This window comes from Nicotiana tabacum, chromosome 2 (genome assembly GCF_000715075.1).
Source record: "Nicotiana tabacum cultivar K326 chromosome 2, ASM71507v2, whole genome shotgun sequence".
NCBI classification, from domain to species: Eukaryota; Viridiplantae; Streptophyta; class Magnoliopsida; order Solanales; family Solanaceae; genus Nicotiana; species Nicotiana tabacum.
In genome coordinates this window covers 75564460-75636548 of record NC_134081.1, presented here as the reverse complement: position 1 = coordinate 75636548, position 72089 = coordinate 75564460, and the positions used below count along the sequence as shown (strand labels likewise).

The window sequence follows — 72089 nt, the reverse complement described above, 5'->3', positions numbered from 1 at the left end:
TATCTGTTAAAGCAGAAGGATCTTAATTTGCATCAGCGGAGATGGTTGGAGCTTCTTAAGGACTATGATATCACTATCTTGTACCATCCGGGGAAGGCCAATGTGGTGGCCGATGCTTTGAGTCGCCGGGCAGAGAGTTTGGGGAGTTTAGCCTATCTTCCAGCAGCAGAGAGACCTTTGGCATTAGATGTTCAGACCTTGGCAGGCCAGCTTGTCAGATTGGATATTTCAGAGCCTAGTCGGGTATTGGCTTGTGTGGTCTCCAGGTCTTCTCTTTATGACCGTATCAGGGAGCGTCAGTATGATGACCCCTACTTGCTCGTTCTTTAGGACAGGGTTCGGAGAGGTGATGCTAGGGATGTGACTATTGTGATGATGGGGTGCTGAGAATGCAGGGCCGGATATGTGTGCCTAATGTAGATGGGCTTCGAGAGCTGATTCTTGAAGAGGCCCACAGCTCGCGGTATTCCATCCATCCGGGTGCCGCGAAGATGTACCAGGATTTGAGGCAGCACTATTGGTGGAGGCGGATGAAGAAGGATATAGTTGGGTTTGTGGCTCAGTGTCTAAACTGTCAGCAGGTTAAGTATGAGCATCAGAGACCAGGTGGCTTGCTTCAGAGGTTAGAGATCCCAGAGTGGAAGTGGGAGCGGATCACTATGGACTTTGTAGTTGGGCTCCCACGGACTTCGAGGAAGTTCAACGCTATTTGGGTTATTGTGGATCGGCTGACCAAGTCCGCGCACTTCATTCCAATTGGTACTACTTACTCTTCAGAGCGGTTGGCTGAAATTTACATCCGAGAAATCGTTCGCCTGCATGGTGTCCTAGTTTCCATCATTTCAGATAGGGGTACTCAGTTCACATCGCGGTTTTGGAGGGCCGTGCAGCGAGAGTTGGGTACTCAGGTTGAGTTAAGCACAGCTTTTCACCCTCAGACGGACGGGCAGTCCGAGCGCACTATTCAGATATTGGAGGACATGTTGCGTGCTTGTGTCATTGATTTTGGGGGTTCATGGGACCAGTTTCTGCCACTCGCGGAGTTTGCATATAACAACAGTTATCAGTCGAGTATTCAGATGGCTCCGTACGAGGCTTTGTATGGGAGGAGGTGTAGATCTCCGGTTGGATGGTTTGAGCCGGGTGAGGCTAGGCTCTTAGGTACAGACTTGGTCCAGGACGTATTAGATAAGGTTAAATTGATTCAGGAGCGGCTTCGCACGGCGCTGTCTAGGCAGAAGAGCTACGCGGATAGGAAGGTCCGTGATGTGTCTTTTATGGTTGGGGAGAAGGTTTTGCTGAAGGTATCACCCATGAAGGGTGTTATGAGGTTTGGAAAGAGGGGCAAGTTGAGCCCCCGGTTGATTAAGCCTTTTGAGGTGCTTTAGAGGATAGGAGAGGTGGCTTATAAGCTTGCCTTGCCACCTAGCTTGTCGAGTGTGCATCCAGTGTTTCATGTTTCCATGCTCCAGAAGTATATTGGAGATCCGTCCCATGTTTTGGATTTCAGCACGGTTCATTTGGAGGGTGATATAACTTATGATGTGGAGCCGGTGGCTATTTTGGATCGGCAGGTTCGAAGGTTGAGGTCAAAGGATATAGCTTCAGTGAAGGTGCAATGGAGAGGTCGGCCCGTGGAGGAGGCCACTTGGGAGATCGAGCCGGAGATGCGGAGCAGATACCCACGCCTATTCGAGACTCCAGGTATGTTTCTAGACCCGTTCGAGGACGAACGGATGTTTAAGAGGAGGAGGATGTAACGACCCGGCCGGTCGTTTCGAGAGTTATAACCCTGTTTTCCCCATTCCTACTTCTTTTTGTGTTATTCAGCTATATTATGTTATATCGGGTTAGTTGGTTCAAGTCCGGAAGGAACTCGGGGTGAAATGAGACACTTAGTCTCATAATTGAAAATTTTAAGTTAGAAAAGTAGACCGGATATGGACCTATATGTAAACGACCTCGGATTTGAATTTTGATGATTCCAATAGCTCCGTATGGTGATTTTGGGCTTAGGAGCGTGTCCGGAATATTATTTGGAAGTCCGTAGAGGAATTAGGCTTGAAATGCCGAAAGTTTTATTTTTGAAAAATTTGACCGGGGGGTTGACTTTTTGATATCGGGGTCGGAATCTGATTCTAAAAATTGGAATACCTCTGTTATGTCATTTAGGACTTATGTGCAAAATTTGAGGTCAATCGGACGTGATTTGATAGGTTCCGGAGTTGTTTGTAGAAATTAGAAATTTTAAAGTTCAGTAGGCTTGAATTGGGGTGTTATTCATGATTTTAGCGTTGTTTGAGGTGATTTGAGGATTCTACTAAGTTCGTATGATGTTTTAGGACTTGTTGGTATATTTGGTTGAGGTCCCGAGGGCCTCGGGTGAGTTTCGGATGGTTAACGGATCAAAAATGGAACTAGAACAACTGCTGCAATTTTCTTCTGTTGGAAATTGCTTCTGCCCAGAAATCGAGCCCAGATCGAGCTCAGAGTAGAGGGCCACGATCGAAGGCACGATTGAGCTCTGGGTCGAGGGCCACGATCGAAGTCCATATCGAGCACAGAGTCGAGGGCCACGATCGAAGGCACGATCGAGCTCAGGGTCGAGGGCCAGATCGAACACAGAGTCGAGGGCCATGATCGAAGGTACGATCGAGCTCCGGATTGAGGACCAGGATTAAGGACCTCGATCGAAGGCCAAGATCGAGGGCCAAGATCGAGGCAAAACCGAGGATGTCTGGGCAGAATTATAAAAACAGGGACTTTGTCCCATTTGCCATTTTTGATAAATTGGAGCTTGGGGAGAGGCGATTTTTGATATATTTTCAAGGAAAACTTGAGGTAAGTCCCTTGTGATCATTTCTACTCTATAATATTGAATTATCATCGAGTAATCCGACTAGATTATATGATTTTGAGGCGTAAATCAGAGATTGAAACTTAGAAATTTGGAAATTAGATTTGTAGATTTGAGGGTCGAGTTGAGGTCGAATTTTGGTAAAATTGGTATGGGTAAACTCGTGATTGAATGGGCTTTCGGATTTTGTAACTTTTGTCGGGTTCCAAGACGTGGGCCCCACAGGCGAATTTTGAGCCAATTTTGGGTTTTGGTCTAATTTTGAAGCTTTTCTCGTGGAATTCATTCCATTAGCGTATATTGATGGTATTATACTGATTGTGAATAGATTTGGAGCATTTGGAGGCCGAGTCCAGAGGCAAGAGCATTGCGGGGTTGAGATTTGACCGGTTTAAGGTAAGTAACGATTGTAAATCTAGTTCTGAGGGTATGAAACCCCGAATTTTATATCATTCTACTATTTTTAGTGACGCACATGCTAGGTGATGGGCGTGTGGGCGTGCACTGTTGGGGATTTGTGACTTGGTCCGCCCCGTAGCAACTGTAAAGTTGCATACTTTGTTGAAACCATTGATCCTTATATGATTTAGAAAGATTTTATGTAAATTGGGCTGAATGCCATGTTTGGGCCTTGCGCCAAAGCTGTTTGGACCCTTAGGGGCTGTTTCGTATCATCCTCTCACTGTTTTTGATTGAAAAAAATCTATACTCAGTCATGTTTATACTTGTTTACTGTATAACTCAGTTTTATGACTCTATTTGATGCATATAAATGTTTTGGGCCGAATGCCTTATTTTACTGAAATGCCCGAGTGGCTTGATTTATGAGGACGAGTGTGGATCGGGACTGCCCACCTGCAGCATACTTGTGACTGAGTGAGGCCGAGGGCCTGATTGGCGAGGATGAGTGTGGATCGGGGCTGCCCGCCTGCAACATACTTTATTATTATCTCACGTAAGTTGTCCGTGCAGATTATAGCGCTTGGGCTGAAGGAGCCCCTCCCGAGTCTGTACACACCCCCAGTGAACGCATGTACCTACTGAGTGCGAGTGCCGAGTGCTGAGTGACTGGGAGGCAAGAGTGATTGTGAGGTATGCCCGAGTGGCAAGAGTGATTGTGAGGTATGCCCGAGTGGCAAGAGTGATTGTGAGGTATGCCCGAGTGGCACGAGTGACTGTGAGGTCTGCCCGAGTGGCTGTTTATGATTTCATCATTTTTTGCTTACCTTTGCATTGAGCCTTTGTTTGAAAAACTATTGGAAAATAAAAATAATTTTTATTGGAACTGGGTTTAAACGAGATGTTTGATTCAAATCCTGATTTTTAAGAGCATGTGGTATTTTACTTAGATTTCCTGATATGAACGTTATATGCTCCATTGCTCGTCACTACTGCTCAGTCTTTATTTATTGTTGTTACTTACCGAGTTGGCGTACTCACGTTACTCCCTGCACCTTGTGTGCAGATCCAGGTGTGGCTGGACACGGTAGCGGTTATTGAGTGTTCTGATTGCAGATTTTCTTGGAGATAGCAAGGTAGCTGTTTGGCGATCACAGCCCCTGCTCTTCTCCCTCTTATCTTCCTCTAGTAGTATTTAGCTATTTTTCCAGGCTAAGTTAGCCTTGATGTTGTTAGACAGATTATAGTAGGTGCTCATGACTACTGACACCCCGATGTCAGGCTTTTCTTTTCCGCACTTCTGTTTTTCTTTGATTTGAACTCTTTAAATGGAGGTTTTTATGTTAAATAACCTTGAAATTATCTTTAAAATGAAAATATCGTTTTGTTTTGGAAATGAGTCGGCTTGCCTAGTTCCACGATAGGCGCCATCACGACAGGGGGTTAGTTTTGGGTCGTGACAGGGTGACTACTAGAAGTCATGCGGTGTGATAAAGGTGGCTAAAATGCGGGATGCTATTTCGGAAAAAAAAATATTTTCTTTAAATAAATTGTGAAGGCTCCCGCGGTGAGATATGGAAATAAGATATTGTGAATTTATTTATGATTTGGGACTACCAGGCGGTACCTCGGGAGTGCCCTTGTTGATATTGATTTATGGCCACAGTTGCCTTTGATTATTGTTGTGATTTTCTTCAAGTTGGAAATAATTCTGTTTTGTTTCCACGAGGTATTTATTTGCCATTATTTGATGTAATTAAAGGTGACATATTACTTGATTCATTTTCATTGTCATTTTATCTTATAATATTATTTAAATATTTTACCATGCCATTATTTATTCTCCAGTAGGGCCTGACCTGACCTCGTCACTACTCTACCGAGGTTAGGCTTAGCACTTACTGGGTACCGCTGTGGTGTACTCATACTACACTTTTGCACATCTTTTTGTGCAGATCCAGGTATATTTTATCAGACCACGCATCAGTAAACTAGCTGTACGAGGAGACTTCGAGGTATATCTGCCAGCGTCCGCAGACTCCGGAGTCCCCTTCTATCTTACTATGTTGTCTTCCTTATTTGCTTTAGACTCTAATGTATAGAGACATAGAGAATAAATTCTTAGAAGCTGGTGACTTATTTCTACCGGGTTTTGGGAGTTGAAATTGTTTGAATTGTAGTTATTTATTTCAGATATTTATTATTATTCCGCATTGACAGGCTTACCTAGTCTTAGAGACTAGGTGCCATCACGATATCCTACGGAGGGAATTTGGGGTCGTGACACTTACCTAATCATAGAGACTAGGTGCCGTTACGACATTATACGGAGGAGAAATTTGGGTCGTGATAATTTGCTTGAGGACAAGCAAAAGCTTAAGTTTGGGGGAGTTGATAAGTGGGGATTTTGACTACTTATTAGCGCCTTTTAGCTTTCGTTTTAGTCCAAACGCTCTTAATTGTGTTCCCGAAAACTGATGAAATGTGCTTAATTGCAGGAATATTGGAAGATGAGCTCCCGAGATGAAATTTAACTCAAGAAGGAGTAATATGAACTCAAGGACAAAAACAGGCACAAAAGCTCAGAAGTACGGACCGCAGAATATCATCTGCGGCCGCTGATTGTGAAGAATCTTCCATCAGAGAATGTTGCAAAGTGCAGTCCGCACATGGAATGTGCGGCCGCAGAAGCTGGGTCAGAGTAAAAGTTCAGAGAACCTGCATCTCAAGTCCACCAAAAGTGCGGACTGCACAATTATTGTGCGGCCGCCGAAGAAGAGCTGCGCGGCCGCAGTCACATTTGTGCGGGCCACAGAAGAACAAGGTGCGGCCGTACTTACAATTGTGCGGACCGCAGTAAGAGTGCAGTGCAGCCGCATATCAGAATTATGCGGCCGCAGATTTCCAATCGTGCTGAAGAAAAGTGCAGACCGCACATGGAATTGTGCGGTCGCAGAACCTCCGAAAGGGCATTTTTGTCTGAAAATTCCAGCCATGTATAAATAAAAGAGTTTCACTTTTTTAGGTTAACTTTCGACATCAGCTGCTACAATAGACGGTTCCTTTTACTCTTTTTAGTAGTTTTTGCTATTTTGAGTTTTTTGAACATAGAGTTTATCAATTTAATTAGCAATATGAGTTTAATTATCATTTTTTCTTCTTCTTTTTTCCAATTTAAGCATGAGTAGCTAGATTTTTACTAGGGTTGTGACCCAACCCTAGTGTGTAAACTTAATGAGTATTTGATTTATTGCTTAGTGTTTATGGTTGTGTGTAAACTTAAGTAGCTAGATTCTTACTTTTATTTGAAGAATTAATGGTTGCAAATATTAATTCTTGCCTATTTGACTTGGTCTCTACTTGAGAAAGAGTGACTTAGTCTAGAAAAACTTGGCTAACAAGAAATTGGGTCAGTAAAACCCGACTTGAGTTTTTATTTAACCGTTTTGTTCAATACCCATTTGGACTTGAGAAAGCTAAATTGGGCAAAATCACTCTTTGACCGAGAGGTATTGAGTGGGTAATCGAGTGTTGATAGCTATAATATACCCCGACCAATAAAACAAGCTTTAAAGTTTACAACCCATTAGGCAAACACATAGGTAAAGATTATAGCCTTAGGCCTTTTATCTAATTTGAAAAACAACAAAAATAATTTCCTAGAAATTTAGGTTTTTAAACAACCAAACTTTGCGGAAGTACAAATTTAGATATACAACTCACGCGCTAAGATATATACTACTAACTCCCATTCATATAGCTCCCTGCGAAATTCGACCCCGACTCTTGTTGGGTATTACTATTGTATCGACCGTTTTCATAACCTCGAATAGAGGAGTGAACTTGGACGAGATCAGACGCCACCCACTTTAGATTTGATATACCTCTTAAAACAACTTAAATAACCATCATAATTATATCAAAACATAACAATGGTAATAAATTTATAAGGAAAGCAAAATTGATAATATGGGATGAAATATTTATGACTAAGTGTCAAACGATCGAAGTAATTGCCCGGAGTTCTAGAGATATATTGGATATTAATGAACCGTTTGGTGAAAAATTAATGGTTTGGGAGGTGATTTATGTCAAGTACTACCAATAGTTTCAAAATCGACAAAAACAGATATTGTAAAAGCTAGCTTGCCAAAGTTATACTTCTGGCCTCAAATAAAAAATATTCAACTGACAAGAAATATAAAGTAAGAACATATCCAGTATTCGGCGTCTTCTTGCTTCGTGTCGGAAACGAAGAAGTACATCCAATAAAAGATGATTTGGTTCTTCCTGAACACTTGGTTATAAATTTCAATAGCAATAATAGTGCATTTAATAAGAGAAATACTTATATCGTTAGATTAAAACGCAATTTGTGCAAATCTCATGATAGAATTAAAAAAATATCTTAGCTAGTAGAAATGAATATGTTGATCAACTAAATAAAAGATTGATTGCAAAATTTTATAGTAAAAACAAAATATTTTTCTATTTTCGACTCAATAGAAAATAATATCAATAATTACTATAAAAAATAATACTTAAATACTTTAATAGCAACTAGCCTTCTACCATACATGTTTGCTGTCAAGTTTATTATTTCTTACATATATTAGTATTACCGTATATATAATAGACTAAGTTAAAATTGATCTTCCATTGTATATAGGTTGATTTTGAAGAAAAATATGTCTGTCATGCTACTAAAAACCTTAGATACGCCGAATAACTTATGTAATAGCACACAAATGGTATATAAAAATTTTGACAATAGCGTCATACATGCAAAAATTATGATACTGGTCAATGTGCTTCTAAGTATATTCTTATCCCTGAATTTAACTTTCGTCTTCCGAAACTAAGGAATATCCTTTTAAATTGATGTGAAAATAATTTTTAGTATGTTTATATTTTGCAAATATAATAAATAAAGTACAAGGACAAACATCCTAAATATTTGACTATATTTACCACAATATATTTCATTGCACGAACAATTGTATGTTGCACTTTCAAGAGGGATATCAAGATCGACAACAAGAGTTATGGTTAAAGCAGAGCAACCAAAGCATTAGGAGGAAACATACACAAAACAATATTGTCCACAAAGAAGTGTTCATTAAGATGCCATCATATTAAATACTTTTAAACTATAACATGCACAAAACTATAATTATCTAACTAATATTACAAAATTGACCATTTGTGTAAGTTTTGGTGATGTTCTTTTATTTTAAATTCATGTATTATGCTAATATAATACATAATATTTTTCGGCATTTAGATGATTGTTGTATTATTATACATAAATATTTTCTCCCCTTCTTTATTATACATAAATAATATTGTTGTATTATTATAAGTTATTTGGATTATATGTAAATAATCTTAAAATTCAAACTTTCTCGGTAAATATAGGTAATCATTGGATATTAATAAAAAATACTACATGAAAAAAATTAACCATTTCTTCTATTTTCTTTTTTGATACCATTCTCGCCGGTATCATTGGATCCTAAAAATAGTCAAGAAGCAAAATAATAATTCATATTTATGGCAAAGCAATCAAATATTGAGATAATGAATGACTCTTTGGATACGACTTGACTCTTTTACTACTACTTGAACTCTTATTTGGTGTGTTGATATCTCTTAAAAAATATTTCTTTTTTTAAATTTTAGTTTCTAAAACTTTATTTTTCAATAATAATTATTTTTATAATAATGTAAGTGAAAATATTATCATTAATTCAAAACTCATTTTAGTTGGCTATCTAACAAAAATTCTTTAGCCAGTGAATTTGTTTTTCTAGTATAACTCCATTTTGATACTTGACATTAATCATGTTAAATATCTGAGTTATTTGAATGATATGTAAATAACCTTAAAATCTAAACCTTCTAAATAATTATAGATAATCGTTAGATATTAATTAAGAAACACTACATGAAAAAAGACTAACATTTTCTCAAATCTCGTAGTGATAATTTTATTTTTGGACTATTCTCATTGGTGTCATTGAAACCTAAAAATAATCACAAAGTAAAATAATAACTCATATTTATGTCAAAGCACAAAGGTTGACATAATATAAACGATTCTTTGATTACCACGTGTCTCTTTTACTACGACTTGAACTCTTATTTGGTATGATATTATCTTTCAAAAAATATTTCTATTTTGAAATTCCAATTTCTAAAACTTTATATATATATATTTTAATAATGATTATCTTTATAATGATGCAAGTGAAGATATTATCCTTAATTTAAACTTCACTTTAATTAGCTATCTAAAAATTTAAATAATTCTTTAGCCGGAAAAACTTTATTTCAGTATAACTCCATTTTAAGTTTATCGATATCTCTACCCATAGATTTTGAATTTTTAATACCTTATATATACAAATTTTTTGTTCTTTGAATCATTAAATATTAAATTAGTTGATTGTTATTATATAACATTGCATATATTGTCTTAAAATTACCAAGTAGTTTATTTTTCGACACCATACTTAGCTTAACCTCAATGCAAACTACTCAAATTGCATTTAAATTTAAATTCGAATATTATATCAGTTTGTTAGTAATAATAATTTTTTAAAAAAGACACACAATGTAAATAAAAAAATATTATAAGATATCCTTATCTTATAATCTATGTATTTGAGTTGAAAAAAATATTTGAAATCGATGAGATTAGCTTCCAATTTTTTTATACTCAACAAAGATGAAACATAAGAAGAAATTCGTTGTCATCTCTTATTTCTGGTATTTAGATCTTTCATACATTTTTTTCAATATTTATTTTCTTTTATCTTATTTTTTATGTCATTCTTTCTTTTGTTACAAAAATAATAATTTATTTCACTATAAAAGGATGAGTTTTAATAGAAATTGTCTACATAAGAACTTTATTTATATTTTTAGTCTTTGGTTGAAATTCTTTCATATTTTTCCTTTGGCTTTATCTACTCAGCCTAAATAGGTGCTCACCCGACCACTTAAATTAAAAAATTGAAGGATGTGTAATTTATGTATAATTCATATATAATATGTGTATAATCGTATATTGTCGGTATATTATCTATTTATATTAGCTATAAAAGTAAACAATAAATCTGGTCGGACATTTATGTAAATATTCTATAAGATTTCGGTTTTTTTAGTTTATCCATGATATGACTTCTATTATAATAATTTTAAAAACTCTCTACTAATGTTCAAAAATATCTTATCTTTTTATTATCTTTGAAGTAGAAAAAAGTAAAGAGTTTTTTCGAAATAATTTGTTTACTTTTAAGAAAATAAAATATTTCACGTCATACCAATATTTTTTTAAAAATATACTCTTTGTTACACTTGAAAATCGCTATAGAAACTATCAACTAGCAACCAATATCTCTCTTGTTGAGTTCGAAAAAAAAAACCTTTCACATAATCTAATGATTCAAAACTAATATTCTTCAACGAAAAAAATATTATACCCTTGCAATATTGGCTTGACTACAGCTAAATGAAGGGGTTTCAGCTTATACCCTTCAATTCCTAGAATATGCTAAATTGAAATTAATGATAGTAATTGTATAGCCAAAGTTTTGTTATTTGTTTGATGTCCATTTATACAAATTGACTCTTCAAACAAATATTCTTCAAAAGGAAAAAAAAAATAACTTTTTTTTAATATTGACTGATATTTGTGATGTTTCTTTTTCCAGCATGTGAAAAGATAACAAAAGTTCCTAACATGATTGCATATGATCATTAACCGAATTAAATATCATAACATGATAAAAAAAGATAAATTCTTAATTTTAATTTAAATTCGAATTTAAAACTTTATCTATAAATTCAAAATTATCTTTTAATTCAAATTCAGTTTTTATATATATTACTATTGACATTTATTAGATTGCCACTTGGCTTAATCATAATTTCAATTATATATGGTAACTTGATTCCTTTAATATATATATAGATATAGATTGGGGCTGAATTGCTTTCCAGATTGATGGATCAGTTGGTAGGTGATATTTTTGTTTCTTTCTCTACTAAAGGAAAAGGCCTCATATCACACACATATGTTATACCAACGATACTACTCTCTTCAAGAGGAAATCATGTTTTATTGTGCACACAAATGCTGCTAATACCTTCATCCGGGAAATAAAACAAATAACTAGTTTTGAACAACAACATGTGCCTTTCAAATTCCCCATTTATACTGGCCGGAAGAAAATCATATATTTTAATGAATTAGTTGCCAAGGTGTCTAATAGAATCACTAATTGGCCCACTAAGTCCTTATCTTTTGGAGGAAAAATTGTGCTCATCAAAAGTGTTTTAGCAATCTCTTCCTCTTCACATCATATCAGTTACTTCTGAAACTCTTAAAGCTTTAAGGATTAATTGTTCTTGCTGAAACAACAAAGGAAGCATGATAACATGTAAGATTAAACTGATAAAATTATAATAACATGAAGAAGAAAAAATTTAGGTGAGTATATCGAATGATGATTGAGGACTTCTATAATATAAAATTTCTTCTTTTATTGAGTTAGATATATTGGATCTAACATTTATTAATTTCAAGAGCTTACACTCTTATTTTATAACTCAAACGTAACTTTTAAAATAATATTTTATGTGATTTTATAATAATAATTACTCATTGAGACAAGGTACACGAGCAACACGCGTATATAGAGACTTGTAATATTAAAAGCATGAATCTCCTAAGGAAAATGTTATTCATCTTTTTTACTCTTTAAAAATAATTTTCGCATTGGACACTTTCGTAATTAAATTAATTTTTTAATATCTAAAAATTTAAAATCAACTAAGATTTTGGTTATTATATTATTTCCTTATTTGAATTATATATGAAGTCATAATTATTTTCAAGTCTTTGCCTTTTTCTTTATTTTTGTCCAAAATAATTTAAGTCATTCTTAAACTACAACTTAAATAAAATAAAACTCTATCTTTGTCCAAATTTAAATTGCACGTAAATTTTACACCTTTTTTGTTGTAAAATCTACCAAACTTATTGGTTATTTCGGTAAGCAAAAGATATACAGTGTTTAATTTAAAAATATAATGATATATCCGAAACTAAATCACATCACAACATATTTAGTATAATTAACCCTTAGAGATCCTTTGGATTAGGAATAATAATTCATGGATTAACTTTGGCATTATTAATCCCTTATTTGGTAGTGTCTTTCAGCCTATGTATATATACACTATTTAGTACTATTCTTATACATATTAAATCATGTCATTAGCAACCCTTAAATTCAAGATACAGATAAGTATGTATAAAGACAGAACTACCCTTTCAAAACTTTTTCCAAATCTTTCAAACTGTCGGAGGGTATTTTTATAAATAAATAACTTTTAGAAAAACTATGTAGTGCATATTATTTTTAGTACATCTGTTGGGTTATCCGACTACTTGGCCTCAGGCCCAATAAGGCAACCTTAATGACTTGGCCAACTACTATTTTATTTATACATAGCCATTAGTTGATTAGTTAGGCTTCTTTTGTAATTAGCACTTATTTGTAAAAGCAATATATATAAATAGAAAAGGGCTGAATGGCTAATTCAGTTTTTGAGCCACAAATCACTTTCTCTTATTTCCTCTCTTCTCGAACATTCCACAGAGACACTAATCAGCTTCTTCCCAAAATCCCGCTCAATTCAGGATGTTCACATGGTATCAGAGCATGGATCCTGATTGATCTCGTCACGCTGAATTGGGCGATGGTACCCTTGTTCATTTTCGAGGAAGATTCAAAATTGTTTTTTTTCGCCGCAAAATACTTTCTTGGTTTCGAGCGGGTGACTGTAGTTGTCGAAGCTAGGGTTCAAGTTCCACCGTCGAAGTTAGGGTTTCAAGTTCCAGCCTTCATCTGTGTCTTCAACTTCTGGTTTTCTGGATACTCTCGTGATTATCAAGGTCGTACTCTTTTCGGTTGCAAAAGAGCTTGGTAATATCGTTCCTTCTCAAAACTATGTGCTCTACAGTAACGTTGTTGATTGTTCCTCGAACTCTGAGGGTTGTTGTTGTGATATCTGTGTTTGACATATTATATGTTTGGTGTATTGTGAACAATGGGTAGTATTGAAGGAACCAGTAATAACCGTGCTATTGATTCCTCGAATCCAATGTTCCTCCATCCCTCCGATATACCTGGGATTTTCTTAGTCTACATACCTTTCTCTGGTACTGGATTTGGGGGGTGGAAAAGAAGTATAATTATGTCTTTGTCTGCTAATAATAAATTTGGTTTCGTAGATGGTACTTGCCCCAAACCTGCTGAAAATTCTCCACACATTAAACAATGGAACAAATGTAATAATATGGTCATTTCTTGGTTGACCATTTCACTTTCTCCAGAAAATTGCTGAGAGTATTCAATACTCAGAAACTGCTGAAAGCATCTGGAAACAATTAAATAAAAGATATGGGGCAGTTAATGGGACCAAGGTTTTTGAGATAAATAAAGAGATTGTTTTCACTATGCAATGAGCTCTTGACATAACTTCCTACTTCAACAAACTTAAGAAATTATGGGATGAACGGAGGGTAATGCGCAGTAATAAAGTAAATACTTGTGCATGTCCTATTAAAGCTGAACTTCTGAAAGAGGAAGAAGAGGATAGAGTTCACCAATTTCTTATGGGTCTGAATAAGATATATGTTGGGGTTAGGAGTAATATTTTGATGATGCAATCACTTTCATCACTTGATAGCACCTATAACATCCTGTTACAAGATGAAAAATAAAGACAAAGTGAATCTTGGTTCACAATTCAGTTCTGAGTCTGCATCCTTTAATGTGTTTGGCCTCAACAACAAAGCAACTTTTGTTCAGTCTCAAAGACATTATACCCAAAGGGTTAATTTTGACCAGACTAAAGGAAACCTGAGTAATCTCTTTTGCAAATACTGCAAGAAGCCTGGACACTTAGTTGATAAGTGTTACAAGCTTCATGGGTTTCCTCCTAATTTCAAGTTTACCAAAAGCAAGAGAATGGCAGCCAATGTGACTACAGAAAGTGAATTTCCCAATGATTCCAACTCAAATTCATCTGGCCTCACTCCTAATGCCAACAGTGGTGTTATTGTGTCTTCTAAGGGTCAAAGGTCTGCAGTACCTGGTCTAACACAACAGCAGTACACTCAATTGATAAATCTGCTTCAGCAATCTCAACTATCTGATTCAATCACTCCACCTCATCTCATGGCATCTGCCAATTTTGCTGGTATATTGTTGTCTGATCCTATAGTGTCTGGTTCTAGTTCTTGTATGCTGACATAAACCACCAACTCTACAAAGTTAATCTGGATAATTGATTCTGGTGCCACTGATCACATGACCTCAAATAAAGATGTCCTTTTCAATATAATTCCCTTAACTATTCCTTATCTAGTATCTCATCCAAATGGCTATAAAGTGAAGGTCACAAGTACAGGTTCCTACTCACTAAATTAATCTATCACTTTACATAATGTCCTTTATGTCCCGTCTTGTAACGATCCGATTTGTCGTTAAGAAATTACGCCCTGTTCAGTGACTTAAAGTCTCGAGAAGCTTAGCATTATATATTATGACCCGCGTGTGTGGTCGAGTTTGGTTTTTAGAAGATTCAAAATTTAAATTAAAGAAAAAAATTCTCATTTTGAAGCTTAAATGGAAAGAGTTGACCAAAAGTTAATTTTTGAGCAAAACGACCTCAGAATAAAATTTTGATGATGTCAATAGCTTCGTATAGCGATTTCGGACTTCGGCGTATGTCCGAATTCTGATTTGGAAGTTCGTAGGACAATTCGACACATTTTGGCGAAAGTTGAAAAATAGAAGATTTTTGGAAAAATCCTATCGAAGGGTGAATTTTTGGATAACGAGGTCGGATTTTGATTCCGAAGATGGGAATAGCTCCATTACGTCATTTATAACTTGTGTGCAAAATTTGAAGTCATTCCGGATTGATTTGATATGTTTCAGCGCAAAATATAGAAGTTGGGAGATTTGAAAACTCAAAATTTGATTCGATGCGCGATTCGTAATTTTGGCGTTATTTGATGTGGTTTGAAGTCTCGACTATGTTCGTATTGTATTTTGGGACATGTTGGTATAATTGGTTGAGGTCCTGGAGGCCTCGGGCGAGTTTCGGATGGTTAAACAGACCAAAATTTTGGACTTGAAAGAGCTGTTGGAACTCTGCCACTGGTGTCATCACATCTGCGATGAAATGGAGCGCATATGCACAAACGCAGATGCGAGGTTGAGATCGCAGATGCGTAAGGAGCAGGCCTGAGCAGTGGTCGCAGGTGCAAAAATTTTCCCGCACCTGCGAGACCGCAGAAGCGGAACTTCTCCGCAGGTGAGAGAGGTCAGTGGTCAGTGGGCATCGCAGAAGCGAGAAATTTCTCGCAAAAGCGAGCTCGCAGGTCCGTGAAATTAGTCTGCAGAAGCGGAATCTGGGCAGAACATTTAGGACCAAAAATGGTCAATTCGCCATTTTTGATTTGAGATTTTGGAGCTCGGTTCCTGGGCGATTTTGGAGGAGTTCTTCATGGCTTTGACTTGGGTAAGTGTTCTATATCCTAAAGTGATTATATTCATCGTTTAATTCGGATTTAATGGAGGAAAAAGCAAGATTTTTGTAAAATCTTCCAAAAACGAAAATTTAAGATTTGGAAGTCGAGTTGTTATTGGAATTCGATAAAATTGGTATGGTTGAACTCGTATCAGAATGGGTGTTCAGATTTCATAAAAATTATATCGGGCTCCGAGAGGCGGGTCCCGCGTTGACTTTTGTTGACTTTTTAGAATAAAAATTTTAGTCGACGTATTATTATCCGAAATTATTTCCGATGAATTTTAATAAAGTTATACAATTAATTTGGATAGATTTGAGCTGTCCGGAGGTCAATTCAAGCAAGAAGGTTATTTTGGAATATCGGCCTAACTTCAAAAGGTAAGTATCTTGCCTAACCTCGAGTGGGGGAATTATCCCTTAGGCATTGAGTCTTATGTGTAATTTGTGTAATTGAAAACCATGTACGCGAGGTGACGAGTATGCACTTGGGTTATATGTGCAAATTACATTGGTTAAACATCTTTAGACGTCCTTATGTATTAAATGAAAAATTATTGGCACCTATTAAATTCTCTATTTGTCATGTCTAGATTCTTGTTTGTTGAAATTATTTTTACATGATGATTTGGTATAATTGCCACCTTGATTTTTATGTGAAATATTATTTTGTTGAGTTGTTAATTTTCGGATATTTTTTTAAAGATTTTTGTGCACATTATGGTCGAGCCATGGGCTCCTTATTGTGAAAAATAAGGTATGGATAATATTTGTGGCAAGTTGCGATATTTGAGCACTTGATGTGCAATCTGTGATAATTATAATATTTGAGCATTTGATGTGCAATCTATGCTATGTTGTAATATTCGAGCACTTGAGGTGCAGTTTATGAGATGTGATATTGGCACATTATATTGTGGGAGTTATGTTCGGGTATTTGCACGAGGTTTCTGCCGTGCTATTGTTACTATTGATATTTGCACATGCGGCGTGACAGGGTGGGATATATATATATATATATATATATATATATATATATATATATATATATATATATATATGTGTGTGTGTGTGTGTGTGTGTGTGTGTGTGTGTGTGTGTGTGTGTGTGTGTGTGTGTGTGTGTGGGAACATTATTGTGCACGTATGGCGAGACAAGGCGGGCATTCACTTTACTATTGCACACGTGGCGAGACAAGGTGGGCTATGTCGGGGATTGAATTGTGATGGCCTGGGGGCATTATTGATGTTGCATATTTACTTTTGGGACTACGAGACGGTAGCTCGGGAGTACTCTTTTTGTTGATATTTTCTATGGTTGCACTTGCCTTTGGTTATTTTCTTTTTCCGTGATATGTAAATCCTTGTGTTCTTCCGCGATGTATTATTTGATTTTATTGTGTGTTTGTATTCCTTGTTGTAATGTGTTGGTTTTGGCCCTTGTACAAGACTCTGAGGATTTGTGTTTCCAGCTTTTACTAATTTTTAAGGTTAAGTTATTTTGAATAAAAAAAATTATTAGATGCTTTAATTCTTATAAGTTTCACATCCAAATCAGCAACTATCAGGTGTTTCATTTTTATTGAAATGTTATTTTCTCCACCCAAATGATTTCTAAAATAAACTCATTCTTTTGTTGATTTCCTACTTGATTTAAATATTTTAAACTTACCTTATTGGGAATAAATTGATCATGTAGATCTTATATATATTGATATTATCGGCACGTGAGTAGTCCGTGCAGTTGTGATAGAAACATGGGCACGAGGTGCCGTGGAAATATAAAGGTAGTTGAGACTCGTATTTGATGATTATGAAATAAGGTGTCACAGGGTAACTTTTAAATTGAAGAATTTTATTTTAAATATATTTATTTAAAAGAGTTTTATATTCGAAGGATATATATTCGAAGGAAATATATATTTGGAAGGTATTTTATTTGAAGTGTTCTTATGTGAAAGACTTGTTTAATTGGTTGTACTTGTGTTCTTTCTTACTTGTCAGAGTAATAATTGTGGTGTTCTTGCTGCCTTACTGTTTATATCACTGCTATTTGTTCCCGATTATTTTAGTATGACACAAGTTATTTGACTAGTGAGTGTCTTGACTGTACCTCGTCACTACTCTACTGAGGTTAGTCTTGATGCTTACTGGGCACCGCTGTGGTGTGGTCATTCTACACGTTTGGACATTTTTTGTGTGCATATCTAGGTATGTTTCGTTAGTAGCTGTGCGGGTCGTTGCTGTGGAGACTCAAGGTAAACCTGCTGCTGCGTTCGCAGGCTTCGGAGTCACCTTCAAATTTTCATTTTGCACTATTTATTCTCAGTTCTGGACAGTTATATTTAGAAGCTTTCTAGCAAACACTCTGTAGAGCTTATGACTTGTACTGCCGGGTTTTGGGAATTGTAAAACTTTAAGAGATTTCTATTTCAAATTGTTAGATGTTGTTTAAATATTATTGTTGCTTCAATTAATGTTAGGCTTACCTAGTCCTTAAGACTAGGTGCCATCACGATACCCAAACGGAGGAGATTTTGGGTCGTGACAAGTTGGTATCAGAGCTCTAGGTTCATAGGTGCTACAAGTCATAAGCGAGTTTAGTAGAGTCTTGCGGATCGGTACAGAGACGTCTGTACTTATCTTCGAGAGGCTACAGAACTATTAGGATAATCTCACTTCTTTCATTCCATCGTGCGAGTTCATTGATCTTGAAGTTTGAACTTTTATCATTCCATTCTCTCACAGATGGTGAGGACACGAGCTGCAGTTGCTAATAACGTTACCCCGGAGCGGATGTCGCTAGGGGCAGAGGCAGAGGCCGACGAGGAGCACGTGTCGCATCCAGAGTAACTCCAAAGCAGTAGGTTCACATTGGTTAGGTTTCGGGTATAGTACCGGTACAACTTGTTATTCTGGTTCGGCCTGAGGTTAGGCCAGAGGCATCATAAGAAGAACAACAGAGACTTGAAAGGTTTAAGAGGTATAGTCCACCTACTTTCAGTGGCACAGCTACAGAGAATGCCCAAGAATTTCTAGAAAAAAAAATTGTCACCGTATTCTCCGCACCATGGGTATTGTGGAAGTGAGCTGAGTTGCCTTAATACATTTCAACTATCAGGCACATCGTATCAGTGGTGGCAAATCTATGAAGAAGGTAGAGCAGCCGATGCAACGCCACCAACTTGGGCTCGATTATGATATTAAAATATGTATGGCTAGAGAGTTGCAAATTGATACTCCATTTCAACAAGTAGTGGAGATTGCAAGGGAGATTGAGTGTGTTTTAGGCGAGGAAAGGGAGTCTAAAGAGACCAAAAGGTCTCAAAGATTTGGAGGGTTCAGTGAATTTTACTCTTCAGCTAGGATCCATTATAGCAGAGGCTCGAACAGTCAGCCAGCTCAGTCCGCACATCAGTTTACTCGGGGTGCTCTAGTAAGTTCTTGCAATGCACTACCGGTACGAGATTCTTACAGTAGTTATTCCAATTATCCGGCACAGACTCAGTATGAGCAGCCGCGACCTTAGAGGGGTTGTTATCAGTGTGATTGTACCACATGCATCAAAAGGAATGTCCCAGACTTAGAAGAGACAGATTTCATCAGAATATTTAGATTACAAGCTTTATTCCAGTCAATACTCCACGTACACAGTCAGCTAGAGGTGGAGGACAGGCGGGTAGTGGGCACCTAAGAGGTGGAGACCCGCCCCGTTGATATAATTGCTATGATTCAGCTGAGGCCAATACACCAGATGGTGACGTTACAGGTACGATCCTGATTTTTGTGATAAAAGGATATTTTTCCCTCAATTTGATTCGGTTTTGAATATTGAGGTGAGTCCTCCTATTATGCTCCACTTATGGGTGAGCTTCGTAAATGGTGTTTCACTTATATGTTTATCCCTGCTGGGAGATTTGAAGATGTGAACCCGTGTCTGTCATTTTATTTTTGTATACCATTGAGGGCTATAATCCCAAAAGGTAATTTTTATTATACATTACAGCGGGTTTAATGTGTGTCGGAATAATTGATTCCAATTTTTATGAATTATATGCCCTACCGGTATGAGGGTTCATTATATGTTGTGAAAATTATTTATGAAATATATTAAAAAGAAGAAAGAAAGGAAATTAAAATTTTCAGTTGGCACAATGTGCAACATACTTGTGATTCGGAGTTTAGGACGAGATCCTCGCGTTTTTACATGGTGTGCAAGCCACGATGGAAGTTATGTAAGGACGAGGTCCTTATGGTGAAATATTTATGAGTTTAAAATTTTTCTTTGTGAAATTTAATTGTACAATAGTATTAATAGGGAGTCATGCCTGTTAGGCTTATTTGATAATTCTTGTATATTTTTCTGTGCATATTCAGCTATTTTGGTGCTGTAAACATTGAGTTTTTACCTATGAGATGAGTGCCCAGGTGGCGCTAAATATGACTCATTAACCCGAGTAAGCAATCATGAGGTCTTCATGCCTCACATTCTGTTGTAAGTGTTGTGAAAATTCGAAATGAGGTGGCAGTTAATATGAGATTAATTGATGATGATGCAATTAATTATGAATAACTTTTAAGACCAGAGATGTGGTGATGAGCATACATATGATGTGCTTCATGTCCTGATATCATTATGATAATACAGTGCTTGTAATGCTGAGATTGGTGTTATTGATATATACCTCATGGTATTGTGTTGGGTTGTGAATGTGTTGTTAGGAGTTGTTTTGGTATTACTCTGGCAGGTGGATAGGCCCAATTACAGGGGAGACTCTGCTGAAATTTCTGAAAAATTTGGGAGTTAGTAAAATTTGAAGGATTGAGATTTGCAAAGGAAGAGATAAGTTATGTTATGTATTTGAGGGCGAATGATCCTAAGCGGGGGAGAAGGTAACACCCCAGAAAAATTTTGAAGTACTTCAACACTATCAAGAAAGATTGATGTGTGCGTAGGCATGAGTTGCTATAGCCAGTTGAGACTAATACCGTGAGTTGTTGTGAAAATTGGACCTTTTGAAATGTTTGGAGTGTAAGAAATTGATCTTAAAGCTTACAAATATGGATAAAAGAAATAAACTCAAATGAGATAATGTTGTCACACTTATCTCAAATGCGGTAGCGTGGAATCAACTATGAGTATATGTGTAAAAGTAAAATCATTAATTTGGTAACCCTCAGAATAATTCTTAGAACGTTCGAGGACGAACGCTTTTTTAAGAGGTGGAGAATGTAACGACCCGACTTGTCATTTTAAAAAATTATGCCCCGTTCAGTGACTTAAAGTCTCGAGAAGCTTCGCATTATGTATTATGACCCGCTTGTGTGATCGAGTTTGGTTTTCGGAAGATTCGGAATTTAAATTAAAGAAAAAATTCTCATTTTGAAGCTTAAATGGAAAGAGTTGACCAGAAGTTGACTTTTGAGCAAAACGACCTAGGAATGGAATTTTGATGATGTCAATAGCTTCGTATGGCGATTTCGGACTTCGGCGTATGTCCGGATTCTGATTTGGAAGTCCGTAGGACAATTCGACGCATTTTGGCGAAAGTTGAAAAATAGAAGATTTTTGGAAAAATCCTATCGAAGGGTGAATTTTTGGATAACGAGGTCGGATTTCGATTCCGAAGATGGAAATAGCTCCATTACGTCATTTATGACTTGTGTGCAAAATTTGAAGTCATTCCGGATTGATTTGATACGTTTCGGCACAAAATATAGAAGTTGGGAGATTTGAAAACTCAAAATTTGATTCGATGCGCGATTCATAATTTTGGTGTTATTTGATGTGGTTTGAAGTTTTGACTATGTTCGTATTGTATTTTGGGATATGTTGGTATAATTGGTTGAGGTCCCGGGGGCCTCGGGCGAGTTTCAGATGGTTAAACGGACCAACATTTTGGACTTGAAGGAGCTGTTGAAACTCTGCCACTGGTCTCATCGCATCTACGATGAAATGGAGCGCATATGCGCAATCGCAGATGCAAGGTTGAGATCGTAGGTGCGAAAGGAGCAGGCCTGAGCAGTGGTCGCAGGTGCGAAAATTTTCCCGCACCTGCGAGACCGCAGAAGCGGAACTTCTCCGCAGGTGCAAGAGGTCAGTGGTCAGTGGGCATCGCAGAAGCGAGAATTTTCTCGCAAAAGCGAGCTCGCAGGTGCGTGAAATTAGTCCGCAGAAGCGGAATCTGGGCAGAACATTTAGGACCAAAAATGGTCAATTCGCCATTTTCGATTTGAGATTTTGGAGCTCGGTTTCTGGGCGATTTTGGAGGAGTTCTTCACGACTTTGACTTGGGTAAGTGTTCTATATCCTAAAGTGATTTTATTCATCGTTTAATTCGGATTTAATGGAGGAAAAATCAAGATTTTTGTAAAATCTTCCAAAAACGAAAATTTAAGATTTGGAAGTCGAGTTGTTATTGGAATTCGATAAAATTGGTATGGTTGAACTCGTATCGGAATTGTTCGGATTTCATGAAAATTATGTCGAGCTCCGAGAGGCGGGTTTCGCGTTGACTTGTTGACTTTTTGGAATAAAAATTTTAGTCGACGTATTATTATCCGGAATTATTTTCGATGAATTTTAATAAAGTTATACAATTAATTTGGATAGATTTGAGCTGTCCGGAGGTCAATTCAAGCAAGAAGGCTATTTTGAAATATCGGCTTAACTTCAAAAGATAAGTATCTTGCCTAACCTCGAGTGGGGGAATTACCCCTTAGGCATTGAGTCTTATGTGCAATTTGTTTAATTGAAAACCATGTACGCGAGGTGACGAGTACGTACTTGGGTTATATGTGCAAATTATATTGGTTAAACATCTTTAGATGTCCTTATGTATTAAATGGGAAATTATTGGCACCTATTAAATTCTCTATTTGTCATGCCTAAATTCTTATTTGTTGAAATTATTTTTACATAATGATTTGGTATAATTGCCACCTTGATTTTTATGTGAAATATTATTTTGTTGAGTTGTTAATTTCTGGATATTTTTTTAAAGATTTTTGTGCATATTATGATCGAGCCATGGGCTCCTTATTGTGGAAAATAAGGTATGGATGATTTTTATGGCAAGTTGTGATATTTGAGCACTTGAAGTGCAATCTGTGATAATTGTAATATTTGAGCATTTGATTGGCAATCTATACTATGTTGTAATATTTGAGCACTTCAGGTGCAGTTTATGAGATGTGATATTGGCACATTATATTGTGGGAGTTATGTTCGGGTGTTTGCACGAGATTTCTGTCGTGCTATTGTTACTATTGATATTTGCACATGCGGCGTGACAAGGCGGGATATATATATGTATGTGTGTGTGTGTGTGTGGGGGGGGGGGTTACGCATGTGGCGAGACAAGGTGGGAATATTATTGTGCACGTGTGGCGAGACAAGGCGGACATTCACTTTACTATTGCACACGTGGTGAGACAAGGTGGGCTATGTCGGAGATTGATTTGTGATGGCCTGGGGGCATTATTGATGTTGCATATTTACTTTTCGGACTACGAGGCGGTACCTCGGGAGTACTCTTTTTGTTGATATTTTCTATGGTTGCACTTGCCTTTGGTTATTTTATTTTTTCGTGATATGTAAATCCTTGTGTTCTTCCGCGATGTATTATTTGATTTTATTGTGTGTTTGTATTCCTTGTTGTAATGTGTTGGCTTTGGTTCTTGTACGAGACTCTGAGGATTTGTGTTTCCAGCTTTTACTAATTTTTAACGTTAAGTTATTTTGAATAAAAGAAATTGTTAGATGCTTTAATTCTTATAAGTTTCACATCCAAATCAGCAACTATTAGGTGTTTCATTTTTATTGAAATGTTATTTTTTCCACCCAAATAATTTCTAAAATAAACTCATTCTTTTGTTGATTTCCTACTTGATTTAAATATTTTAAAGTTACCTTATTGGGAATAAATTGATCGTGTGGATCTTATATACATTGATATTATTGGCATGTGAGTAGTCTGTGTAGTTGTGATAGAAACATGGGCACGAGGTGCCGTAGAAATATAAAGGTGGTTGAGACCCGTATTTGATGATTATGAAATGAGGTGTCACATGGTGTCTTTTAAATTGAAGAATTTTATTTTAAAGATATTTATTTGAAAGAGTTTTATATTCGAAGGATACATATTCGAAGGAAATATATATTTGGAAGGTATTTTATTTGAAGGGTTCTTATGTGAAAGACTTGTTTAATTGGTTGTACTTGTGTTCTTTCTTACTTGTCAGAGTAATAATTGTGGTGTTCTTGCTGCCTTACTGTTTATATCACTGCTATTTGTTCTCGATTATTTTAGTATGACACAGGTTATTTGACTAGTGAGTGTCTTGACTGTACCTCGTCACTACTCCACTGAGGTTAGTCTTGATACTTACTGGGCACCGCTGTGGTGTGGTCATTTTACACTTTTGCACATTTTTTTTGTGCAGATCCAGGTATGTTACGTTAGTTGTTGTGCGGGTCGTTGCTGTGGAGACTCAAGGTAAACATGTTGTTGCATTCGTAGGCTTCGGAGTCACCTTCAAGTTTTTATTTTGTACTGTTTATTCTCAGTTCTGGACAGTTGTATTTAGAAGCTTTCTAGCAAACACTCTGCAGAGCTTATGACTTGTACTGCCGGGTTTTGGGAATTGTAAAACTTTAAGAGATTTCTTTTTCAAATTGTTAGATGTTGTTTAAATATTATTGTTGCTTCAATTAATATTAGGCTTAGCTAGTCCTTAAGACTAGGTGCCATCACGATACCCAAACGGATGGGATTTTGGGTCGTGACACTTCTTTTCATCACAACTTAATATCTGTGAATAAACTAGTACAACAATTGCATTGTATAGTTATGTTCACTCATATTGGATGTTTTATCCAAGGCTGTTTTCTGAAGAACCCTCTGGAGCTTGGTAGAGTGGATGATGGACTCTACAAGTCAAAGTTGCCTTTGACATCACTCCCACACAACTGTGTTGCTGAAAATTTTAATTCTTGCAGCTTGTATTCTGATCTTTCTGCTCACACTCCCACTTCTGTAAATACTTCCATTTCCACTTGTAATAAATCTGCACAAAATGATATGGACATTATTCACCAAAGACTTGCACATGTTCCTTTTGTGAGAATGAAAACTATTTCTGTTATCTCTATTTCTTCTAAATAATGTTTTCCTTGTAATGTGTGTCCTATGGCTAGACAAACTAGGTTGCCCTTCCCTGACAGTAGTATTCAGACCAATAAACCTTTCCAACTTATTCATGTTGATACTTGGGGACCTTATCACACCCCTACTTACTCTGGCTCTAGATATTTTCTAACAATTGTAGATGATTTTAGTAGATCTACTTGGACTCACTTAATGGGGTCTAAAATTAATGTATTTTCTCTTCTAAAAACTTTTGTTCTCATGGTCAAAACTCAATTCAATATGAATGTTCAAACCATTAGAAGTGACAATGCCTTGGAGCTTGGGTCTAGTCACATAGCCATTTCCTTCTTCTCTGATAATGGCATCATTCATCAAACCAGCTGCCCTCACACACCACAACAAAATGGTGTGGTAGAGAGGAAGCATAAAACTCTATTTGAAGCATCTAGAGCACTTCTCTTTCAATCCAAACTACCACTTAGATTCTGGGGTGATTGCCTATTAACAGCCACTTACATCATCAATAGACTTCCTTCTAAATTACTCAACAACAAATCACCTTTTGAAATATTGCATGGGAATGTACCACGTTATTCTCAACTAAGATCCTTTGGTTGCTTGTGTTATGCAACTGTACCAATTCCACAAAGGGATAAACTCCAACCAAGCCATGAGATGTGTATTTTTGGGATACCCTTTTGCCAAAAAGGGAAACAAGTTGTATTGTTTAGATACTCACAAATTTTTCATTTCTAGAGATGTTGTCTTTCATGAGCTTATGTTTCCTTTTGATAAATCTTCTCCTTCTCTATCTCCTGCTATATAGTCTCATACTCTTCCTCCCAGTGTTGTGCTAGATCCTTTTAATGACACTACTAATTATGCACCTTCTCAGCCACCTACTCTTGTTATACCCACTGAAGATGTTTATGTCAACAGCCATTATCCATCCTCTCATGTATCACCCTCCATTACTGATATTATTCCTAGTTCTAATTCTCCAGCTGCACCTTCTGCTTCTCTGCATACTCCACCTGATTCTCCTACTGTTTCCAATCCTGCTTCCTCTATTCAATCCCCAATTTCAATCCCCACATCCTTCCTCATGTTCTTGTACCTAATGCCTCTCTATTAAGGAGATCTGACAGATCATATCATCTTCCATCATATTTACAGGACTATAAATGTCAACGACCTGCCTCCTTTTCTTGTTCTTATGCTCAACCTACTGAATCTGAACCATACACTTATGCTCATGCAATACCTATTCCAACCTGGCAAGAAGCAATGAGAAAGGAGTTTGAGGCACTAGATGCCAATAATACTTGGGATATTGTTGAATTACCTGCTGGAAAAAAACCTATTGGGTACAAGTGGGTTTATAAAATAAAGTATAGAGCAGATGGTAGTGTAGAAAGGTATAAAGCAAGATGTAGTGACCCAACCGGTCATTTTAATTTTTAGAAACCCGTTCCCTAAAATAATATTCTCCGAACATTATTTTAATGATTATTGACTTACGGGGATGGTTGGTTCGGGATTTGGAAGCGTTTGGGTTGAAATCGGAATACTTGGTTTCTTAAGTTAGCCTTAAAAGTCCAAGTTTGACTTGGGTCAACATTTTGAGAAAACGAACTTGGAATCGGGATTTGACGGTTCCAATAGGTTCTTATGATAATTTCGGACTTGGGAGTATATTCGAATCGGGTTTTGGATAACCCGGGAGCATTTTGGCGCTTAATAATGAAAATCAACTATTTGAAGGTTTAAAGTTCTTTAAAATTGGTTTGGAGTAGGTTTTTTTGAGTAATTGAAGTCTGTTTGGAATTCAGAGTTTGGGAATAGTTCCGTATAATGATTTAAGACTTGCACGCAAATTTTTGTATCATTCCGAGTAGTTTCAGTATATTTCGGCGCATTGGAAGTAAATTGAAAAACTTGAAATTCTTAAGTTTAAATCAATTTGGTTTAGGGTATGATTCTTAGATTTGATGTTGTTTTACACGTTCCGAGAGTTCGAGCAAGTCTGTTTTATGATTTCATACCAGTTGGTATGTTCGGGCGGGGCCCCTGGGGTCCCGAGTGTTAACCGGACGAGACTCGGACCAATTTCGGACTTGGGAGAAAAATGCTGAAGCTTTCTGCTTCTGGTACGTTCGCACCTACGCTTGGACAGCTGCAGGTGCAGCCCTCACAGATGCGAGCTTCAACTGCAAAAGCGGAAGGGGGAAAGAGGGCATGCCATCACAGGTGTAGAACATTGGGCGCACACGCGAACACGAACGCGCATGTGCGAGATTTTTTGCGCAGATGCGACCTTGGCCCAGGCGAGTGGAACTCACACCTGCGAGGAATTTTCACAGGTGCAAAAGCTGCATGTGCGGTAACCCTCCGCAGGTGCGAAAAAGCTGTTCGGGCAGAATGTTAAAAAGGGGCGAGGCTGAGCCATTTTTGTCCGTGTTTCCTCCATTTTTGGGCAATTTTGGAGCTGTTCGAGAGAGGTTTTCAACTATCAACTTTGAGGTAAGTTAATTCTACACCCTTTGAGTTAAATACATAGATTATAAGTAGATTAAAACTAGTAAATCTTAGGAATCAAAGAGTTAGATGAAAAACTTAGATTTTTATAAAAATGAGGTTTTGACCACGAAAATAGTTATGGAATTGGGTAAAAATTATATATTCAAGTTCTTGAGATTATGGGTAATGTTTTCATCAGAAAATTTCCAGAATCCGAGCACGTGAGCCCGGGGTGAATTTTAGGAATTTTACCATTTTGGATAAGGTAATTTATTTAATAGATAGATTTCGAATCATTTAGCATATATTAATTATTTTGTATAATATTTGGATAATTTCGGATTTTCGGCGTCGAATCGAGAATTCAACGTGGCGTGGCAATCGGAAAGTGGACTTTAAGACGAGGTAATTCTCTTGTCTAATCTTGTGAGGGGGAAAATTACCCCATAGGAATTATATTGAATAATTGTTGCTAATTGTGGGGGCTACGTACGCACGAGGTGACGAGAGTCCGTACGTAGCTACTATAAATGCGGGTAATTTAGGACTCAAAGCATGAATTCCTTGATTAATTAATATTAATTGATATTATGAATATATTGTGAATTGTTAGATAAAGATATTAAAGGATGGAAATCTCATATGCTTGATTTTCTGTTTAAATCAATTAATTGTTAAAAGAAATTGTTCTCCTCCCGAATTTATCTCATAATAAATATACTCTCCTTCCAGAGGTACATAAGAAAATGTCCTCCTTTCTTGTGGAGCGGGCCGAACGCCTCGGCAGGATAGATGCATCTATGGATCGCGCCGCACGTCCCTCGGCAGTGTACACGACACTCTGGATCGGGCCGTACGTCCTCGGCAGAAATCGTGCTTAATAATAATAATTACACGATACTTTAATAATTTATTTCAGCTTGCGAAGCTAATTGATAGATTGAAAATCTTTGAAATTTAATGAATTATTATTCCTGCTTGTTAAGGAATTATTGTTATTCATGTAAATGAGACTAATTGATAAATTAAAAATTTATTGAAATTAAATTGCAGCTTGTAAAGCTATTTGATAAATTTGAAGTTTTATTGAAATTGCATGATTTAAATAAATAAATTGGAAAATTATTGCATTTGAAGGATTTTTATTATTTCTGCTAATTGAATAAAATTATAGTTAACTCTGTGAACCATGCTGATTTGAATAAGTTCAGTTTATTCCAATTATTATTATTGACCCATAGTGAGTGTCAAAGTTGGCTATCTCGTCTCTACCACTTCGAGATTAGGCTTGATACTTACTGGGTACACGTTATTTTCATACTCATACTCCACTTGCTGCATATTTTATTGTGCATGTACATATATGTATAGTGGCCTTGTGGGCGCAGAGATGTGATTAATAATTGTGGGGACATAGGTGAGCTGCATTCTATATTACGATCTGCAGCTAATCGAGTCTCCTTCAGAGTCATTATATTTTCCTGTCTAATTTGTATTCTGGACAGATGTTGTATTTTATTTTTAATTCCCTAGTAAATGTTCATGCACTTGTGACACCGAGTTTTAGGAATGGTTGTGAATTGTTTAGAAATTTATTTGCTAAAAATATTTATTATTTACTCTATGAGTTTTATCTTTACAATTTCATTGAAGAATTTTTTATTTCAAAAATACTAAAATAGGTAACTAAGTTAATTGATTATGGTTGGCTTGCCTGACAGTGGTGTCCGGTGCCATCACGGCCTTTTTTTGGATTTTGGGTCGTGACAACATGGTATCAGAGCACTAGGTTCACTTAGGTCTCACGAGTCATGAGCGAGTCTAGTAGAGTCTTGCGGATCGATATGGAGACGTCTGGCCTTATCTTCGAGAGGCTACAGAGCTGATAGGAATACTTCCCTTTTTGATTCCTCATCGTGCGATTCGATTCCTTTGAGGCTTATGCCTACATTTCCTCCATATTCAATCTTATGCGACGTGAAGCACTTGTTATAAATTGAGGATCGAGGAAATTTTTAATTGTACTACAGATGTAGTGCATGATGCTTCTCCCTATGTAATTAATTGGGCTATTGTCGTCGCCTTGCGGAAGGACGCTCTATCATTTCTGTTCAGTATTAATACTACCTAAGGTTTTGAGTTTTGGCATTGATTGTTATGACGATTCGTGCATTGTTATCGCACATTGTTTATGTAATGGTAGAATGTCTGTCTATGTGTCAGGGCAGTAAACGACTTGAAAGAAGGTTTTTCTCAGTACATGATTCAGAGGTTCCATGTTTTAATTTCAGCGGAGAAAAGTCAATAGGACTATGAATGTTCGGGTATGGGGTTGATGAAATAACAAAGCTTGATATATTCGAGTGTGGTAGAGTTCTCAATTTTGATGTGGTGTTGTCGCCTTGTAAAAATGCGTTAAGGTTCGCCGGTGTTATGGTTTTCTTCAACTCGCCTTCACGATAGGGTGTTAGGAATTTGTAAAGGGGAAACAGTCGTTAGAGATCGTGGTGTGTAGTGATTCAGGAACGAAGCAGTGTTTCTAGTATTGATGTCTCGAGAAGGATGATCGTCAGAAAGGTTTAAAGCTGGTAACGAGTTATTGTTTCAAGTGCTACGGAGACGGATTTTGAGTTAAGGCAACAACTGTGCAGCGAAGGATGAGGAAGGACATGTGGAAGGTGCCTTGAGGTGGTTAGGCTCCGAAAAGGCCAAGTGTAAGAAAACAAAAGCAGAACAGTTGCTTAAAGGAGATGGTTGACCAAAGTGGGAGAGTGGCAAAGTAGCATATGGGTTACGTGGTAGGATGATTACACGTCTTGAGGAACGTTTGGAGTGATTTGGGATGTATAATGGACAATGACTAGGTCTACGGACTTAAGTTGTAATATTAGCTGCTATATTAAGGAAGATTGGATACAACAGGAAAGAGTTGCTTGATATGAAGAAGGATACAACATGACTATGAGCTTGGACTCAGGATGATCTACTGGTTTCGTAGTATTTGCACCCAGTGCAGCGACGTTGGAATATGTCAGCTTGTAATTTCCACATGTGGGTTATCTCCTATGAGCAGGTTAGCGGTTGCATGGTATTGACGAAGCTTCTGCGAAGAATTCTACTGGCTACCCATTAAGAGATTTAATATGTAAATGTGGCTAGTGGTTTAGAGTGTTTATTAAAGGTTAATAGAAGGATTTCGATAAAATTTGGCGAGTTGCGTATGCAGGATCATGTCAACGATGAAGAAAGAATCTCGGTGGATTCCAAAATTTTGTAATTGTAGCCTCAAGCTAAGTGGGAGAGCCCCACCGTCTATGATTGGATTGCGTAGTGTCAACTTGTGCGGTTTCTGGTAATCGGTGTATTGGTGGGTCATTGAAACTAAGAAAAGAAAATATCAGTGGTAATTTAAGCAAAGTATTTGGGGAATGTGTGCCATATTTGGCCTTATCAATTCATATTCAGGTTTTAGGAAGACTCAGAGTTTATGCTTCGTATAGATGTAATGTACAGGAAAGCGAAACAGTCGGATGTTTCCTTGATAAAGTGTCCATGTGCTAGCAGGGCCTTGGAATTGATCATGTTTGGGAATAAGTCAGAGCAAGTGACTCTCAATAACGGTCCTAGTGGATTCAATAAATTTAAAGTGTGGTGTCTAAGGATCTCGAGAATATAGTATGGTTGAGTATCGAGCTTTTGCAGCAGATTATGAAACGGGGCTTGGAATACGTTGCGTTATCTTCAGGTTGTGGTGTAGCATTAGAGAAACGGAAGAAAATAACTTCGGATTCATAAAAGAAGTATCAGTATGGGTGTACCAATTGAAGATGTGAAAATGCGCACAAGGAGGGATATGAGATGATTAGTGGGTTTTGAAACAGCGTGGTCTCGTGAAATAAGGTCACTCGGGTGAGTACGGATTTGAGTTCATGATGTAATGAATGGAGCTATTATTATTTCTAAGGCAAGTTGAGAATAAATTGAGAAAAGACGGGACGGCTAACAATGGTTGAATCGGCATGATGGTGGCAATGATCAGTCCTTCAGCGCATTGAATTATGCGTGTGATTTGTGGCGGTACGTGCGAGGCTTGATGGCTGCCGCAATTGATTTTATTTGTAGGAATTCAAATATTATGACATGTTATGTGTAGAGGGATCCCAGAAGAGTTATGGTGGTTTAGACCACTACTTGAGGTCGATATTTTCTACGGATATGGGAATTCAGTCACGTGTTGCAATGGTTCTCTTGAAATGAGTTAAGAAGATGGTTTCTATATGATGAAGTGTTTACCCTATTAGTGGTTCAGGAGTTATGATGGAATTCTTATACTCCTGCGCATTGGCGTGGTTAAGTGTACTAAGTAGCATGGGATTCGAAAGTTGAGGATTTAAGATTTCGGTTCGATGTTGACAAGGATGTCATGAGCTCGGATGAGCAGGAAATGGATTTAGATGTTTAAAGTAAGATGGTATTGTTTTTGGCATCATCTAAGGTCGATGTCAAGTGTAAGAGACCATGTGTATTGAATTGTGGATTCTTGATATGCTTTACAGCATTAGTATAACCGGTAGCATGGATGTGCAGACTTGTTACCTGGTGCGGAAGGTCGTGGGAGTGGGTCTCACGGAAAGATTGTGTAAGAGTGACAAGTAGTCACTTGATTGAGTGAGATTGAAAACCAAGTATGAAGATTGTGGTAATATCGCTGATTCGAGAATTTATGCCTGGAGGGCGCTAGGTTCATTTGGTTGTGGACTGTGGAAGTTTGATCCGATTTTGATGGCTATTCTTGTGTGTTATGGGAAAAAGGGTTATTATGGATCCTTGAAAGGTTATTAGCCTAGTACGGTGCGATCAGAATCGGCTTGAAGTCTGTGGATGGATTTAAATATGAATACGAGCTCTATATCAGGCCGGATGTGTTCATTTCAGCATAAAAGCTCCCTGTGGAGGAGTATTCAGACGTTGGGTGTCATTTCGTCGTCGGTTATTTCATGTAATACTATATTGTGCCGTGTGAGTTATGAAACGGCTTGGAAAAATTCTTATGTGTTGAGGTTCCGAGTAGCGATAGTGTTATGTGAGCAGGATGGCTCTCGAGATTCAGATCATATATCGCACCTTAGTTGTGCTTGAGTTTTATAGCGTATGGCACTGTCGGTCCTTCCAAGGATGGTATTATGCACTTAGCGTGCTTGTGTCTGATGTTCGGATATTTTGTAAGTAATGGGCATTCTAGCTCGGTAAGTTTTTTTTTATATATAGATTCTTTTTGTGCAGATCGGGTTGCACGCCGCAACAGTGTGATGTTGAGCACAGTTCCCTATATTCTATTTTGTGTGTTTTTATGTCCCGTTTTCTGAAGAAGGTACATGACACCTTTTCAGTTGTTTAAATAGTCACGTGGGTTGAGTAATCCTTTCCATAGTATGTTTTCCTTATGTATCGCAATCTAGTCTGTGGCTTATTAGCTCATTGTTGCGTCATATGAGACTTTTTGTCATGTCTGAGGTGGCTTATTGCCTGAGCAGCTTATACTAAGTGAGACGAGGTTATTGGATCCAGGATCAGTACGATCGGATTATATGAAGTATAATAAAGAGCAAATACCATTATTTGGTCCATAATGAGGCAATGGTTCTTGTCAGAAGGAGAAACTCAATAATTTGTTGACTCAGCAGTTGGTTATGAATTTCTACACATTTCTTCCATCGTGGAAGCAGTTCAAGAGTTGGAACAGGAATTATAGGTATCATGAGGTGTGTTGTGAACATCAGATTCCGTGAAATTTTGGCTATTGTTATCAGAGGATGTTATTATAGTCATGTGAATGATGCGGTGAATGGTCTAAATTCAACAAAGGTATTCAATCCTATATTGGTGCATCGTGTAGTGATTGATACAGTGTTCGTAGGTTGGAAACAAGCATGGTGGAGAATTCTCGATGTTAGAATTGGGCTCTAAGGCTTAATCGCCTAAATAAAGGGGAGAATCTTTAGATTGGCTCGAGCTAATGTGCTCAATTGGGTGTGGTAGCATGGGTAGGTGCTCAAAGTGTTAAACTGTGATTTTGGACAACTCCGGAACAGTCCTTAGCACGTTCGAGGACGAACATATATTTAAGTGGGAGAGAATGTAATGACCCAACAGGTCATTTTAACTTTTAGAAACCTATTCCCCAAAATAATACTCTCCGAACATGCTTTTAATGATTATTGACTTGCGGGGATGGTTGGTTCGGGATTTGAAAGCGTTTGGGTTGAAATCGGAACACTTGGTTCCTTAAGTTAGCCTTAAAAGGCCAAGTTTGACTTCGGTCAACATTTTGAGAAAACGACCTCGGAATCAGGATTTAATGGTTCCAATAGGTTCGTATGATGATTTCGTACTTGGCCGTATGTTCGAATCGGATTTTGGATAACCCGGGAGCATTTTGGCACTTAATAATAAAAATCAACTATTTGAAGGTTTAAAGTTTTTTAAAATTGGTTTGGAGTAGGTTTTTTGGAGTAATTGAAGTCCGTTTGGAATTCCGAGTTTGGGAATAGTTCTGTATAGGGACTTAACACTTGCACACAAATTTTCGTGTCATTCCGAGTAGTTTAAGTATATTTTGGCGCATTGGAAGTAAATTGAAGAACTTGAAATTCTTAAGTTTAAATCAATTTGGTTTAGGGTAAGATTCTTAGATTTGATGTTGTTTTACGCATTCCGAGAGTTCGAGCAAGTCCGTTTTATGATTTCAAACCTGTTGGTATGTTCGGGCGGGGCCCTGGGGGTCCCGAGTATTAACCGGACGAGGCTCGGACCAATTTCAGACTTGGGAGAAAAATGCTGAAGCTTTCTGCTTCTGGTACATTCGCACCTGCGCTTGGACAGCCACAGGTGCGACCCTCATAGATGCGAGCTTCAATCGCAGAAGCGGAAGGGGGAAAGAGGGCCTGCCATCGTAGGTGCAGAACATTGGGCGCATCTGCGAACATGCAGGTGCGAGAATTTTTGCGCAGATGCGACCTTGGCCCAGACGAGTGGAACTCGCACCTGCGAGGAATTTTCGCAGGTGTGAAAGCCTCATGTGCGAAAGCCGCATGTGCGGTAACCCTCCGCAGGTGCGAAAAAGCTATTCGGGCAGAATGTTAAAAATGGGCGAGGCTGAGCCATTTTTGTCCGTGTTTCCTCCATTTTTGGGCGATTTTGGAGCTGTTCGAGAGAGGTTTTCAACTATCAACTTGGAGGTAAGTTAATTCTACACCCTTTGAGTTAAATACATATATTATAAGTAGATTATAACTAGTAAATCTTAGGAATCAAAGAGTTAGATGAAAAACTTAGATTTTTATAAAAATAAGATTTTGACCACGAAAATAGTTATGGAATTGGGTAGAAATTATATATTCAAGTTCTTGAGATTATGGGTAACGTTTTCATCCAAAAATTTCCAGAATTCGAGCACGTGGGCCCGGGGTGAATTTTAGGAATTTTACCATTTTGGATAAGGTAATTTATTTAATAGATAGATTTCGAATCATTTAGCATATATTAATTATTTTATATAATATTTGGATAGTTTCGGATTTTCGGCGTCGAATCGAGAATTCAACGCGACGTGGTAATGGTAAAGTAGACTTTAAGACGAGGTAAGTCTCTTGTCTAATCTTATAAGGGGGAAAATTATCCCATAGGAATTATATTGAATAATTGTTGCTAATTGAGGGGGCTACGTATGCACGAGGTGACGAGAGTCGGTGCGTAGCTACTATAAATGCTAAAGTCCGACTTTAGGACTCAAAGCATGAATTACTTGTGTAAATTGTATTCCTTGATTAATTAATATTAATTGATATATATGAATATATTGTAAATTGTTAGATAAAGATATTAAAGGATGGAAATCTCATATGCTTGATTTTATGTTTAAATCAATTAATTATTAAAAGAAATTATTCTCCTCCCGAATTTATCTCATAATAAATATACTCTCCTTCCGGAGGTACATAAGAAAATGTCCTCCTTTCTTGTGGAGCGGGTCGAATGCCTCGGCGGGATAGATGCATCTATGGATCGCGCCGCACGTTCCTCGGCAGTGTACACGACACTCTGGATCGGGTCGTACGTCCTCGGCAGAAATCGTGCTTAATAATAATAATAATTACACGATACCTTAATAGTTTATTTCAGCTTGCGAAGCTAATTGATAAATTGGAAATCTTTGGAATTTAATGAATTATTATTCCTGCTTGTTAAGGAATTATTGTTATTTCTGTAAATGAGACTAATTGATAAATTGAAAATTTATTGAAATTGAATTGCAGCTTGTAAAGCTATTTGATAAATTTGAAGTTTTATTAAAATTGCATGATTTAAATAAATAAATTGGAAAATTGTTGCATTTGAAAGATTTTTATTATTTATCTAATTGAATAAAATTATTGTTAACTCTGTGAACCATGCTGATTTGAATAAGTTCGATTTATTTCAATTATTATTATTGACTCATAGTGAGTGTAAAAGTTGGCTATCTCGTCTCTACCACTTCGAGATTAGGCTTGATACTTACTGGGTACACGTTGTTTTCGTACTCATACTGCACTTGTTGCATATTTTATTATGCAGGTACATATATGTATAGCGGCCTTGTGGGCGCAAAGGCGTGATTAATAATTGTGGGGACATAAGTGAGCTGCATTCTATATTACGATCCGTAGCTAACAAAGTCTCCTTCAGAGTCATTATATTTTTCTGTCTAATTTGTATTCTGGACAGATGTTGTATTTTATTTTTAATTCCCTAGTAAATACTCATGCACTTGTAACACCGGATTTTGGGAATGGTTGTGAATTATTTAGAAATTTAGTTGATAAAAATATTTATCATTTACTCTATGAGTTTTATCTTTACAATTTCATTAAAAAAAATTTATTTCAAAAATACTAAAATAGGTAATTAAGTTAATTGATTATGGTTGGCTTGCCTGACAGTGGTGTCCGGCGCCATCACGGCCTTTTTTTGGATTTTGGGTCGTGACACAAGACTTGTGATTAGGGGTGATGCACAGGTTGATGGAGTGAATTTCACTGAAACCTTTTCACCTGTTGTGAAGTTGTTTACTGTTAAATGTCTTATAGCTGTTGCTATCAAGCAAGGTTGATCTCTGTTTCAGCTTGTTGTGAATAATATTTTCCTTCATGGTGATTTACATGAAGAGGTTTATATGAAGCTTCCTCAAGGTCTTTCCATTTCTTCATATTCCTCATTTACCCCCTTAGTTTGCAAGCTAAAGAATTCCCTCTATGGCTTGAGGCAAGCTTCTAGACAATGGTACGCAAAGTTGTCCCAAGCTTTGTGTTCAAAAGGGGTATACTCATTTCTTAAATGACTATTCCTTGTTTGTAAAAAGGTCTTCTGGTGACATTGTAATTCTTGCTGTATATGTAGATGATACCATCTTAAAAGGGAACAATCTTGTTGAGATTTCTGCTTTAAAGAAATTTTTGGATAATGAATTTAAAATAAAAGATTTGGGTCTGTTACACTATTTCTTGGGCATTAAGATCAGTACTTCTCTTGATGGTGTCTTCCTAAATCAAAGAAAGTTTGTCTTGGATTTACTTAAAGAATATAACTGTTTGGAGGTGACCCCTGTTGTTTCTCCTTTGGATTTGAATTCCAAGTTGAAGGCTGATTCTGGGAATTGTTTGCTCATCCTGAAAGGTACGTGAGTTTAATTGGCAAGCTTATATTCTTGACTTATACTCGACCTGATCTCTGCTTTGGTGTGCAACATTTAAGTCAGTTTCTACAAGCCCCCAGGTTTCCTCATATGACTGCTACCTTCTATATGTTGAGATATTTGAAGGGCACCATTGATGTTGGGCTATTCTACTCTAACTTTCCTTATTGTACTCTCACAGCATATTTTGATAGTGATTGGGGCAGCTTGCCCTGATACTCGCAAGTTTGTCTCTGATTTTTGTGTCTTTTTGGGTGATTGTTTGGTGGCCTGGAAATCTAAGAAACAACATGTTGTTTCCCTCTCCTCAGTTGAGGCAGAATATAGGGCACTGAGTAAAGTGGTGGCTGAACTAACTTGGCTCTCTAGGTTGCTTCCTGACCTTTCTGTTCCTATTTTTTATCCTGTTTCTGTTTTTTGTGATAATCAGGCTGCCATTCACATTGCTAAGAACCCGGTGTTTCACAAGAGAACCAAGTATATCGAGGTGGATTGTCATTTTGTGAGGAAGAAGTTAGCAGATGGCTTGATCCAATTGTTTCATATTTCCACATCTAATCAACTTGCCGACATCTTCACTAAGCCTCTTACTAGTGTACTTCATCAGTCCTTCTTGTCCAAGTTGAAGGTGTTCTCCCCCTCCAACTTGAAGGGGGTGTTGGGCTATTCGATTACTTGGCCGTAGGCCAAATAAGGCAACCTTAATGACTTAGCCAGCTACTATTTTATTTGTACATAGCTATTAGTTGTTTAGTTAGGCTTCTTTTGTAATGATTACTTATTTGTAAAAGCAATACATTTGAGCCACAAATCACTTTCTCTTATTTCCTCTCTTCTCGAACATTCCACAGAGATCCTAATCACCTTCTTCCCAAAATCCTGCTCGATTCAGAATGTTCACTACATCAAACCAAATGATCAACAAAAAATAATTTCAATATAATTAATCACAACATTATTAATACATACTATTCACTACTATTCTTGCAACTTACCAAACCGCCCCTTAAAAGGTAGAAAAAGGGGAACAGTTTCCATATGATGATAACAAGACACTGATCTGTTGCTTAAGGACCAAGGTTGAAAGTTGGGAAAAAAAGAAGAAGAGAAAGTGGAAAGTGAAAACGATAGATCATTGTAGTACCCGGAATATGAGTTGGCGGTAGGTGGGAAAGTAGCAAGCAATTGTGTCTCCGGCGGGGCAGATCCGGTTCAAAATTTCCTTACAACTAGTAATGCGATAAGTGAGCCTAAGGCAGTAGTGGACCCGTCGGAAAGAGATTCATAATGCAGAAGTGGTTTTCAGCGGGCGGCGGCGGTGGGGAAGATCCATATGTTGAGCAACAACAAACTTCTTCTTCAACTCCTTCTTTGCTGGCTGATTGGAATTCGTACGCATCCGCTAAATCATCGGAAGAGAGCGCCAGCACTGCGTTCATCGGCAGCTTCGATCTCGAATCCGCCGTTCGTTCTGCTAACGATACCGTTTCTGGCACTTTTAACGTGTAAGCTCCTCTGTCATTAATCATTCCTCACACTGCAATTTCCTTTTCTTCTGTAATTTGTCCATTGAAGGAATTGGTAAGTTATACTAATCCAATTAGGGCTCTTGAAACGTTTTGTATTTCCTTAATTCTCGCTGATCAAACGTTGAGAATTTTCTGAAATGATTTGGATTTGGTAGTTGATGCGACAAACTTATTGAGATGCTTTATTGATTAAGAAATGTACCTTGGATCTAGTCAACTCTAAAAGTTAGTTTATTAGTTGAGGATTATCCAAGACCATATACCCATTCCCTCAATTAACGTGGGCCACTCTTAACATTATCTAACTCTTCTTTGCTCTCATGAGCTTTATTTTGCTAAATATGCATATCCACCTAGTCAAACCAGGATAGGGAGTCCTAGATAGTACTGAATTTAACAAATGAGCCTTATAATGACGAATAACAAAGACAACAAGGAGATACTTTATGCGGTTTAGTCAATGTGACTTAGTCCGCGGGCGGAGAGGAGCAAGTCCATTATATCAACTGGTGTGACGGGACAAATTAGAAGACTCTGCGTGTGTAGCTACAGAAATATATTTGATGCTCGCTTCCCCGAAAAGGATCTAGAAGAGTCATTCTTAACATAATATCTATTACTTAAGATCTAACTTATAGGAAAGGCAAAAGTAGCAGTGTAACAAGGTTTTGTGTTGCCAACATTGCTACATAGTGAGTTGCAGCCTGCACAGTTATATATATATATATATATATATATATATATATATATATATATATATATATATATATATAACTAACTTAACTAACAAGTATTGCAATGTTATAACTTATGTGCGGACACTGATTCCACTGTTGAGTGAAAGTCTGATACAGAGCTATGAGAGAAGCATTAAGCTGTGCAAGCTAAGACTTTATTTTATTTTGATGTACTGTTGGAAATTCTGGGCTCTCAAAGAACCTTGCTTCAAGCAACCAGTTGGAAAACTTAACAGTGCATCCCATAAACATCACCGTTAAAGGCCTAGCTGAAATGCTACTGCCTTTTCACAAGATACTAATTCTTGCCACATCAATGGCATTGCAGTTATCTGATTAAAGTTACAATAGAGCATAGATTAACAGTCTAACAAGAAATTCCTCCTACTTAGCTAAACATTCTTGAAATAACAGGAGACATATCTGCCTTCAGATCTGATATCATATGACATATGCTAGTAACGATAAAACATAATGCTTGCCATGTCAGTGGATCAAATGTATAGGACTAAAGTTGCCGGAGGACATGGATTAACAAGAAATCCTTTAACTTGGCGATAAACATTCTCGAGGGCGCATCTAAGAGTCCAGCTGCATTGTCATATGCTTTTTCTGAGAAAGCTTTACCTAAACAGTTGTCTAAAAATAGAGGGGAGCGCTGTGACCAAATTTAAATGTCTAAATTATAATTGTGTGGGTAGTTCCTTCCTCTAGAAAATTCTCCTTACCTACAAATTATATGTCAAAGGTGTTGATTCAGATTAAAATAGGTGGGATCCTTCATCCAGGATAGTGCTTCCCTACTTTGCTGCCGAGGGATAAGTAGAGAAAGTGGGAGCCAATCATATTCAGGAAGAGAAAGAATCTTTAATCCCCCCCCTCCCCCCCCCCCCCCAAAAGAAAAAGAGAAAAGAACTTTAATGTGATTGATATTTCGTGTTGTCTGAGCCATTATTCTGGGAGATCGTAAATCTGTGCATGTTATGAACTTTATGAGACAATCTGATTTTCTAAAAACAAAAGAACTTTATGAAACAGAGGGCTTGAGGGCTTGATAGCAGAGTAATGAAAGGCACGAGTGAGATAACAATAAGGGCTTGATAGCAGAGTAATGAAAGGCACGAGTGAGATAACAATAAGGGTCCTCGAAACAACAAAGATCTGTAGTTAGCTGGCTAGAACTTATCGCCGGAGAAAGAATCCTCTTTCAGTGCAGCTTGGAGTCTTGGTCATGTCTATTTATCATATCTGTTATCAATGTTGTGAAACTTAATTCTTCTGTAAGTAAGTACAATGACACATGAGGTATTGGAATCGCATAAAATTGTAGTTAGCTGGTTGGAACTTATCACAGAAGAAAGGATCCTCTTCCATTAAAGCTTGGAGTCTTCTTGTCATGGACTGATTTCTGTGAAAGCCATTTCTTCTATAATTCATACTTTGTGCCAATGATATGTCTTTATTTTGAACGAGTGTGTTATGGTTGCTTGGTATACTTCCAATCTTGTTTCTTCATTAATTGTGTATTGTGATACCATATTTAGCATGTGTTATAGTTTTACTTATTTCAGACAAACGAAATCATGGACCGGAGAGAAGCTTTACAGTGAAATGCCATATGACTGTTGTATTTCTTCCCTGCTTTTTTGAATGCGCTGATATTTTGAGTTATTTGAGTAATGTTTCGCTGAGAATAGTGGTTTGTGGATCCTTATTCAGGGTTTCCAAAGGAGTGAGAGACATTCCAGGGAACTTTCAGTCTGCCACTAGCAACATACCTTCTGGAAAAGCCCTCATGTATTTTGGCCTATTCATGGCGACCGGAGTCTTCTTCATTTTCATGGCATTTACTTTGTTCCTCCCAGTGATAGTATTGGTGCCCCAGAAATTTGCCATTTGCTTTGCTCTTGGATGTTCCTTTATTATTGGGTCATTCTTTGCACTTAGGGGTCCAAAGAATCAGTTTGCTCATATGTTCTCAATGGAGGTATTTTCTTTTTCCCCTTACTGCTGGTCCGTGTTGCTCTCTGTCTATGGGTTATTGTCCTCTGATCTTTTCTCTTCCCCGTCATCTGTACCAGAGGCTTCCTTTTACACTAGGATTCATAGGCAGCATGATGGGCACACTCTATGTTTCCATGGCACTCCATAGCTATATCCTTTCAGTGCTCTTTTCTGTGCTTCAGGTATTTACACTTTCAGTGTTCTTATTTTCGTTTCGTCAGTTCTTTTTCTTTTTTCACCTTTTGCAGTTATTTGTTGTCATGATAATTTATCCCTCCCTCCCCCCCTCTCTCTCTCTCTTCCAGTTTTCAACTAACATAGAAGCAATTATCATTAATTGAATCTTGGCGTTGACAGTTTCCTGTCATTTTAGGTTCTGGCATTAGCATATTATGCAATTTCTTACTTTCCCGGTGGCTCTGCTGGCTTGAAATTTCTCTCATCTTCTATGATTTCTTCAGTAATGAAATGCTTTGGCAGGTGAAATGCTTTAGCATGTGTAAAATTTCTGCAGATTTTACGCTTTATATCTTTCTATACGACTGTTCAATAGTATACATTCTATAGTTGTAGACCTATATTGTGAAGCGATGGCAGACAATTTTGACAAAATAAGTTCAGTTTCTCCTTTGAAGCCTCATCGGATTTGTGCCGTGTGTTTACTACTCAATTGTATTCTATGACAACAATGTATATATCCTGAATTGTTCTTGAAGTTTGTCGAAGTGAAGAAAATTGGAAAAAGTAGCTGAAGTATAAATAGACTTCACAAGGTTTTTAGTAGAAGATAACAACAACAACAACAACAACAAACCCTGTGTAATCCCACTAGTGGGGTTTTGGGGGAGGGGTAATGTGTACGCAAATCTTACCCCTACCTTGAGAAGGTAAAGAGGTTGTTTCCGGGTTTTTAGTAGAATATAAGTTGTAAAATTCATGGAGATAGATTTGTATATGAAAGCAAAGGAAAAATGAGATTCTCTAGGAAAACGTCTTCATTTCAATTTCTGGTTTCTATCGGTAGCCGTTTAGGTATTAAGACACCTCTAGCTCATTATTTTGTTCGGTAATTTTGCAAGACAGAAATGCAGTTAAAAGCTAAGGTTAATTCAAATAAATAATCATTTATTACTTTTGTGTTGAAAGCCATCCAGCATGTTAATTTTTAATTTAGTAATATAGAGTTAAGTTGCTTGATACAGCTGATCTTGTTAGGTGCTTCACAATCAAAGTTTGTGATGATCTCTTGGCTAGACTAATAGCCTGCTTGGCCAAGTTTGTAAAATCAGCTTATTTTGAGAATGCTTTTCTCAAAAGTACTTTTCAAAAAAGTGTTTTTGGTGAGAAGCAATTTGTGTTTGGCTAATTAATTTGAAAAACACTTTTGAACAATAATTAGTGTGTGGCCAAGCTTTTGAAAACTACTTCTAAGTGTATTTTTCTCAAAAGTGCTTTTAGAGAGAAGCTACTTTTTTCTTCTGCTATTCAAAAAATGCTTCTGCTTCTCCTCAAAAACACTTTTTCCTTCTAAAAGTTTGGCCAAAAACCTCTATTTTTGGCCAAAAAAGCACTTTTGACCAAAAAAAAAAAGCTTGGCCAAACAGGCTATAAAAGTGGTATGATAACTTGGGCTTTAGGGGGCAACTTGTCCGGCTAAGGTCGTAAGTAAACGGGTTTCAATACACAGCAGGATGGTAGAAATGACACCAGGTAGCCACTTTAAAGGGTTGCTATTTAGGAATTAGCTAGTGCGTCCCGATTTCAGTTTTTCAATTCAAATTTTCCGGATAAAAATATCCTGAATTGTTCGGAAGTTGAGATTTTTAGTTTAAAATTTCAGGACAAAATTAGTACTGGCTAATCTCTAAATAGCGTCCTTGAAAATGACTATCTGTGCACTTGCCCCTCATTTGGGGTTGTCACTAACCTAAGATATGACGGTTCATGCACTTAGGTCAAGGTATAAACAATAACAACAACAACAACAACAATAAAAAAAAAATTCAGTCTAGTCTCACAAGTGGGGTATGGGGAGAGTAGAGTGTACACATACTTTACCCATGCCTTTAAAAAGGCAAAGAGACTGTTTCCGGTAGACCCTCGGCTCATGAAGGAAAGAGGGAATATGATTGGACTCTTATATTGATCCAAAATGAATTATCCTCTTTACCTCCTAGATTAATGACAAAGTTATCGTACGAGGAATTTCACAGTATCTATGTTATGGTAATGATGAGCGCAAAGCAAGTGTATAAAAATTCAGAGGCGAAGCCAAGATTTGAAGTTTATGGGTTCAGAATTGTAGTCTTTTTAAGTACTGGGTTCTAATTAATAATTTGTACATTTTAAATAAATTTATTCAGACAATATAAGGTTTGGACCAAATTTATTAGGTTCGGCCGAACCCGTAATCAGCATGTCGGCGGACTGTAAAAACTAAAGCGCACTAGCCAGATAAAATATACTTTTGTATCATATCCATATGGATTGAATTTAAATAATGTTCTAGAAATTTTTGGCTATACACTATTTAGGATGAACAAACATTTAATTTGAGATGATTAATAGCTGCGATTAACAAACTAAATTAAAAGTAAGTAAAAATTGATCGCCGGAAGACGAGTTGAACAACACAATAATTATCAATGGGAGAAATAAGATCAATTGACGAGACATGTGCAAGACTACTATCTCGGGATTCAATGCTTGTTTTAGTTCACTTCTAAAATATTACTGATTCTTGCGAATTCACTGGTTGATTAGATTATTCTCATAGTCAAGGTTTTTCCTTCGAATAAACTTCAAGTCCAAGAGATAAACTAATAGAAAGCTCTGTGAACAATTGCTATGAATTATTGATGGTTTTAGTCTTAAGGTTATTTCTCACGAATGTTTTCCTCTCTTGCGATTACTTAGAAGAATCACGAATTGAAACTAGCATACGATGCAAATATATTTAATAAATCACTCTTTCGATTAAGAAAGATAATGAGTAATTCTACAATGTAATCAAAACTCCATTAATTAATTCAAGCAAATAATAATATTCGAATCTCTAAATAGATAATTAATTTACCATGTCTGTCAAAATCCTTAAGGAAAACTACTCAATAACAGTGGGAGAAATCACCACAAATAAAGTTAGAGAATAAGAAAACATTAATGTAATATACCATTCAAACTCGCGTATTGAATTAGTGGAAGGATGGTGAATTCTTGTGTCTTAAAGTCTCTGTGCTCTCTCAACCCTCCGTAGGTCAAAAATTCCCCCAAAGAACATATTTTAGATGTATTTGTATTGTAAATAAAATATTCTTGGACGAAATTGTCCTTAATGACCCGAATTGAAATTCTTGCCGTCAAAATAAACTGTTGCGTTGCATCATACGATATGCACTGTGCGTCACACTAGGGGACCAAAACCAAAATGTGATTTTTTGGACTCAAAGAATAAAAATATGTGGAAAAAATATATAGTGACCAAAATATATATAGCGTCTTTTTAAAAGCGAAAAACTATAGCGTCTTTAGTTAAGACGTTATATATATAACGTCTTAACAAAAGACGCTATATATATAATATAGATCGTCTTCTTCCTTCCCCCAAAACAGAATCATCGTAACCCCCCCCCACCCCCTTTTTTTTTAATCCAGCGGCCCCCCCTCCATTTTTAATCAAAAGAAACTTGTGTGGAGCCCACCCGTCCCACAAAAAATAAAGATTCTCGGTCCCACGTGCTAGCTAATGCGTTATCTCGGACATTGTTGCTTGTTTCGACTCCAAATCATAAAATCTCCGACTTTCTAAAAACCTTAAATCGAGGTATTCCGACTTAGTTTTTGTTAAAAATTGTATAAAAAATACATATTAGTTATTTTTTATGTGCTTTATGTTATTTTGTGATTGTTTTGCGATTTAACTAATTTGTTATTTTTTATCCGGACTATAGTTTTAGTGTGCTAAAAAAATTCGTAAAATAGAGAAATTGTTATTAGTTGTTAAAAAAATATTAATTAGTTACTTTTTACTGTGGTATATGTATTTTCATGGTTGTTTTGTGATTAAATTGATTTGTTATTTTTATCCGATTTAGGTTATTTATTTGCTAAAAGACTAGTAAACTAGATAAATTGTTACTTTAGTTCCCTGTAGTGGTATCTTGTGGCCTAATGTAGTGCTCGTATTTGTAAGGTAGTGACCTTTTAGCGTAGTAAAACGCAGTGACCTTTAGCGTAGTATCCTTGTAGTTATAGAAATTAATAATTTAAGTATCTCTTATTCCCAAAAATACGTCAAAAAGCTGATAGTTCAAACACAAACTATCTCCAATTATAGTCAACAAACGTAAGAACATAAGAATTCAGGATACATTGGTGCTACTGGGCCTCAAATATTGTGTCTGGGACTAAAATGTGAATATTTAATAATTAAATCTTGTATAGTTATGAAAATTAATTATTTAATTTTAGTATAGTAAAAAATAAGTTAGTAACAAACAAACAAACATATTTTATATAAAATAATAAAACTAACATATTAAATAATAAAACTAACATATTGAATAATAAAACTAACATATACAATAATAAACTAACATATAAAATAACAGACCTGTTGAGTAAAAAATTAAAAAAAATTTCTCATCATGAACATAAGAATTTAGGATACATTGGTGCTATTGGGCCTCAAATATTGTGTCCGGAACCAAAATGTGAATATTTAATAATTAAATCATGTATAGTAAAAAATAGGTGAATAACTAACAAACATATAAAATAATAAAACTAACATATTAAAGTAACATATAAAATATAAAATTATAATATTGAAAATGTATCAACCTAATTAACAATATAGTAAAAATATCGAATAAAATTTAATATTCAAGGTACTGCAATATATTTAAGCAATGGAAAAGAAAAATAATGTAATTAATTTTATTCAATTTACAGTAGTCGTCATGGAGGTTCCGCCTTTGCATCCCGGACCTGCCTCCCTAGAGCTACTATTACTACAGGCCGAGCATAGGTCTTCCTACATACGGGAAGGGCAGTTATTGGCCCAGACTTTATGTTTTAGGAGAGTAGACGATATGTGGGACTTTCTTAAGACCCGCCAGCTCCATCCCCGTATACTCAGATGCCTGCATGATATGGGTTTCTATAGGATCGTTGAGATCGGCCGGCTGCAACTGGATTGGTCGTTGATCACGGCTTTGATAGAGCGGTGGCGACCAGAGACACACACATTCCATTTGCCCATTGGCGAGGCCATTATCATGCTGCAAGACGTGGAGGTTCTGTATGGGCTGCCGGTTGATGGACTTCCTGTTACTTTGCCGCATGCCATGAGAGATTATACGGGAGATCAGTACCTAGAGATGTTGCAGCGGCTCACCGGTTTCCGGCCAGAGGATGAGGGTGTATTGGTTGGGACTAGTCGTCTTGAGTTGACGCCCGTCCGGCTGCATTTGGAGGCCATGCATGATGACATTACTCATGATACACCGGATCATCATATTAACCGGTACACGAAGCTGTTGCTGCTGCTTATATTTGGAGGCGTATTGTTCCCGAACACTTTGGGAAACCTAGTCAGCTTGAGATTTCTTCATCATCTTGAGCGGTTAGATGATTTACATCAGTACAGCTAGGGTGCTGTTGTTCTTGATTACTTGTACAGGCAGATGTGCCGGGCATGCATGAGCACCCAACGAGACGTTGCAGGATTTATGCCGCTGCTGCAGGTGAAAACATAGTTAAATACTCTCTTCATTATAACATACATCATAAAAATATACCTTAAATTTTACGTCCAAATTGTATATTAGGTTTGGGCCTGGGAGCGGTTCCTGCAGTTTCAGCCACCTCTACCACCCATAGCTCAGGATGCACCACCTCCACTGTTTCTCCCTTTGGCTAGGATGTGGGTTGATAGGTGAGGATATGGACGCGAGTACGAGGCTCGACATAATCTCCCCTATTGCAGGGATTTGTTGGATTTGCTGGAGGACGCGCAGATAATTCTATACTTAAGTTTACTTGGCCTGGATTTATATGTGTTGCGTATACTCACGGTTCCTGTTTTTATGTAATAGTTCATTTGGAGGCCATACAACGACGAGCTAATAGCTAGTTTGCCCGATTATTGCTCGACCGGGCGACTTATCTGGAGCTCTTCTATCCCGTTGATGTGTCTCGATATTGTCGAGCATCATGCCACCGAGTGAGTCCTTCGCCAGTTTGGTCGACCGCAGCTTGTACCTCCACCGCCCGCTTGGCTTATGACACATTACCAGCGGGATGATCGTTCTAGGGTTGACCAGGCATATGAGGCATGGCTAGAGTTGCAGATCGAGACTTGGGACCAGCGGCATGACTTGATTCCGCCACCCCCTCCACCCGATCTTATGGATGGTGAGCATGCGTATATGGGCTGTTACCGCAGCATTACCCGACTTTTCGTCGGGAATCCCGTTCATCGAGCTGGCGGTCGGTTCGTTCCATACGCCGGGAGGCATGAGACGCCGGTATGTTATTTGGTATACTTAGTTATAATGTTAACATTACCGTTTCGCAATTAATATTTTACATGTTGTACAGGTTATTGGCCTACATTTGTTCCACAAGTTGGGACTGCAGATGCAATAGCATACCGGCGAGGGAGCAGTCGCTTTGCATGACTATTTCCTGCAGGTTACAGATTTGGCTGCCCGGACATTGCAGGGAGCCCGGGATGATGAGCGCTTAGGACACGAGGTTGATTATATAGAGCCAGAGCAGTACCATCGTAGGCCAGCAGTTCGGCCTGCACGTGGTCGACGTGGCAGGGGTGTCCCATGAGGTTGTGGGGGTCGGTGAGGAGGTGGTCCCCAGCAAGGGGGCGTTGAGACACCTGTTGAGGATGTTGGAGTTGATCAGCTGGGTGGCCGCCCTGAGCCACAGTCAACTCCTAGTGATATCCCGTCATTTAGCCTGGGGCTTACTCCAGGGACTTCGCAGGTGACCCCGCCAGCTCCATTGTTGATCGCGGGCACGGCCTTTACCTCACATGACTGGGATGCGTATTTTCCTGACCCTCCAGAGGCATCGACTATTGATGTTGTTCGTCCGCTACGAGATGTGGATAGTGGGCGCCGACTGAGTTATGGCTCATCATCGAGGGATGCTGAGGATCTTTCACAGGATTTGGTTAGTTTGTATTACTATTACTTATATTTGTGTTTATATCATTGATTAGTCATAAAAATGTAAAGCCTGTTTTTTTTTGAAATCATCTTCCTCGCCCGTCACGGACAGACCTGAGACAGATGATTATATTGAGGAGCCGCTGAGACCATGATAAGATATTTTAATTTTTTTTAGCTAACACGTACATTACTAATATATATTTCATATACTAAAATATCTCATTATTCTGTAGGTTACTGCTGGATCGACGGCCCCTTCTACTGAGCCTGCCAGCCTTACTGACGATCATGATGCAACGCATCCTCCGATAAAGAGGCGACGTGATGAGGATAATCCTCATAGTGTAGCCGGGCGGGATGGGATGCGCCTCAGGCCAGCGGCTGCTTTAAAGCATAAAAGCTGTGGGACACATTGATTTTTTTTTGATTTTATGTACATATGACAATGAGTAAATAATAGCAACTTTATCTATAGTTTAGCATTATATGCACATTATGTTATTATTTCTCTGTTTCTTTGTTATTTTAATACTAAAATTGGGCAAAACAAACATAGCAACTTAAACATAATTTAAATTCGATACAACTAATAAAAATACATGACACGAAAAACATAAAGATAAAATACCACATTCGACACATACATGTGTTTGTTTAGTTACTACCGCCCATTACCCTCTGCTCCAACCACTTAAATTTCTCTTCCATTTTATTTTTTTCTTCTTCTACCTCTTTTACTTTCTCCTGCAGTGCCGCAATTTCTTGTTGCATTTCATAGATCTTGCGTTGGTATTCAACGTTCATATTCTAAACATACTGCAAAATTGATTTGTAGTATTCCTGGTTAATTGGTTCATTATACTATTCCTCAAACATACAATGATTTCTGTCATTGCCTCCAAACCTATATACACACGTCCAATATTTGCGCCCAACATTACCATCATACCAATATGCCTTCATAATCGCACGTTTGCCACAATAGCACCTTGGTTGGTTATTGCGTCCAGACATTTATTAATGCAAGAAAAATAAAAAAATTATGAAAATTTTTGCTATTTGTTTTGGTTAAGCGCAGATAATAACTAAAATGCGCTAGTCATTTATAGGCAAGAAAAAAACACATAATGTGGTATGTAACCGCGCTATGCTTCACGTGCTAATGATTCTTTACGGTACAATAATGTTTTTTCAGAAGACAGCTTTTCCAGAACGACAGCTTTATCAGGTTGACAAGACAATACACATAACGTGGTATGTAACCGCACTATGCTTCACATGCTAATAATTCTTTACGGTACAATAATGCTTTTCCAGAAGACAGCTTTTCCAGAACAACAACTTTATCAGGTTGACAAGACAATACACATAGCGTGGTATGTAACCGCGCTATGCTTCGCATGCTAATGATTCTTTACAGTACAATAAGAAAGCTTCTTAAAATGAACTAAGTCATATGTATTTCAAAGACCTTTTGAATAAACAGTACAACCTCCATTAAAAAAATGCCACTACGTGTATTAATATTAAATATCAAAAAAATTATTTTGAAAGTTGTTTTTTAAAAAAAATGGGTTTATGTTAGATTGTTGTACTGAAGTATTAATGTTAAATATCAAAAAGATTTAACAGCAATGGAAACATAATTTTATTTCATACATTCTGCATGCTAAACAAGTACATACACTTATTACAACCACATAACGGGAAAAAAATACTACGTGTATCCTTGATTGTTGGGCAAATTAGATGAACTTTTACTAGGAGCAGGATTACCACCGACACCTAAACCAGCTGAAGGACATTTACGATTGTGTGTCCTGTTTGCGAGCATATGCCACATTTACGCGCATAAACGGTATCACCAACATCCATTTGGTTTCGTATACGCGTTCTTTTTTGCACTTGTAGCTTACGCAAATACTTCTTGTTACACACCATTTTAAATGGTTCCGACAGCCAATAATGCTCAGCACCCACTGGCTGCAACTGCCCACTATAGGTGTTTAGGTATGCGGCAACACTATATTGCTTATCAGCATACCGCGTTGCCGCGAAACCTGTATGTTGAAAGCACTTCATGGCATGTGAGCACGGCATGTGGTAGATGGACTATTTCATACAAGAACACAACCTGCTGGCTTCATTTATGGTGTGTGTATTATTCCCCCGATTTTGATGGATAGCGGTGCGAACTTCAAAAATATTTCGCTCGTTGCAATACTGTAAAAATGAATGCCAATGTGCTCGCCTCCTGTATTTCTCAAATCTTTTCATTGGTATTGGCATAAATTCAACACCCCTCTCCATCAATTCTGATGCACCTCTATGCCTTTCAACAAACCTCTCCGTCATCTGTTTGAATGACATCCGCACCATGGCAGTGACAGGCAATCCACGTGCAGACTTCAATAACCCGTTGAAAGACTCTGACACATTTGTAGTCACAGTTCCCCATTGTATGCCACCATCCGCATGTAATGTCCACTTGTCAAGCTCATGTCGCATCAATCAATGATAGGCTCTTTCGTCTTCCTGCCTGATAGATTCCATGCGCCTCCTGAATTTGCACTCTTGGTTATCAGTTGCAGCCATCCACATTAAATCATGCAAGTCCTTATTGGGATGTGCCTTCTGGAAATTGGCCTTCAGGTGCCTCACACACAGTAACGGTGGTATGTATACGGTTCTTGCCATTCAGGCAAATGTGTACAAAACTTAAAATACCGCCATGCCGATAAGATATTAAACAAATACCTGAACGTTATTTGACAACATGCTCCTTCAAGTGGTTCAAAAATAGCGTCCACGTCTCTTGGCTTTCATTGGCACAAATAGCAAAATTCAGGGGAAATATTTGTCCATTAACATCTACTGCAACGACGATCAACAACTTAATATCATACTTTCCATAGACATGAGTGCCGTCTATGGATATTACCGGCTGGCAATGCACAAAACCATCAATTGCTGGTTTGAAGGCCCAGAACATGTATCTGAATATATATTCTGGTATTCCCGGACTCTGCTCAAGCTTCCATTCAACAACAGTCCCGGGGTTAAAGTATTGCAGTGCGGCCATGTACCTAGGTAGAGCTGCAAATGACTTATCCCAATTACCATAAACAATTTCAAACGCATGTTTGCGCCCGAGAAATGCCTTTCTTTTGGTAATGGTATGGCCATATTCCTAGTGGACTGATATAATACACTCTTTGATCTTGTACCTTATGGAAGCTTCAATGTGTGGAACCACGACAAGAGAAATCAAGTCAATATCCAAGTTAAAGTGATTCCCGCTGAATGTGTCCATTTCACAATTGTGGGTGCCAATGTATTTACCCACAACCCACATGTTTATTTTCTTCTTCCTCGCAGGCAACATCAACGATGAGGAAGGTCGTGTATTGATGGAAGAAGCCCAAATTAAGCAGAGATGGCAGTCATATTTTCACAGACTTCTGAATGAAGAGGGAGACAGAAACATCGAGTTAGGGAAATTGGGGCACTTTGAGAGTCAACAAGACTTTAGGTACTGTGGGCGTATTGAGGTAGAGGAGGTCATGGGAGCAATGCGTAAGATGAGCCAGGGCAAAGCGATTGGACCAGACGAGATTCCAGTAGAATTTTGGAGGTATGTGGGTAGAGCAGGTTTGGAGTGGCTGACTGAGCTGTTTAATATTATTTTCAGGACGAAGAGGATGCCAGATGAATGGAGATGGAGTACGATGATCCCGCTGTACAAGAACAAAGGGGATATCCAAAATTGTAACAACTATAAGGGTATTAAGTTACTAAGTCATACCATGAAAGTTTGGGAAAATATGGTGGAAGGGAGGGTAAGGAGGGCGGTGTCAATATCAGATAACCAGTTCGGGTTCATGCCAGGTCTTTCTACAATGGAAGCTATCCGCCTTATCAGGAGGTTGGTGGAACAGTATAGAGATAAGAAGAGGAATTTGCACATGGTATTTATTGATCTAGAGAAGGCGTATGACAAGGTCCCTAGGGACGTTCTTTGGAGATGCTTGGAGGTGAAAGGTGTGCCGGTAGCTTATATTAGTGCAATAAAGGATTTGTATAATGGAGCTAAGACTCAGGTAAGGACTGTGGGAGGGGACTCAGAGCCTTTTTCGGTGGTTATGGGGTTACACAAAGGATCTGCGCTCAACCTGTTCTTATTTGCTCTGGTGATGGATGCACTGACATACCATATTCAAGGGGAGGTGCCATGGTGTATGTTAGTCACTGATAATATAGTTCTTATTGATGAGATGAAAGGCGGCGTGAATGAGAGACTGGAGGTATGGAGGCAGGCCCTGGAGTCTAAAGGTTTCAAGTTGAGTAGGACCAATACGGAATATTTGGAGTGTCAATTCAGCGAGGGGTTGGGTGAAGCGGGCGTGGAGGTGATGCTTGACTCGCAAGTCATCCCTAAGAGAGAGAGAGAGTTTCAAGTATCTAGGGTCAATTATCCAGGGAGACGAGGAGATCAACGGGGATGTCATGCACCGTATCAGGGTGGGGTGGATGAAATGGAGGTTAGCGTCTGGAGTCCTGTGTAACAAGAAGGTGCCACTGAAACTTAAAAGTAAGTTCTATAGAGCGGTGGTTAGACTTGCCATATTGTATGGAGCTGAGTATTGGCCAGTCAAGAATTCTTATATCTAGAAGATGAAAGTAGGCGAAATGAGGATGTTGAGATGGATGTCTGGGCACACTAGGCTGGATAAGATTAAGAATGAAGATATTCGGGAGAGGGTGGGCGTGGCTCCCATGGACGTCAAATTGCGGGAAGCGAAACTTAGATGGTTCGAGCACGTGCGGAGGAGGAGCCTAGAGGCCCCGGTTAGGAGGTGTGAACGGTTGACTTTGACAGGTACGAGAAGAGGTACAGGGCGACCTAAGAAGTATTGCGACGAGATGATCAGGCAAGACATGGCGCAACTTTAGATTTCCGAGAGCATGGCCCTGGATAGGGAGGTGTGGAGGTCGAGCATTAGGTTGTAGGTTAAAGGGGTAGTTGAGCATTTTTCCAGCTAGTCTGATAGAGTTTGGTCTAGGTCTGCTAGCTGTTGTTGTTCATCACACGATTTTTATTTCCATAATTTATTTTTCAATTTTATTATTGACATAATTATTGCCCTTTTACTTATTTGTTGTCTCTTATGGTGCTGATTCTATTTGTCTGGTTTCTGTGTTGTTACAGATCTTGTCTCCGAGCCGAGGGTCTCCCGGAAACAACCTTTCTATCCCCGGGTAGGGATAAGGTCTGCGTACACTTTACCCTCCCCAAACGCCACTAGTGAGATTACTACTGGGTTGATGTTGTTATTGTTGTTGTTGTTGTTCCTCGCACGCAACATCCAATTACAACCCGTAAACCATCTACGACAAATAGCCTTGTATACATCCGGAGATGACTCCCATACCATCATCTCACGACACTCTTTTACGCTGTACATTTTCACCGCCCTGATTAGGCGCACCTTATCAGGAAAAATCATGCCCTTTGACAGCACCGTTGGTCTAGATTCATCCCACATTGCTCTCCGAATTTCGTCAATATCCCTTGTGAGGGCATCCACATCCGGCATACTTGGCAAATGATCAAGGTAGGGAATATGCCTTGAATGAAACGGCACGTGGGACTCGTATACTCTTGGTCTAACGGGAGGTGGAGCATGCTCCCTCGTCAAATCAGGTTCGACATTCTCTTCCTCCTCATGATCACCCTCGTCAGAGAAGGGTGTGTCATCTCTAGACTCATGGGCATTGTTTTCATAATCACTATTCACTTCCTGACTTTGCGCATCTGCCAGATCCCGATTAAATACATCATCGTCGGGCAATTAAATAAGGACATGGCCATCAAGTTGCTCGTTTTCACTGCACAACCAAAGAAATAATGAGTTACTCAAATTGGTCCAAACAATACATATAACTTTATATATTCACTTACAAATCATAATGTGTTGATATCCCATGATGCACATTATCTTGTTGATGCTGACTCCCGGATGGACCACCATGATCCAACACGCCAAAACTCAGCATATTCCAACTGACCGTTGATTCATAACTTGTAAAATTCATATCTGGTCGGTACTCCCTATGGAATATATATGTGTTAATACAAATATAATACACATAAATATACATCATAACACAAAGAAAAATTGAAGTTTACCACTCTGCTTGTGGATTATGTATATTAGGGGAGAAATTATTTCTTCACTCCTCATTTGCCCGTGGAGATAAGTTTAGATCCGGCCAAACTCTTTCAGCCGGAACCTGTTCGGCTAAAACTGCTCCAAAATAACCACCCGATGATTGAGATATTTCCCTACTTTGCGCAACCACATTATTGCGAACGTCTTCAGCCTTGACATACATTTTCAACATTTTTATCACAATAAATTTTCGGTATTCATCTGGAGTCCTCAAAAAAATTTTCAGAGTTTCATCGTCTTCGATATTAAACTCAGCATAACAAGTAACCCCTTGCGGAGTCACAGAATACGAATGTCTTCCGGTTATTTTAAGATTCACCGAACGTTTGATCACACTAATTTTTTTACTTAACAACGATACCAATGTATCGTACTCCATTGTAAGTGACAACTTAACATGAGACCGTGGAGATAAACTATAGCTTACTGAGTTATTCGCCACCACAACCTCACCCCCCCAATATAATGAAACCCTAATTCTTCGCTCTTCAGACATTATGACAAAATGCAAAACAACTTAATAAAGAAAAATTTCAAACACTTGAGAGTATTTCTGAATGGATTTTTACAAAATCTTTAACGTCCTTATATAAGGCAAAAACCAGTCCGGGGGGTGAATTATTTAAGGTATAGAGTCTTACCTTAAGGCGCTATACCCAATTGAATTATTGTTATGTCAGTTAAGCCCAGAAGAATTATTTGTATGCTCACATAATACATATAGCGTTTTAGTGAAAAATGCTATATATAGAGCGCCTTTTAAAAGACGCTATACTTAACTGGCCAAACGGCCGTTAAGCTATAGCGTCTTTTAAAAAGACGCTATATATATTTTGGTCACTATGTATTTGTTCTATATATTTTTGTTTTTTAAGTCCAAAAGAACAATATTTTGGTTCCGAATTCTTGCACCAGTAGACTATCTCCAACTGATGACTCTCTAATCTTTTGAGACTCTGATAAAAATTTGCACTAATGTGAAACCCCTCCCCCTCCCCCCCTCCCAAACCCCCCTAGTTCTTTTTTTTTTTCGTCAAACACACCAATATCTCGTTCTTTGAACTTTACAACTTTCTGATGAAACATTGTGCTAATGTGGGGCGTCGCCCCAACTCATTTTTCTATGACATTCGTTTTTCTTTCAACTTTCGTATGCATAGTCGGTTCTCGAATTTCGGACTTGATTCCGGATGATTTAAATGGGCTTCTACCAGACTTCGAAGCTCCGTGCTCTATTTTAGCTTGGGTTCAAGTTCTAAACGCATAAACTACGTCATAATACAAATATTTTATATTTAAGCTCAAATACGATTGAAATGCAGTCAATAATAGGTGAAATGAAGACCAAATCTGTGTTTCTAGTCTACCATCAGGTAACATTGATGCTACGAAACTAAATTAAAAAAGGAGCAGTTTGATTCTTTAAATAAAAACATGGTTGAGTGATAGTAATAATTATAAAAAAAAAGTAAGAAAGACAATTCTTGAAGGAATATTTGACCGCGTTGGATTGAACGAACTTTTGCTTTTAGCTTCCTCTATGAGAATTTCTATTTAGCAACTGTGATCAAAAGGAGTCCATAATCATTTTAAGTTGCACCTGGTTAATGTGGCCTCTCCTTAAAGATCTTATAGCCTCTTTGGGCCCGTGAAGCACTTTTTTTTTTATATAAAAAAGTATTTGTTTTTAAAAGTTGAGGTGTTTGACAAGCTTTTGAAAAACAAAAGTGTTTTTTAGGAGAAACAAAGGCAGTTTTGGAAAAGCAGAAAAAAATAGTTTCTTCCCAAAAATATTTTTTTGAAACACTTTTGAGAAAAATAAACTTAGAAGCAGTTTTTAAAAGCTTGGCCAAACACTAGTTGCTGCTCAGAAGTGTTTTTCAAATTAATTAGCCAAACACAAACTACTTCTCACAAAAAATACTTTTGAAAAATCATTCTCAAAATAATATTTTTGTTTTCTTCAGATTAAGCTATTGTCTTAATGGGCTTCTGTTTTCTTTTCCATTTCTTTTTGTAGCACACAAACATTGACTAATCATCATCATCAAGATAAAATATTACCAGGTAGGTTTCTAAGTAAAGATTACGAGTTTAATAAATTGACTCATCATCATCAAAATAAAGTATTACCCGGTAGGTTTTTGGCCCCTAGTTTTTAGGTAAAGATTAAGAGTTTAATAAACTACATGGAAGAGGTCACACTCCACATTTAGACCCATTTATGTCTGTTATTTTAAGTCAACTAAGCCCGAAATCAAGGAAAGGTAACGACAGCAAAGTTGCAATTAGGAGACAATGATTTGACATTTAAAAGGGACCTCAGACCAGCCTAATCTTTTTTTTAACAATTAATCGTATTAGAGAAAAAGAGAGGGCCAGTTAATGTGGTGATGAAAATAAAGCTAACACGATCAACAAAGTGCAAAAGTTAACGAGTCAAGTTCATTCGGTGTGGCAGTTTAACTAATAGAAACAAAAGAAAGCCAAAAGAATGCTGAAATTCAGTTGCTTATTCAATGAATGTTCTTAATCTCAAAGATTAACTTTGATTATTATGATGATTACGACATGCAATCAAAACATGTAGTGATGTACCTCAAATTCACTAAAATTATTAAAGCCGGAGGTATTCAACAATCATGTTTTTATTTAATTAGGTTGAAGAGGAGAAAGCTATATTTCCTATGTCTCGTTGAAGGGAAAATGAATAGTCTCAAATTTAAGGATAAAAGCCAAAATAACAAGGTTAAGATGCACTTAGTTACAGATAAAACTTCTTGAATGATTGAATCACTCATGAGATTAAGGGTAGAGAGTAGAGAGATAGACGAGAAATTAGTAGCTTATTAACTCAACGGGTATGTTCAGAAATCCAACTTCTTTTATAAAAAAATATATATTACAATGCTAAAAATTATTATTCCTTCCGTTTCATTTTTTGTGGCACTATTACTTTATTAATCCGTTTCAAAAAATTACACCTTTATATATTTATTTAATTTACTTTTAATGATATGCTTTAAAAATATCATAATACGTTTAAGATTATAAATTTTAAAATATGTTTTTCTCTTGTACTGTCAAATTACGCCACAGAAACTAAAATGAATGTGAGACAACTTAAACATGCAACTTCGCTAAATTTATGGTACAAAAAGTTAGAATAGCGAGTAATTAATTGTTGAGTGCAGAAATTGGAACAATTAATGCTGAGAGAAGATTTGATTAAGAGAACATGTATAGTGATGGAGCTTAAAATCTTTGAAATTGGGAGGACAATTAGCTTTCCAACTGATATATATAATTAGATCAGACATTAGTTTATCATTATGTGAGCCTTTTTACTAGTTCCAAAACGCAGGATATGGTTTAATTTTTTTGTGGGTTACAATACAAGAGGCCAGTCGGCTATAATTGCAGGGTCCACCTACTGTCAAATCAATTCATTCACCTTTTTATAGTCATAAATCATAATCTCACTCGCACGAGTGGATGAGACCTGAAAGCCCATGCCTCATCTATAATATATAATATGAAAAAGATTGAAGAAAAAGATATGCATAAACTTATTCACACTACGGTTATATAGAAAAATAAGTGTCTTTCCACTTTTCACTTTCATTGTATTTTTCTTATTCTTTTTTGTATAGCGGAGATATTTGAATCAAATTTGGGTACACCTCAATTACTATATTCATCGAACAACTTGCTGTAACTCACAAGTACAAGTTTACCACTTTTGACTATGTTTACTAATATTGGAGTATATGAACTAATTACACAGGCTAGAATTATATTGTTATTGTCCTATTTTATATGACACACATTACTTTTTAAATCTTATTTCAAAATAATAATATTTTTCATATTTAAAGTAATTTAATACTAAATTGTGATTTTGATATAATTTTGATCTTAGTGAAATAATTTATAGCCACAGCAATGTCTATGACATGTTAACGAGTTTCAAAGTCTTTTTTTCTTAAACTTTGTGTCCAATTAAACACCAAACACCGTCTCATAAATTGAGTGAAGAGAGTAGAATTTTGATAATCTCATATTACTTATAAAGCCTCCATCACCAGCTTTACTTAAAACAACATAACTAGCATAATGATAATTATTTCCCTCCTGTTTAAGAATAGTTCGTGAAATTTTATGCATTAAGTTATATAAGAAGTTGATCCTTTTGGTTATGTCTAGTACTCCAGTTCTTTGTACTATAGACGAATTCAGGATCTTAAAGACAGTTAGTTTGAAGTATTATTATGTCTTTTTTTTTCTCTTCGTGGTAACAATTGATTCAGAAATAGTTCAGTGGAAGACTACGTGCTTCCACACACCATCATTAATCCTCAGAGATAATTTTTTTGTTTTTGTTTTTTTTGTTGCATAATACGTTTAGAATTGTTATATATTCGAGTTAGAAACCGTGGAAGACAAATGATTTGAAAACTCATATATATATATATTCCTAAAAGACAAAAAGAAATATGCTCACTTCCAAAAGAACAAGAATGGACAAGAGCTGCGATAAATTGAAAAAAAAATGGAGATGGAAAGGTTGTGGGAGGAACATGGGGCACGTACATGCACGTTCTTGAAAGTCGCATATATAGTTGGTAACACTAGCTAGTAGTGGTAGATGATATATAAAAAAGTTTGTATACACTATAAGTATAAAAATTTATCTATATTATTATGTCACCCAAAACATATCTACAAATAAGTCATCTTAAAATAGGAAGTTTGTAATCTTGAAAATAAAATTATTACACCAGATAACGATGATATGAGAACATCCACAAATTCATATGCTCTTGTTTTAATTTGTTCCCCTTAGGATAAAACCAATATCTGTCCATGATTGATAATGTGGGATTTTAACATTTCGATTAAATACAAAATCCAATCATGTCATGTTCTCATGAGACCTCATTTTTTTCCCCCAAATTTTAATTGATCGTGTCATGTGCCATGCATTTTCCTATAAGATCTGCATCATCGCTCACGTGATGACATCTCTTACTTACATAGTGTATTGAAACTCCTGATCTGATTCGGACCAAGAATAACCAAATTACAAATAAATTCAACAAAAGAAAAGCATGTCTGCAGTGTGAGAATGAGGTGAAGTTTCTTTGTTTCTTCCTTCTTATTTAAGTTTTAAAGAAACAAATAAAAGTATATCAAATTCATACTGTAACTATGCAGAGTAAATGGTAGAGAAGCTATGATGTGTGGTCAGTGGTGGAGCCACATACACGCAAGAGGTGTCAACTGACACTCATTCGTTTCGTCAAAAAATTAACATATGTAGCTAGGTGAACTTACCTTTGACTTCTTTATTAGTTTACTTCTTCATAATGAAAATTTGCTTCCGCCATTACATGTGACAGGTCCAACTAGAACGCAACATGTCTCTAATATTTGAACGTTTTGATACATTAAAGGACATGTTATTTCATTGTTTTAAATCACCGAATATAATTGATTATGATTAAGTAGTAACTATTTATATGTTATTTTAGATACCACCTAGATACAAGAAGAAAGGGGAATTGTGTTTTGCCGTATTTTTCCGTGTTAAAGAATTTGCAGATTTCAGTACCAATCGCAAAATAGTTAAAGTGCATAAACTTAAAGACACAAGTGATTTTACGTGTAAACTCTCCTTACTCAAGGTGGTAAAAATTACGATCTATCCGAGTAGGATTTTTTCAAATTTCACTAAATAACAAAAACAATTTTTCGGTTATAACTTAATAACCAATAGACTATAAACTCTACTACCTTAAACCCTACCATATATACAACCAAATTGTAGCTTACTCTCCTAGACTATAAACTTTAGCCTAGAACATCAAACAAATTCTTAGAATTATTTATCTACGATTATACTTCTCAAAAGCAGAATAGGTTAATATTAAAAATGATAACTCAAAGTATACTTGTTATTTTCTACTAATACATGTATTGGATAATTCTATCATCCATCAAGATTTACGTTAAGTGTTTGTCCTCATTTTCTTACTATATTTGATTTTCCTATCTCTTGAAGAAAATGGCAACATATTTATCATAATTGAGTTTTCCTTTCTTTAGAAGGAACTTATTTATATCTCATATTTGGCTAGTCCTTTTTCTTGGAGGAAAATATTTTGACTTTTATAAATTAAGGATCCTTCACTCATTCAGTAGCATCACAATGTAGCCATAAGAGGTTTGAGAGTCTTATATAAGAGGAGAATTTCGGTACAAGTATTAGCCTGCCACTTGTGTTTGCCTCTTTGTGAGATTGTTCTCTCGATATTTTGTATTCTTTTTTATATAGTACATTGCTCGTCTCCGCCTATGACGTAGGTCAATTTACCGAAGTACGTTAAATATTTGTGTCTATTTTTGGTATAATTCTCTTTTGTTGTCTGATTTATTGTCATTCAAGGTCTACTTTGTTAGCTTCTGCATGACACCTGATGATTTTGATCATAACAAATGGTATTGGGGCGAAGTTCAAGACAAGTTCATCTAGGCAGGTTTAGTTCTAGTCGCAACTTATTTGTTGGTAATCATGATTTTTGTTTGAAAACTTTGACCGGAGTATTGCTCACATTGAGACAAACTTTTTGGTGGAGATGCGACCCGTTGAATGTTATATGAAGAAGGTGTATCAAGTTTATTTTGTCAGAAAATTCAGGCTAAGGGGGAGAACTATTAAGTGTTTATCCTGATTTTCTTGCCATATTTGATTTTCCTATCTCTTGAAGGAAAGGCCAACATATTTACTATAATTGGGATTTTTTTTTTTATAGAAGGAACTTATAAATTTCTCATATTTAGCTAGTTCTTTTTTTTGGGGAGGAAAACGTTTTGACTTCTATAAATTAAGGACCATTCCTTCTCATTTAGTAGCATCCACAATGTAGCCATAAGGGGTTTGAGAGTCTTGTTTAGGGGGAAAATTACGGGACAAGTGTTAGCCTGCCACCTGTGTTTGCCTCTTTATGAGATTTTTTTCACTCGATATTTTGTATTCTCTTTTATATAGTGGAATGCTCATTTCCGCATGTGGACGTAGATTTTTTTTTGTTAATTAAAATTTTATATATACCAGGGAAAAAATATTTACAAATCAAAACAAAAACCCATAGAGCCTTGTCATGTTCAAAGCTTTATTGTACTTCCCTTCTCTCCCCTATACATTCTTTATACATCCCTGCTAAGAATCACATGCATATTACATCAGATAGTAGTCCAATCCGTTGAGTATTTTCTCTATTTTCTTGTTGCTTCGACAATGCACTTCTTGTACAACTAATTTGCTAAGTGTCTTACAATCCCTCGACTTGGCTTGAAAGAGTCTTGCATTCCTCTCCTGCCACACAAAATACATGCAGCATGCTAACATCATTTTGAATAATTCTGCTTTTGCACTCCTATTTTTAGCCCAATTCTCTGCCCAATGTAATTCCTCATGCCAGCTATAGATGTTTCTGTGAATACCTTTCCAGTTGAGTAGTCTTTTCTATAGGATAGCCGCATTTTGACATTCAAAGAACAGATGCTTGATGGATTCATTTGCATGTGAACATAAAGGACATAATTGATCATTATGAATGCCCCCACTTTATTAGCCTATCCTTGGTGTATAGCCTACCATGAGCCACCAATGTTAGCGTGAATACCCACCGAGGGAAGCCTGCATTGTTACATACCAACTTCTTCCATCTCACTTTGTTGAAATCTCCTCGCAGTTTATGGTATATGTGTTTGATGGAGCAAGTTTGCATATGCATTAAATCTTCGTAGGTGTAGCCTGCCTTCTCAAAGTTATCTTTGGCTTTCAGAATCTTACTCATAATCCATGAAGCTTGGCTAGGTTGCACCTCCCATACGTGTTTGCTTTTTATATAATAACAATGCACCCATTAGATCCATAGTTTATTCTTCTCTTTGCATAGGTTCTATAGCTGCTTGCTGATGGCTGCTTTGTTCCTTAGGGATATGTCCATTACATTAAAACCACCTGCTGATCTAGGCTGACAAACTTACTCCCAAGCTAGGAGAGTTTTCTTTGATATAGTGCTACCCCTTGTCCATAGAAAACTCATGCAAATTGCCTCTATCTTTCTTGTAATCTTCTTTGGTAACATGAGGATTTGAGCCCAAAAAGTTTGAATGGAAAATAGGACACTTTTGATGAGTTGCAGTCTCCCTGCATATGACAGTAATTTGGTTGTCGAGGATGTGATTTTTCCTACCAGTTTGTCAATTAGAGGTTGGCATTGAGTTATTGACATTATTTTAGAGCTTAAAGGTACCCCAAGATATCTCACTGGCAACTCCCCTCTTGGAATGCCAAGGAACTCCAGTATTTCTTTTTGAATATCCTGTTAAACACCACCAAAGAAGATGGAGCTCTTCTTCTTATTAATTTCCAGTACTGATGCTCTTGAGAAATCCAGGAAACACTTGTATAGCAGCTGAACTAAAATTGTATCTCCTCTGCAAAATAATAAAAGGTCATTTGCAAATTCAAGTTGCATGATCTGGATCTTGGCACATTCGTGATGAAAGTTGAAGTACGTGATACAGTGCAATACCTTCAATCTTCTGTTGAGGCACTCCATTGCTAGTACAAATAAGAAAGGGGATAGAGGGTTCCCTTGTCTAAGCCCTTTCCTAGCCTCAAATGGTTGAGTTGGTGAGCAATTTAAGATGATGGTGTAAGTGACACTTTGTACACAAGTCATTATCTATTTCACAATTTTTTATTAAAATGCTAAGGCACATAATATTTATTTAAGAAAAGGTCACTCAAGTGAGTCATATGCCTTATGTATGTCCAACTTCATCATGCATCTTGGTGACACCCCTTTCCCCCTATACCCTCTGATTAGCTCATGACTTAGTATGATATTATCAATAATAACTCTTCCAGGAACAAAAGCAGATTGAGTCTTATCTATTAAATCATCCATGACTCCTTGTAGTCGACTAGTCAGAACCTTTGAAATGATTTTCTAGATTGTAGTGCAACAGGAAATAGGTATATACTCCTTTATAGTATCAGGGTTCCTGACTTTGGGTATAAGATTTATTGAGGTGCAGTTAACTAGTTTGAACATCTGTGTTGATTGGAAGAAATCCAGTATAGCTTGTGTTATCTCCTTCCATATGATATTCCATGATTTCTTGAAAAAGACTGTATTGAGACCATCATATCCTGGGGCCCTCAAGTCATCTATATCTTGCAGAGCTTTCCATACCTCTTGCCTTGTAACAGGTAATATCAATTGATGTTGTTGCTCTTTATTGAGAATGGCCCCTCTTTTCATTACATTTGGATCTATCGCTGGGATTGCAGGAGTATTTGATCATAGCAATTGTTTATAGTAGCCAAGCACTTCAACCTCTATTTCCTCCTCCATGTGTACTTGAACCCCTAGATCAGTAATGAGACTATGGATTCCATTTGAAGTGCTCATGTTCTTCATATATGCAAAGAAATATGCAGAATTAAAATCTCCCAGCTTCAACCATTGCACCCTTGACTTTTGCCTGTAAATGCTTTCTTCAATCAGTGTCCACTTATCTAAGTTACTTTTCAGCTTTCTCTTTCTCAATTAGCTCTTTATTCATTTTTTTACAACCCATTTTCTCTTGTACCTCCTGTAGTTCCCTTCTCATTTCTTTGATTCTGCCATCAACACCTTTGTATTGTTGTGTATTAAGGCCCTTTATGACTTGTTTAACTCTCTTGAGTTTGTTCCATACTCCTTGTAAGTTTTCAGTAACTCTAGATGTACTCCATGTTTGCTCCACTTCTGGTAGGAATTAGGGTGATCAGCCATGCAGTTAAAAAACCTGAACAAGCTAGCTTTTTTCCTCTGTATTTGTGTGATCATCAGCTTGGGGGGGAATGATCAGAGAATGAAGGTTCTAGGATCTGTATATACAGATTAGGCATTGTCAGCATCTAGTTTGTGTTAACCATTCCCCTGTCTATCCTGCTATAAGTATGATTATTTGTCCATTTATAGTCTCTACCAACAGTAGGTAATTCATTCATGCTAGCGTCATTCATGAATTTCGTGAAATCCTTTGTTTCCATAACTTGTATTACAGTACCATGTTGTCTGTCTTGGATATTAAGTAGTGAGTTGAAATCTCACATTGCTATCTATGGTCCCTGTTGTATACTGTTTATTTGCCTCAGTTTTTGCCACATACTCAACCTATATTTAATAGTATGCAAGCCATATACTGCAGTAAATCCAAATGATACCAGTCCTTAGTGAGTTCTGACTTGTCCATGTATGCAATGACAATCCATGTCAATTAGATCAAATTTAAAAAATCTTGGATCCCAAAGAATCCATATTATGCTCTTATTGTTGTTGCTGAAGTTTGATACTCAGTGCCAGCTTGGGGAAATTTTACTGATAATATTACTAGCTTTCTGCTCCTTTATTCCGTATTCTACTAATGCAATCACTGCCTTCTTTTTCTGATTTATGAACTCTTTTGTCTCATTTTGCTTATATGCTTTATTTAAACCTTTAACATTCCATGTAATTACACCCATACTAGTATAAATTGTGTATCATGGTATTGCTCATGCTCCCTATAGGACCCCATCTACATATTTCTTGGTCCTGGATCATTGGTTTTAGGCTCTTGTCCCCTTACTAAGGACTGGAACCCATTAGTACCACCAAGAACCTTACCTTCATTTTACTTTATTTTTGCCATCCTTGTTGCTGATTTTTCAGTTACTGTTGTCCACTCTTCTTCTGCAGGTTGCTCTGTAGATACACTAAGCTACATTATATTGTGCTCTAGGGGCTTTATTGGTTCTACCCTCTTTGCTTGCTCCTTCCCCTGATCATTCTCCTTATGTCCACTCTTCTCAGTCTTTTTTCAGATTTGCTTGACTTTATTCCCTCTCCCTTTGTATGTCTACCTTTATGGTTGCTGCATTATGTTCTCATTTCAATTGTGTCCTCTATGTAGACATGTGGTGCAATATGTAGGTTCCTAGTCATAAGTTACCTCTTGTTCAATTGTTTTCCCCATTCGATCCTGCAGCTTCACCCTTCTAGGTTGAGGTTTGGTAATGTCCATCTCAATCAGCATTCTAGCATAAGATATTCTAACTGTACTAGTTGTACAATCATCAACATATACTGGATTACCCAGAGCACTACCAATTTTGCTTAATGCCTTCATGCTCCAGCAATTCAGGGGAAGATTTGGAAACTTCACCCACAACAGAATAGTTCTAAGAACTTCTTCATGCAAATTGAGCTATGGTGTCCATACTTTCATTACAATAGGACTGTTGTTGATGGTATGGCCCCCAGTGTACACAACTTGATTTCTTTCCTCCAAATTTACAAATAAAATTACAAAATAGTCTTCATTATGATAGTACATCTGGGGTTTTATAGAGTACTTACCTATTGAAGCAAGAAATCATTTCTTTGCTCCTTTGGATGGTGAATTCCCAATGACATACAAAACAATAGCTGCACTCCATTTTTTATTTTTCCTGCTCAACATCCTCTAGGTCTAATTGCACAATTTTCTCCCCATCTTGTATCATTGGTGCAATATATTGAAGATTCATACCTCTCGATGCCATCTTGTTCCCTACTACAATATTTGCCCATAATTGAATGCCACTTGCCTTCACCATTTGGTCAGTGTCTTTGGGATTTTCAGCCTTGCTAGATTTGCATGGCATTGTTGCATTAATATTTGGAGTTTTTGAGTTCATCTGTTCCATTCCGCTCCCAAATCTGTGACATGTTCCTCTATTTTCAAGTGTTGCCATCACTGCTTTCTGCTTACCATTGTTGATTGCTTGACCTGAGACTATACTGCTCTGCTCACTCGTCATGTTCCTCGGAGTGTTGTTCTCAGTTGGTTCCTCAACTCTCACCCCTTTGGGTAAGACAAAGTGTTCCATTACTGCATTCTTTCCATCAGTAGATCTCGGATCAGTGGACAAAATTTTTGTAGAGTTCTGTTTAGGTCTTCCTCTTCCTCCCATGGTGTCCAGTTGTGTACGATAGCCAAGCATCGTTAACGTGCACCGAGAGAAAACGAGAAGAGCCCTCACTTGTGGACGTAGGCTAATTAACCGAATCACATTAAATATTTGTGTCTCTTTTGTTGTCTAATTTATCACCGTTCAAGGTCTGCTTTGTTAGAATGATTTTGATTCTAACAATTTAGACATTTAAAAAGAAATTACCTAAAAGGAGTAATATTTTAGTCTCTATTAAAATTTGAATATCTATCTCTTAAAAATTTCACTCATTTAATTTATTGACAGTTAGGTCGCATCCATATCCAAAAAACTCTCATATAGTTGTTATGAAACATCCACTTGGTATCAGGGGTGGACCCATCTTGTACGAAGGTGGTTCAATTGAACCCGCTTTATTGGAAAAATTAATTATTTTTACTTGTGAATTTCATCAAAAAATAATGAAATGAATAAATACTAGAGATTTGAACCCACTTGACACAAACAGACATTGCAGAGCAATGATCAAGTGGGTTCAAAACAAGTCCAGGGTTGCCAGTTCGAATCTCCGCTGAAGCACATAATTGGAGCTTCAATTCTTTTTAGCTTTGCCCCCTTTCGCTAAACGTGAATTTTGAACACACATTTGAATTCATTTTCCACTTCATCACTTCTGTTATAATCGTAGGAGTATATTATTTTGCTTATTGTTGCCTTGTTGTTCCTTTTCTTGTCCTTGTTTTTCTACTTCTTTATAAACTTCATTTTAGTTCAAAAATATTTAAATCTTTCTACAAAGTAAATTTTGGCTCTCTTTTTCATAAGTATTGCTAAAAGAATGAGTGTGCTTTATTGAAATTATTTGTAATATTTTTAGTTTAATTTAATTTAATTTATATTGAAATTGCTAATTTAGTTTGGCGTACAATATCTTTTTCTTTAATCATTTTGGATTAACTAGTTTAGTTTAAAACTCTTGTTTGCCGTATTTTGTTTGTAACTTTGTACGTTATATCTCTTAGAGTTATAATATAATTTTAAAGTTGGTTAAACACTTTTTGGTTAAAATTGCTAAATTTTTTGAAATAAAATTTGTTAATTTATATAGATAAATTTTAAACATTTAAAGTAAATAGATAAAAAAAATAAAAATTTCCCCAAGTTTTAAAAAAACATATATGACTTCATTGTCGTGATGAAAAAAAGAGCATTGCGCAAATGGTGTTTATCGGTGCACTTATAAAATTGACTATCATGATCTCATTAAACTGATTGTATAAAATTGTGGGTCCGACAATGCTTGGTATAGTAGGTTGCCTACAAGTACCGTGGAGCGTGCAACTAATAACTAAACAATAAATGCAATTGTTAATTGTATAGTAACAACACTTTTCACAAAATTGTGTAGAATATTTACAGTAGCTTTGCATTGTAGATTAACTACATACCATATTCTCAATATTAATGCTCTCTTATATTTTTACCATGCGAAGCTCAAGAATACTCCACCAGCAATGCTGGAACAGAGAAAATGAGGGGCTTTTAATTCATGGAAAGATAGAGAATAGACAGATACCATATTGTTTTATTGAATAGTAGAAATGTCAGATCATCTTTCTACTTAAAGAGAATGACTATTCACTAGTTTGCTAAGTAACAAACGTGACTTTTTTCCCACATTAAAATCCGGAAGTACTTTCTTAAAGATGCGTACTCTTTTCAGGCTCAAAGGAGATAAAGTTGCAGAACTTACACTTAAAAGAAAGGGTGGTGGAGAATCCATTATCGTATACAGAATTTTTCATCCCCATTTTGGAGTTTGGCTTCTTTGTTCCCTTCTTTTTATGTGGCATCATTTATTTGGCTAATGTTTCTCCCTTCATTTTCTTTTTGAAGTAATGTTTAATGATTTAAACATTCATTAATCTAGTAGGCAAAGACGTTAGATTGAGACAATGGGGAGCTAAACCGGCAACTCATGACTTATTTAAGAAAATTACCACAGCATAGCGAAAACTAGTTTTCATATAATAAATTGTTACTGTTTATGAACCGTAAACCTATAGTATGATTTATCCATGACTAGGATGAAATTTGGGTGAAATTAAGTGGAAGTTTGAGTAGACTTATATTGAAGATCAAAGGATAAGTTGTAGTTATGGATGAAATCCTACTTGAAAGTTTAATCTAGAGCTATTTGGTTCTCATCGAGAAGCGTGCAGAATAATTGACTAGACAGACATTTAGGAGTAAATTCTACCAGGGACAAGGGATAATGAATCCCGTAATTAAATTTGAGATGATATTATCCCACGTTCGATTGAGATAAAATCGTGATATAACTAATCCGAGATTATAGTATTTTTGTTATCCAAACGAGAGGGTAAAATAACTAATCACGGAATAACTAATCATGGGATAATTAATCATGAAATAACTTATTCCTAACCAAACGAACCCTTAGTGAATTAACTGATTAACCACTTAAAATAACGTAATTGTCATTATAGACTGCGCCATATTGCTAAATGTAATGTATGAAACAAATTTCATGCAAGGAAAAGACACATCTACTCTGGCAATTTGCCTAGTTTATTAATTGATGAAGAAATAATGAATGACAATTTTTTTTCCTTTTTCTTCTTGAATTTTAAAGTGAAGAGTCCGTGATCGAATTATGCTAAGTGGAAAAGCACGAGGGTTGAGATCTAATCTACAATTGCTTTTTTGTTTTTTTGGGTTGATTTGTGAGAGGAAGGCAATACCAAAAAAAATTAAGATGTTGTGGTTTTGTCTCTCCAATTCAAGGCCAGTGCTCTTCTTCTTTTTCTTTTAAGTATTATTTTAAGACAAGATTAATATCCTTTACAGCAAGGCCACCCGACAACATGACCTGAAACTTTTGCAATTTAATAAAAGTAATTAATCTTAATAGTTTTTTAAACCTGCATGTGCTCTTCACTTCTACACCACCCTCAGGCTCAGATTCAACTGTCTCTAATTTAATTAGAAGAGATCTCCATCTTAATACTAATATTATAAGCATAATCATTGTCTTAGAAATACAAATTTTATTCATGCAGTTATTCTTCTACTACTTCCTAAGAATTACAGATCCAGATCCCTATGCTTTAAATTAACACTCTCCTTTGTCTCTTTGTTTTTCTGTGTGTTTATTTAATTTCGGGTGAGAAGGTTGGCAACGGAAGTTTTTATGATCCCTTGTGCTTAATTATTTTGTGAAAAGGTATTGATTAATGTTTGTTTGAATTTTAAATAGTCATAACTCATAAATACGAAGTAGATTTGATGCATTAATTCTTTTAAGTTATTCTTATTCTTAGAATAAGTAGCCATAACTTATTCTATCTTATTCTTCATTTTTTGGTTTGCCCTTTAAATGTAAAAGAGTGAATTTGGTACGACATAAGTCATTTTATGAGAGAATATTTTCATGAGGAAGTTATTTTTAGTGTTTGATTAATAGAAAATATTTTTTATTAAAAGGGATAGTTTCGCTCACTTATGAATGAAAGTCAATTGTCCTAACATTACCTTAATTTTTAACTTTATATTATAAGCTCCAACCAACACTTAGATATTATTATTAATATTTAATAGGAGTATTTCAAAACTTATTATTATTATTATTATTATTATTATTATTATTATTATTATTATTATTATTATTATTATTATTATTATTATTATTATTGTTGTTGTTGTTGTTGTTGTTGTTGTTGTTGTTGTTGTTGTTGTTGTTGTTGTTGTTGTTGTTGTTGTTGTTGTTGTTGTTGTTGTTGTTGTTGTTGTTGTTGTTGTTGTTGTTGTTGTTGTTGTTGTTGTTGTTGTTGTTGTTGTTGTTGTTGTTGTTGTTGTTGTTGTTGTTGTTGTTGTTGTTGTTGTTGTTGTTATTGTTATTGTTATTGTTATTGTTATTGTTATTGTTATTATTATTATTGTTATTATTATTATTATTTAAAAATATTTTTAATTCATTAATTAAACATCGAAAATATGTTTAAAGAAAAACAATATACTTCAAAAATATTTTTCTAAATAACTTTTGTTGTACCAAACACAAGTAGGATATATATCTTTCATCCTAACGTGTATGCAGGCTTCGACTTTCTTTAAACATATTTTCGGTGTTTAATTGATGAATTAAAATTATTTTCGGTGTTTAATTGATGAATCAAAATTTTTTAAAAAAAATATATACTGTACTATTTTAATATTATAATAATAACAACAATAATAATAGCAAATAAAATAGCATTTTCATAAGTTTTGAAATACTCCTATTAAATATTAATAATAATATCTAAGTGTTGGTTGGAGCTTATAATATAAAGTTAAAAATTAAGATTTCTTGTCCACCTCTAACCGTTCTTTTTCAAACTTTCTCAAGCAAATTAATCCGGAGAAATTCAAAAATAGCCAGATTTACAAGTGATAATTGAAAAATAGTCACAATTTCAAAAGTAATCGAAATTTAACCACTTTTCATGTAAAGATAAATTTGAACGAAAACACTGTTCAAAATCCGGAAAATATTCCAGCATAATATACTGGAGTTCCAGTATAATATACTTGTCACCACCCAAACTAACCCCTGTCGTGATGGCGCCTATCGTGGAACTAGGCAAGCCGACTCATTTCCAAATTCGGCAACCGATGCCGAAACCAACCAAACCACGTCCGAATGACCTCAAATTTTGCATACACATCACAAATGACACTACGAACCTACTCCAACTTCCGGAATTCCATTCCGACCCCGATATCAAAATTTCCACTGTCGACCGAAATCGCCAAAATTTTCAATTTCGCCAATTCAAGCCTAATTCTACCACGAGCCTCCAAATCACATTCCGGACGTACTCCTAAGTCCAAAATCACCTAACGGAGCTAACAGAACTATCAAAATTCAAATCCGAGATCGTTTACATATAGCTAAACATCCGGTTGACTTTTTCCAACTTAAGTTTCTACTTAAGAGACTAAGTGCTCAATTCACTATGAAACCACTCCGGTCCTGAACCAACTAACCCGATATAATATAATATAGCTGAATAACA

At 36.7% G+C, this 72089-nt stretch overlaps 1 protein-coding gene and 1 long non-coding RNA gene across 2 annotated transcripts; both read left to right on the top strand.

Moving 5' to 3' along the window:
- The first annotated feature begins 38031 nt into the window (after positions 1-38031).
- On the top strand, positions 38032-42289 carry LOC107804118 (protein transport protein sft2-like). The gene is made up of 4 exons (XM_016627947.2): positions 38032-38780; positions 41261-41528; positions 41623-41727; positions 41919-42289. The coding sequence occupies exons 1-4, from the start codon at positions 38563-38565 to the stop codon at positions 42027-42029; spliced, it is 702 nt and encodes a 233-aa protein (XP_016483433.1). The 5' UTR covers positions 38032-38562; the 3' UTR covers positions 42030-42289.
- Positions 42290-46199: 3910 nt separating this feature from the next.
- LOC142168429 (uncharacterized) lies at positions 46200-49166 on the top strand. The gene is made up of 4 exons (XR_012698303.1): positions 46200-47292; positions 47377-48075; positions 48149-48736; positions 48969-49166. It is a non-coding gene; the product is annotated as an uncharacterized LOC142168429 (long non-coding RNA).
- Positions 49167-72089: the final 22923 nt, after the last annotated feature.

What these genes read in the sequence shown, in the direction of transcription:
- LOC107804118 (XM_016627947.2), top strand. Translation starts at nt 38,563, where the DNA reads ATGCAGAAGTGGTTTTCAGCGGGCGGCGGCGGTGGGGAAGATCCATAT. An exon ending in GTTTCTGGCACTTTTAACGT is followed by an intron (nt 38,781 to 41,260) that starts GTAAGCTCCTCT and finishes ATCCTTATTCAG; the next exon opens with GGTTTCCAAAGGAGTGAGAG. An exon ending in TGCTCTTTTCTGTGCTTCAG is followed by an intron (nt 41,728 to 41,918) that starts GTATTTACACTT and finishes CTGTCATTTTAG; the next exon opens with GTTCTGGCATTAGCATATTA.